The sequence below is a fragment of the Nothoprocta perdicaria genome, unplaced genomic scaffold (genome assembly GCF_003342845.1).
Source record: "Nothoprocta perdicaria isolate Ctin4 unplaced genomic scaffold, notPer1 scaffold_217, whole genome shotgun sequence".
Lineage (NCBI taxonomy): Eukaryota > Metazoa > Chordata > Aves > Tinamiformes > Tinamidae > Nothoprocta > Nothoprocta perdicaria.
In genome coordinates this window covers 674148-745794 of record NW_020455390.1, presented here as the reverse complement: position 1 = coordinate 745794, position 71647 = coordinate 674148, and the positions used below count along the sequence as shown (strand labels likewise).

The window sequence follows — 71647 nt, the reverse complement described above, 5'->3', positions numbered from 1 at the left end:
CCCTATAAATAAAGAGCGAGAGCTGCAGCAGGGGCATAGGAGGTGTCGGCGAGGGAGTCGGGAGCAGAGTYATTAACTCCAGGTGTCCTCTCCATGCGCGGCAAGCACTGCATCCACGTGGCGCGGCGAGGATGGGGACAAGGGGGCCTTGCTGCAGGGCCGCCTCCATCCCCCTGGGTCTCGCACTGACCAATGGCCACGGCCAGGAGGGGAGAGGGCRGCAGCGCTCCTGGCGAAGCTGCGGCCTGGACGGATAGCTCTGCATGGATCACAGAATCCCAGGATGGCTGAGGTTGGAAGGGACCTCTAGAGATCAYCTAGTCCAACCCCTGGCTCCAGCAGGGACACCCAGAGCACGGGGCATTTGGTCACATCCAGGTGGGTTGTGAAGCCCTCCAGAGMAGGAGACTCCGCAGCCTCCCTGGGCAGCCTGTGCCAGGGCTCTGGCACCCTCACAGTGAAGAAGTTCCTYCTCATATGGAGATGAAACCTCCTGTGTTTCAACTTACACCCATTACCCCTTGTCCTATCACTGGCCACCACTGAGAAGAGCTTGTCCCCTTCCTTCCTACATCCCCTTTTCATGAACCTATATGTATTAGCGGCTTCCCAGACTGACAGCAATTCCCATGGCTCCATCCCGGAGCATCCAACASAGCAGGAAGGTCCCTCATGCTCCTCCATGCTCCACTTTGGCCATCACTCTCAGAACACGAGGCAGAGATCTTGCTCTCCTCCTCCTCTTCCTCCTCCTCCTCCTTCTTCTTCCCCCTCCCCGCCACGCCCGACGTGGACAGGCTGGTCAGTCTTCCAGTACCAGTTTGGCACCCAGTAGCAAGGAAAGGCTCCCAATCCAGCGCTTCCTTCACCTGCTTCCACCTGGAAGCGCCCCCAGCCTCACGGCACAGCCCCTTGGAGAGGCACCGGTGCCGGGCCAGCCTGGGCTGTCACCACCACCGCGATGGGATCTCAGCACCCACCAGGAGTCAGTGCAGCAATGGCTGCTTCTGCAGCGGGCTCATCAGCAGATGCGAATTCCTCCAGCGCCGGCAGTGATGATGCATTGGTGCCAGCTGCACCCCTCTAATCACTGCTGGTGTATTTGCTGCATCTTCATTCAGCGCCCCCGCTACTCCTTGATGATGATTTATTTGTTTCATGGCACTGGTTGGAGCACCAAAACAAGCCCCAGGGCCCGCCGGGAGGTCTGTCTGGTGCAAACKCTCCATGCACAAGGAGTTTCCTTTGGAGAGAGGTGAGATGTTAGGGATGGCTTAGGGATTGAGGACCRGAATATCTGTGTGGCCAACGTGTCCCTTGGGCAGGACTGTGAGCTCAGCACAGGGCTCCTGTGCTGCAAACAGCASCGGGGAAGGAGCGAGTCCCAGCGCCAGCAGCCTCTGTCCCAGTGACGAGTCACTGCAATTTTTCCTTATTCTCCTGTTTGTTTGGTTATTGATTCCCAGGGAAAACTTCGTGCCTTGCCAGTACCTGGAGTAAGACGGAGTGAATAATTTACAAGAAACCATTTACTTGATAAATTTAGTCTCTCCTTCTGCTCCTGCAATGTGCGTGAACTAATTGCGGCTTCTTTTTTTCCTGTGGAAAATTATTCAGCATGCTGGCTGGCTGGTGATTCGGGCTATTTCTTTTGCTCTGTGTGCGCTGATTTTGAGCAGGCATCTCGTGTCAAGCCTGTGTATTTACAGCGGGGTGATGGGGACTTGTTCCTGTTGTCTCCTTTTTCTCTCTGCGCAAAGAAAACCACATCCAGCTACAAGCTGCAGGCCAGACGAGCATCCCAATATCTTCGCCCCAGAGTGCCTGTCTCAAGCGCAACCCATGTCCTCAGGCCACCCTACTGAAGGCTCCCATATCACACAGAAAGGCCATGGTGCCAAAGGCTAATAAAGACTGCTAAGTGGCAATTACATTACAATTACCTATCATCTCATTTTCAAAAGCACAAGGCGTTCAAAGCCAGCAGATGAAAGGACGCCAGGCTCCCGGTTCCCCTATAATGAACAAACACATCGCCCCTGGCAAGCTCCAAGGAAGGCGACTTTCATTACGATAGAAGTGTCTTAACCTTGACCAACAGATTGCTGCTCCTTTGCTTTGCTCCTGTTTTGTTGGTTTTTCTTTTTTCTTTTTTTTTTTTTAAACTCCAGTGTTTTGGTTTTATTTCTTTTCGAAAAATAATGCAAGATATTATTGCATTATCTATTTCCTACTCAATAGATGCACCAGATCTTTATGTATTTTTTTTTCCAGGTCACGGTTGCTTATGCAATTTAGAATGGAAAATGGCTGGCAGAAATGCATGGCTGCATTATTCATGCAAAAGGCCAACATCAAGTTAATATATTCCACTAATGTGGGCTATATAATATATTAAGTCAGGTAAAGASTGCTGTATAATAAAAACCTGCGGTGTGCGGTATTTTGAGATTACCGATTCAAACATAATGGCTATTTTGGTCAATGTTTATGGAGTTTTAATAGAATACCCATCCTAGAGCTGTCAGAGAGGCAGCAAATGTTGATACTCTGCTGCTGGGTTCCCTACCAAAATGAAATAAGCTGTTGTAATATTAATATCTGTTGCAAAAGAGAGACCCCAGCAAAATTTAAGCTYGCAGCATGCTGGCACTCGGGTCAAAGCAATGGGAGTTTCTTGGTCTTCACGGGACAGGAGTTGAGGGGCAGTTCTGAGCTCTGAAGGTGAGCGCGGTCGCCGGGCTGCTCTTCAGTGCACACCGAAGAGTGTGGGCTCTTTGTGCATTAAGACCTTCCTCTCCCCCTTTCTCCAGAGCAACAATAAGACGGAGCATATTTTACAAAGGAGGAAAAACTGCCTCCTCGTTTCAAAAGGGACGAGCAGGCGGATGCATTTCAAGGACCCTATAGGCGGTACTGGTGCCCTGAATACTTTGTGTTGCTGCTTCCATTTTGCTGGTCACAAAAGGAGCGGATATTCGCTCGGCATGAACTAAAAGGAAAAAAAATAATGGGATATTTAGAGAAACCTGTTCTTCAATGCTACGCTCCTCACTGATTTATTAGAAAAAAAAGAAAAATCACCCCCCAAAAATCATTCTAAGGTAGGGTTGAAAACCCTCTGGGCTTTCTGAGCTATTGAAGCGTTCACCTGAACATTGGGCTTGATTCCATGCTAAATTTCCCAGGGTGAGGGTTGGAGTGCAGAGCCCAATAACCCAGAGCAGCTCTCCAAAGCCTGGCAATTAGTGGAAGGAGGATGGATGTGCCCAGAGAAGGATCTGCAGGTTCGGGTTTAGTGGTTATGAGTGCAGGGCTCCCCTTCCCCTCCCATACAGCAATGCTGTTAGTAGGAGAGGAGAGGAGCTCAGGCCCAACTACTGACCTCTAGATTCTCTGCTGGCACAAATGGACACAACCCCATTGAGGTCAATGGAGTGACATGCCTGAAAGTTGCTGCCAAAGGGATCTCTGGAAAAAAAAAAAACAGCATCAAAGTAGAGTCCTGCATTTAGAAATCCTTCCTGCACCGGTGGCTAGTCCCTCTGCCATGGATTGTCCTCTGAACGCTCACATAGTTGATGAGCGACGCGCTGCAGAGCACGGTGAAAGGGAAGGAGTGACCCAGATGCATGCTCAAACCTCCAGGTCACCGAGACCCGTGCTGTGCAAATGGCAGAGATCCAGCCTGCAGTAAAGCCGGGCTTGAACTAAGCGTGATTTGCTTTTTTGCGTGCTGTGGTCTTGCAGAAATGCAGAGGAGAAGGCAGTGCGGTGCATGAAAAGCTGGAGAGCTCTCAGGAGCTTGAGTAGAGATGGAGCCACCACGAGTCACTAAGGACCCATCTCCATGAGTAAAGACACATAACCTGCACACATGGCTCTGAAATCCTCTGAAACGGAGGATTTATCTGTGGGACCACTTTGCCCACAGCTGCCTTGGGCCGGGATCAGAGGCTCCCAAGTGTGGGTCTCCCAAAGCTGACTGTGCCAAGAGCTCCCAATTGCCTCGACATAGACGGCCAACCCAGTGCGAGATGAGCTGGGTTTAGCAAAAGGAGTTCTGATCTTCCCGCCTAACAAATTTCTGGCGATTTGAATACGTTGTGTGACTTGTTTCACAAGCTTTACACGTGGCTGCAGAGGAACTGGCAATTTCTGCATGGGAGACTTGGGTGTTTGTGTATTTCTGATTAAATTAACCTCTGAAAAGTGGATTCGTGTGGAAAGGTCTTGCCAGGCCTCTCCCAGACATGCTGGGATGCCCTGCCCTGTGGCCGTGATGTCCTGTCCTGTGGCGGTGATGGCCAGGAGCTCTTGGTCCAGGAGTGCTGGTGCCTCCTCTGAGGGACAGAAGGCAACAGAGGGTGCTTTGCCTTCAAGCTCTGCAAATCCCCAGGCTCCTAAGCCTGATCTGTCGCTTCTGGAAGCCCAGCTCTGCTGCTGGATCAGGAGGAGCTGTCTGAGCTATATCTCTGCTTTCTGCCAAAGCCTCAGGACAAGACTCCTCTTCAGGCCCCATTAAAAGCAAGGAAAAGATGCTGAGCTTCTCTCTCAAGAGAGCGACATGTGATTTCTTTAGCCRCCTGTTCCCCTTCAGCTTAGAAGCCTGAAGAGAAATGGAAGAACCTGAATAGCACAGTGTGGGAACTGGCAGGTGAGGTGTCCTCTGTGGTCCTGCCACTAACTCCTGCATCTTCATCTTCCTGCTGAAAAGTCTTGACCTTGCTGACACATCAGCTACGTTTCTCTGGGTGCACAAAGGGACCCATGGAGAGTGGGAAGCCCTTTGTCTAAGAACATGAATCCCCAACACATTGGCAGAGACCCATAGTAGCTCCATGTCTGCTCACACCAGCACTTTCAGCACCATGCTGTCCCCAGCAGAGAAGTCCTTCTGATACTCACTGGCAGCATTTGCAAGCCTGTGGCCTGGCAGAGGAGAGCAGGGTGATCAGGCAGCTGCTATGGGCTCAAGTAACACCACTTGCTAGGGAAGGATCGAGCTGGATCAGTTTTGGTTTTCATTTTGGATTTACAGGCTGTAAACTGGGCTTCACCTTCCCTAGGTGCAAGGAGGGACCCTCAAAACAAGAAACTGCATGAGCACAAGTTGAAAACATTGAAAGTTGATGACATGAACTCAAAGAGGWGAGAGAAGCAGCAATCTAGGTCAGCTTTGGACCCTGATGGTCGAGAGCTTGGTAGGGGCTCCAGCCAACCCCAGTGACCGCAGACCCTCCAGGAGCGACCCAAGGGAATGTGGCAATGGGTCCCGTCCCACCAGGGCCCCCTTTCTCCAAGATGCCCTCTGAGGGGTGTTGCTGTCTAGGAGCGAGTCCTGACAGCCCCTGATTGCAGACGGAGTGCTCGTTCACAGATGAACTAATCCGTCACAGCGTGGACATGTTTACGAGCAGCTGACAGCCTGCTCTGGGAGGTGATTGATGCTGATTTGAATTGTTATGCAAATACACCTCTGCCAGGCTCCTTGCTACAAATTCTCTCCGCTGGCGACCGTGGTCATTTGCCATGCTTGGAAAGCCGCACCGTTCTTGTTCTTCCTCTTGTTTGTTGAGTAAGGAGTAGGTGAGCTGGACTCCGTGGCCTCAGACACGATGTCCTCAAGTACAGCACGTAATGTGACAGCCCCCGAATGTGTCACGTAATGTGACAGCCCCCGAGGATGAATATTTGTCCGTGCCACGCAAGAGCGATGTCTCTGTTAACACGGGCGCTTTTTCCTTGGCTTTGCATGGTCCTTCGTCACTGTGTTGGTGGATGCAAGTTTCAATGGTCCTTGCAAGGAACTAAGTCCCACTTGCAAAGTGAAGACCTGGTTCCTTATGAATTAGGGATTTATTGCAAAATGACATAATGGGAAAAAAAAGTAGTGATCAAAACCAGACCTCACTCCCTAAAATCCCATCCTGGGGAAGAGCTTGGAGAAAGGTGATTTGAAGGAAGAGAGAAACTGTGAACAACTCTAGTTGTTCAGTCTAGATATTAGACATCTAGCTGTTCACAGTTTTCCTTCAAATCACCTTTCAGTTTAGATATTAGCTGTCTTGGCTCTGATTGTCCTCTTAACTCATGGGAGAAACCTTGAATGGTACCAAAATGTGATGCTCTGGTCTCCTTGCCAGCCACCTGACCACACAAGGAAACAAAAAAATGTATTAAAAGAATGAGGAGACACACTCTCATTTTCTCCTGACCAGGTCTGCTTTGAAGTGGACAATACCACTTTGATCTGCAATGAACAGCTTTGTGTTCAGGAGGAAATTTTAAATTTAAACCCAACTTTCAAATTAGAAGGGAAACCAAAGCTTTTAGAGTTTAGTTGGAAGCTGAGGTTAAGATTGGACTTACTTTCTAAATATCTGTCTCTGCATTTTTTTCTTCATGTTTTCTCACTGTGGCCCCTTCATCCAAACACTCATGGTCAAGCTACCAAGATTCCTGTTGTCCTGCAAGAGAGGTGTGTGATAAGTGGGTACAGAAGAACCTCAGAGAACTTTAGAGGAAACCAGAGAAGACCCAAACCTACTGCGAGCTTGACTTGCCAACGTTACTAAACCAGAATTAATCCTGAGCTGTGATTCTGAAGTTTTGCTGAACATGGGCAAAAACTGAGTTTTTTTTTTTTTAATTTTTATTTTTACTTTAGCTACTTTTCTTTACTGTAGGTAGTGCCAAGAAGAAACTCAACCGAAAGGAGCAGCTTGCCTCTTGGTAGCTACAGTCTCTCGAGAGCAAAGTCCCCTTCCTGAGAGCAACTACATCCAGAGACACATGAAGGACTCTCCAAAGGACACAGAGTGCTTCACGATGACTGTGGAACACCCTGCTTGGGGAAGAAGTCACTTCTTAAATCTCATTATTTTGCGGTGACCCAATACCCTGCATATCAGTCTTCCAAACCATGATCTGATTGTAGCTCTCCATTTCCCTCATTCGCAAACTCTCTCTGCTGTTTTGGGTAACGTTCTCTGTTTTTGACTAAGCAAAACATTTGTGTCAACAGCAAATCTCATGGCTTGTGTTTCTGTGCTCAGAGAGGGCTTGCTCAGCCCCCTCTTGAAATCAGCTACCAGGTCCCCTTGCAGTCTTTGGCTTGGGCTGAGGGCTAGCAGATTAATGGACACATGGGTTGGATTTCAGAAGTGTAGCCTAGGAAGAACTCAGCAAGAGAAGGACTGCTCAAAATGCCAAGGTGGACCATGGACCGTGATGTGTTGAAGCCACTAACTCCCCTTAAGGCTCTCTGCTTGGGTTGAGATCCCAATGTGYCAATCTGCTGCTCCCCAGGGCTTGCACGTTCATTGACCCATCAGCCAGGCCTCCCCCTCCCCAGGCCTGCCAGTTTTTAATTGCCCTTCAGCCTCCCCGTGGTCCCCGTCACGCTGGGCAAACTCACACGTGTCTTGAGCTGTCTACAAACCCTCTGGCAGCCCGTTGTCGTTGAGGTGCATGAGCAGAACGTGGGGCATTAATGAGAACCACCAGGCCCCCTGTATCAGTCCTTCGCCTCCCGCTCCCATCGATCTGCCGCTACCTCTGCTCTTTAATCAGACACCTTGTAAGGGTGGAAAGGTACATTTACTGCCACACTCCTTCTCCTCCCAGACAATCAATGGCTATTAAGTGCATCTTTCAGGTGGGTAGACAAGGGAAGAGACAGAGATTCACATTGCTCATCACCCTGAAGAAACATCATTTTCTATTAGGTCTGATAAACAAGTTTTAAGAAAAAAAAAAAAAAAAACCCAACTACCTGCCTACACCTGACAGGCATAACCAAGGAGCTCCATCTGCATAGGATCCGTGGTGGTGGGTTCAGCAGCGCTTACACAAACACGGCGCATACTAAGGAGAGGCAGAGCTATGGAGATGCTGGAGCGCTGAGAGCCTTCCCAAAGGGCATCTCTGATGGGGAGAAAAGCGCGCGGGAGGCTCCTCTGTGGCTGAAGGGGTTGGAAAAGGCTTTGCAGGGTCTGCCCTGCTGAAAAATAACGAGCCTTTAAGTGGGGAGCCAAAACCCCAGCGCCCTGCGGGGATGAGAGTCTCGCTGCACTCCTCAGCTGCCAAGGCTGGGTGTTCGGAAGGCCGCCTGCCCCTAGGGCCGCCCCTAGCAAGGAGAGCGGATGCGGGGCTGGAAATGAGGGGACTCTGTTCAGAGCCCAAGGAGCTCCTGTGAGGGGGTGCTTAAAGGCAAGGAGTCCCAATATTTTAGGAAACATCTGGGGCCGTGACACGACCATCACTTAAAACGCTCTGCCAGCCATACAGCGCAATCCGTGCAGCTCCATCCTTACCCCCGAGGCAGTGGGAGGCGATTTAGGGTCCAGGCAGCTTGCCCCGATGCCAGAGCGAGCCCAAGCAGGAGGAAATGAGGTGGCAAGCACAGTGACACGAGCACAGGCTACTGATTTAAGGCTCTCAGGAGATAAATCAGGGCGCTGAGCACAGGAGAAAACCTTTCCCTTTCCCATGTGCACCACGGCTTCCCACAGAACAAGCACCGTTCAACAACGTGGCTCCTGATTCACTACACCTGTCCGTGGCAGCACGGGACAAATACGGGTGCTGCTTAATAGGAAACCTCAAACGCTCCATTACATGCCCAGCTATTCACATATTTTCTACTGCCTCTTGCCTTGGAGGCAAGCCTTCGCCTCTGAATGCTCAGAAATAYCAACAGTGCCCCTTAATCACCGCAGTAATAATTCACGCCTTAAAGAACAGTTTGATATGATCAAAAACTGGAGTTTTGCAGAAGCCAGTGGATCATTCCAGCTTTCTGCGCTGCAGGAGCGGGTTTYGTGAGGATAATGCAAATTCCAGTTTTGGTGGTGTAAGAGGCGATATTCCGAATCACTCCTGTCAGAATTAAAAATGGGACGTTAATAAAGTCGCCTTGATCACAGCAGTGCCTGAATGCAGATCCCCTGGCAGGAAACTAAAGGCAGGACAAACGAACAGCTAATTCTGAGAGACAAAATAAAAGGAAAAGCTGCAAAGACAAGAACGAAATCCAGTCGACGGCTTGTCCAAATCCACAGGGCTACCTGTGACCAGCAAATTCTGTCCTTCGCTTCCCCTGACACTGTATATATGGGTTAACTCCCAAGTGCTAGATTTGCAACCCAGTTATAAGTACAGAAAAAGACACTAAACACTGTTAGCAAATTCATCATTTATACTAGTTTCAGTTAGCTGTAATGAAGATGCAGGACCTTTCAGTTCAATTCAATCAGACCCATTCACCAGCCATCTTATGATCCATTAGTTCAATCCCTCCAAATTTGATTGCGGTGTGTTTTGATTCAAATCAATTGTTTTCAACTCTTCGCCATTGATTCCCATGGACTCGCATTATTCCGGGGAGCCTTCAGTTAAACCTGGGGCTTGGAGCCGCCGGGAGCGCTGAGCAGGGCCTTCCTGTGAGCCCAAATCGCGGTCCCTGGTCTAAAAGATGAGGAGCATCTCTAAGGGGAGACTGTGGAGAGCTGCTGCTGCTGGGGAGGAAAACTGAAGGAAAGTTTAAGAGAGAGGGAAGAGTCTCTTGGCACATCCAGCCGTGCTCCAGCTGCGAGCAGACCCGAGCGGACAAGCCGCACGTGGGCTGTGTGTAAAGGAGCCGAATTCCTGCCGAAAAGGAGCTCCRAGAAGAGCGTTTCACTCCCTCGCCCTCCTCCTGACACCTCCACCGTCTAATCGACAGGGCGCGTTTCCTCCCGAAATCCTCCTGAGCTGGCCTAAGTCATGCAGAACTGACATGCAGCCTAGCAGGGAGGGAGCGGGCGATTCTCCTTGAGCCCTGTCACAAAACCAGGACAGCGAAACGAGCCCCGGGAGCAGCTTTGGAAGGCAGGCGAAGAGCAACATCAGCTGGCCACCTTTTTCCAGCACAGAGGAAGACAGTGACAACGCAGATGTTTACGCTGAATGTTGGCATTCCCAGTTATTCCACTGGAATGGGGTAATCCAGAAGCCTCAAACTTGATAAGCATTGCAGAAAGAGGCCTGYGAACGCTGCAGAATATGAGCTGCTCTACTCACAGGCTTCTGGTAGGTAATTCAGTGTATACGATAGGGGGGAAAAGAGCTGGGAGAGAGGAGGAGAAGCGGACCAGTGTGTTGCTTAATGGAGTGAGAATGAATCGGACAGCACTCCCGCTAACGTGTCGGGATTATGCTTAGCAGTGTGAATGACCTTGTTGAAGCTAAAAAATGAATAAATTCACGGCTACGCGTGCGAGGGAAACCAGAGCGCCCCAGACACTCGCTGCACATCCGCAGGTCCTGCCRGTGCCTCCGTCGGGGGCCAATTCTCGCCCGCTGCCGTTCGATGCACGGCCCCAAAGCAGAGCTGTTGGAGGAGGGCTCGTGGAGGGCTTGGGCGGCTGCTCCTCCTTCACTAGTGCAGAACAGGCCCTGCTCTAACACCCCATGCAAGAAAACAGTCCTGGTACCATAACAGCGTGGAGTCCTGGCACTGCATGTGCACTAAACTCAGCCACGGAGCACGTGGGAATGGGCTTGAGTCTGAACAGCTCCTTTTGCTTCAGCCTCGACAGCAAATTCACTGTTGTTTCATTACCAAAAATTGCAGTAAAGCAGCGACAAAGTTACCCGAACAAATCAATGTGGTGCCTTGGGAGCTCCGYGCATGCAGAGACGCCCGGGCTTATGCCATCCCACAACTGCACAAAGACAAATCCGATGGTTTGTATTTGCTTAGCATGTTATTGCCACAGGCAATTATCCCTGGGTATTCCGGTTTTACACTGTGGCTTTTTAATAAGAGAGGAGCAGGTAAAGCTGTTGGAAAGGGAGGTTTTCTCTTGGCTTTGAGTGCAAAGTTTTGCTCTGCGGACCTTTGAATTCCTTCATGCAACGAGGCAAAGTTAGCCCTGCTCCCATGCGCGAGCAGCAAGGGCAAAAGCTCGCAGGGAGCCGGAGCAGGAGAGGAGCAGCATATAAATCAATACCGTGGCACTCAGCAAGGAGCACCACAACTCAGGCTGAATTAGCACGTGCCAGTTTGCTCCAACGCAGGTGCTCGCRTCCCGGCTCTGCCTCCACTTCCAGCACCCCAAGGAGAACAAAGCACCTTTCAATCTAAACCAGCAGGTCAAGAAAATTAGGAAGGGGTGGGGGAAAGGACGGAGTTTTTCGCTTTCCTTCCCCTCTCCTGCTCTCACATTAAGGATGGAGATTCCCGGAGGGAGGGCAGGGCACCCTGCTGCCTCCCGCATCAAACCCGCTTATCGGCACCGGGAGCTGCTGCCTCCCTGTCCCTTGYCCAGAGGAGCTGGCGCTTTCTCTGCTCTAAGGCAGCCAAATGCCGGCGCTTTTCGGGGAGCCGTTCAGCTTAAGCAGCACTGATTTATGCCCCCGCGCCGGTGTTCGCCGGAGCGCCCGTATGCACTGAATGCATTTATATACATAGGCCCTAACAAGTGCTGCAATGCACTACTTAGACGGGTGTTATTTAAGAATGACTTTTCCGCGACCTATAACATGCCTCCCTCTGCTTTTGTACAACATGCAGCCGATAACAGATTTGTCAGCGAAATTGCCTTGCTATCAAAATAATAAAGCCCAACTTGCAAGGTGACATTTAGGTGGAATTCAATTCACTTCTTTGTGTTTTCCTCTCTTTTTGTTTTATGTATGATATCTTTTTCCCCTTTGATTCTCACTCGAAGGTCAGCAGAGCGGCGGAAGGAAAGCTGTTATTAAAAGGAAAAGCTTTATTTGATTTCGAGCGGACGCTGGGCTGTTAGGGAAGATTTCTGGCAGCGGGATGGGAGATCATTCCCTGTGGAAGGTGCAGCCGAAAGGTGCAGCTCATCCAGGAACACGGCCAGGCAGCTTCACTCCGGTTCCTGCTCCGGTTTGTGCTCTCTGCAACCCTAGCAGCTCCGTGTTGTGACTTACCGCCTCTCTGCTCGAAACAGTGAGAAAAGCAACAGTTACTGATTAATTATAGATGTGCCCGAGTCCAGACATGAGCTCATACTGTTGGCTCGGCAAAGCCAGCTAATTAATAAATAACCATGATGGTGATGAATAAAGATGGCAATAAACAAAGGGGATCTATAGCTGGCAAGAGCATCGCTGCTCAACACACTCCGTGCGTGGATCCCCCTCGCTTTGCAAGGCTTCCTCGCCTTGCCGTCACCCTGGAAGCTGCTGGCAGAATCGGGACTAATAGTTCCAAGCTAAGGCTTGGAAAAAGGCTGTGATTGAGGATCTTTGGGTCAACAGTCTGGACAAGCTTGGCCCCGGGTCTATACCTGCCGTGATGATGACCCAGAAATGCACTGAGACAGAGCAAAGGGAGCAGATGGAGCCACGAGCCACAGCATTCAAGCGGACGCTTTGATCCGGCGCAGGCAGCTGCTGCCCCCAAGGAGGTTTCTTTGGAGAAATGCCAACGGATTCAGTTATATCTTGATTCAAAGCTTCTGGGCACTGAATCTACCTGGTGCTCTCCGTCTCTCCACCTCACTGACAAATCCATCCACGGCTCCCGGGACAGGATATCTCAGGTGCTGGTTTTGGAGCAAGCCCTTTCTGAGATGCTCGTGACTCCCTCTGAGGATGTTTCAACCTATTCTGCCCCCTGGCACCCTCCTCACCCTCATTTTGCGTCACCCCAAGGAGCTTTCAGTGTCACCCAGCTGGGCTGTAGGTGCTTCTTCATCTCCTCACTGCCACGTTTGCATGAGAGACCAGAGCAGAGTGGGCATCTCTTCCACTAAGGGCTAAAACCACAGAGCAGGCAATAGGCAGAAGGTGCCCTACCCAGGTCAGCGAACAGACGTCCTGAGATCCCCAGGCGATTCATTTTAGACTGTATCATGTCACCCACCAGTAAAGCAGAATCAGAGACTGATGCTGCCTATTCCTTTCCACCTCGCCTCTGGTCCTCTGCCTCTGAATCCTTGTTATATTTGTCCTAACAGAGCTATTGATCGAAACAGAAATGATTGATGACCTAAAATTCCAAGCTTAACCAACTCTTTCTTTCCTTCAAAGCTGGACTTTCAGCAAGAACACCAATTAAGGGGAATTTCTGAGAAGCAGAAAACCTCCATTAACGCTCATTTCATTTTTCCCATTCATAAAGAGAATCTGATTATAGAGGGAAAAGATGTTTCCCCTTTAAAGGCCRGGCAACATCCAGCGCATCCCTGGCGCAGAGTTAGGGCTTTGCATTCAGCTGCAACACTGATATTCCCTTTGATATGTAGGGCTACTACCTTGTGCTCGCAAAACCAATGCCATATGAAGAACTAGGCTTCGTGCTGAAAGCCACAGGCTTCCTGCAGTGGAAAACCCACCAGGAGAGAAGCCGGCAGCAGCCTGAAATGACTGCGGTTTCCTTATTTTTTAATGTTTTTCCCCAACACTGCTGTTGTCAGTCATTGTTAAGCGTTAAATTGCATAAAATACAAACTCTTGAAAACAAACAGCGGTGCTTATCAGCCTATGTCAAAAGTCAATTTTTGCTTTACAGCAATTTTGCCTGGAAATTACTTTGGGCACGATGCATTCTGCAAAGCAGCGCTGGCCTCCAGGCAGGACACAGCTCCAGAGCTTGGGAACCCTGGCAGAAACTCACCAATTTGGGCTTTTCGGACTCCTTCCATGGCTACCTTGATGGGGGGACCTTGCCTGGCTGCCTAGAGTCAAGATACTTCATGGCTGGAGAAAAGTCCTCAGTGAATCATGTCCTCTTGCCTTAGGCAAGGGCAATATAYAGGAATATCCCTAAAGCACCCGAGGGCACGTGGAGCTCTGGCCTGAACTTCAGAAGTCTGAAGATAGGTCGCATGTGAAATCTCAGTGATTACATTAGCATCTAGACTAATAGGCAGAGAAAAATAGGGAATCTTGGGGAATTTGTACTGCCGGCGAAGTCCTCAGAGCRTGTTCCTGAGAATTAATGCAATAAACAACGGCTGCTCATTGACAGACTGCGACGACGTCCAAAGGGAAAGCAAGATCATATAGTCGTGCTATATGGTCGTGCTGGTGTCTATATAATGAAAATATGTATTACCTTATGACAAGAAGTATCTAATGGCTCAGAAATATGAACTGTGGATGGCTCCTGCAAAACACTGGGATCCAGTTGTCATTCCTGTCAATGTGATGCAGAACTGTTTCCTTTATAATTCCTCGTGCTAGGAAAAGTACCATTTTCCAACTCATCTTTCCCACATTTCCTTCTGCTCCAAGGTGAATTTTCTTGGAAAGTCTCGACAAAACTTTTTTTTTCTGTCAGTTTTGACAAAGATGGAAGTGAAGTTTTGCCAAAGTGAAAAAACAAAAGCATTAACTTTGAAATATGGCATCATTGTGTGGCGCTGACCTTTATTTAAGCCCCAGAAAATGCAGTCTTAAACGCAGCGAGGTTTGAAACCCCCAATCACTCTAGGCATGCTGCGCACATTTGGACTGACAGCACCTTACCTGACTATTGAAAATGCTCTCAAATAGCTGAAACCCACGGACACCGTCGGTGTGGAGAAACTCTGAGGAAACCTGTCCTCTCCCTACCTTAGAGTGAATGGTCTATCAAAGACYTAAGAGAAACTCAAGATCTCTTTGTCCTCTCCCCATCCCTGTGACTTATCTCCTCTTCTTCCATTTCGACACCCCTGCAGAAGCCTCTGCCCACAGGGTTTGGGATGGCGAATGGGCGCAGTGCTCCCCAAGACCCGGCTTTACCTCCTTGATCTGATGTACACCTTCCACGTGACCTTGGCCAAGGCACTTACTGCGCCATACGCAGAGACACTTAAGYTGCTAAAGATGTGCCTAGGAGCCCCAGGGGATGGGTGGGAAGCAGCTTTTCAGAGTTGCTGAAGACACATTGATTGAATTCTCGGAGTGACATCTTGAGAGACATAAACACCTTTGATGATCCAACACCCCCATCTCCATGGTCTCTGCTACCCCTTCTGCTGAAGAACAGGATCCTTATTTCCCTGAGCAGAAGGCAGTGCCCCACTGGCACTGGATCAGGTATGAAGACGACCCTCTCAGGCTTCTCTAACATTAATAAAGTTGCTCCCCGGCTTGCGAGGGAAGCGCCTTGCACGGGAACACGCCGCACGGCGACCAAGTAATATTTGCAGAAACATGTTTGCACTTTCTCACCCACTGCAGGGAAAGGCAGAATCGCACGCGTGCCTTGCTGTGCCGTCTGCTATRCCAAAGTCATAACTCACTGCCAATAACCTTAATTAAAAATATTAATGCGGGAAAAGTGTGTCTGAAGAGTCTGCTGTTCCATTCTCCTTTCCGTACAATTGCTCTGTAATTGCAATAATTTCTGTATCTTGGGGAGGATCACTCCCCAGGGTCTGCCTTCCCGTGCCTCCAAGTGCAAAACCCTTTATTATTTTACYGGCTCGCTCTGCCACCAAGGTGTTACTACTTAATTAGAGAGAAGGAGAATATATGTTAGGCAGAATCCATTACGGCCTGGGRAGGAGGCCCTGCACACGAGCTGCTGCTGAACCGCTCAGTGAGCGGCTTTCCGGGCTCCTTGGCCGAGCCGGAGGGAGGAGAAGATGCACAGGAACCTCCCGGCAAACCTGGCTTGGAGAGAGCAGCTGGAGCAGGACGTTCCCGGCAGCAGCATCTCTCCAAGACACGCTGCAGTGGTGAGGAGGGTGGGCTGAGGCAAAGCAGGAGAAGAGGATGGGTCGTGGTCTTCAATTAAGTCCCTGGAAGTCACCTCTGGAAGCAGTACCTATGGCCCTGAGACTACTTCAAATTCAGGTTTGTCTCTTCCCCTCTGCACCGTGGTGATCTATCCCCACTGGTGCACTGCTGGGTCGAGGGATGTTTCTGTGCAGAAAGGTTAGGCARGGTTAAACTATGGGAAAGCAGAAGGAGGAAGAGCGAAATACCACAAACTCATTTAATGTAAGAGTTTGGGATCCAGCAAGAGAAGGGGTTGGACTGAGCTTCAGAGAAGTTGTGTCAACACTGCCCAGGGAATGGGGACAGTGACAAGGGAGGGACAAGTGTTTACCCAGCCAGATACAAGGAGATCCAACGCTCCCATCCAGCTGGAGTCCTCACAGTGATGTCCTTCCTAGCACAGGTATCCGCTTCTGTCCAGCCAACTGAGACCTGACACACATGGGAACCAACGGAGCAGGCAGCAGGAGAGGACAAGCCGACACAGCTCCATTTCTCCCTGACAGCCGCACAGCACTTCCAGAGGGGTGCTCGGATTCCCAGTAAATAAATGATATCCCAAATTAATCCCTGCTCTCCCATCCCATGTGCAGGCCCGATTGTTAGTGTGCGCTGCTGATGCAAGTTAATTACCACACTGTCACCAGATGTTCCCCGTATCCTGTCAAGACGCGACAGGTCCCCGTATCGCAGCTCCTCGTTCCTGCTGGAAAGGACGGCGGAGCATTTCCGTGTGGCATTACTGTCACGTCACCCTGTGATGAGCCGGTGATGAGCACCCGAGGAGCAGCGCTGATAAAAGTTGCGCTATTCAAAGTAACTTTGGTTGGGGTTATTACATTATATATTCCGGCGAGAGATGCTGGTAAACCTGGCATGATTAGTCTCCCATTTGCAAACATATATTCCTGTGTGCAAAGCGCTTGCGGTGTATGCAGAGCATATGCCTCTCTAGCTTTAGGTAAACCCTGTTTCAACTCTAAAAAGCGACACGTAGCAGTAGCGGTAGGTATTAAAAATCTCCTTCCTTACCTATTCCGACAGAGCGAGGCAGAAATCGTGGTGAAATCATGTTTTCCCGGCACATTTTTTAATGAAATATTTTCATCGGGGGCTAATTTTTCTTCCAAAGCTTCTGTGTTTTTCACAGCAACATGGAAACGTTTGGGGGCTTTGGTGGCAGCAATCACACCGCAAAGCGCGGTCCTGCTTTCAACACCCCCATCCAAATCCTTAACAGAAACTAATTCCTGCRCAGCAGCGACACGTCCCTCGGGTAAATCCCTTGCCTTAAGGTGAAGCCGTAATGCAGCATGGCTCGGTGACAAAAGCAACTCACTCTTTGACTGATCCTGCGGCACAATATCTAATCTGCGTCATTTGTATTAACTGTATTAACATGAAAGCCTTTCGCCCCGCGTTCCTTCGGGGAAGCGTCCCTGCTGTGCAGAATCAGGTTTGCAACAGATTTCTATGAACTTTTCTCTGCTGCACAGTGCAGTTGGAAAATGGAGACTACGTTTGGGGGCTGTTCTTGGCTTTGTGTGCAAGCCCATGGCTCTAAACGGGGGCTGACCTGCTCACCACAACAGTAATGTCATGGCCATGTCACCACTATGGAGATAAGCAGCTATTTCTTTGCTCTTTAGGACTTGTTCTGGCCAGGCTTGCGAAAACTAGGTCTAGAATTAGTGTTCAGAGGTACAACAGCTACTTGCTCCTCAAACAAGCCCTACAGAAAGGCAGACTGTGTGTCACCTTCCTCAAACAGCCTCTAAGTCCCCAAGGTGATGYCCCTGCTGTGGGACCTTCTCTTTCCTTGATGATGGATGACAAGGTGTGTTGATAGCACACATTTCTGCTTCTGTTCAATGATTATACAAAAATCGTCATGCCTGGGACACAAGAAAATATTCTTAAAATACCTCATTCAAGCATGTTGTCTAAAGCACTAGAAAAGAAGAGGATCACAGTTGCCCTTGGATTATTCTTCCAAGGGAGCAGAAAACCAACATTATTTCTGCTTGTTTCACTGTAATTAAAACATTGCAGATACCATAGTCTTCAGACCCTTGCTTCCCTGGAATGATCTGCCCTTGTATTTCACTTTCCTGCACCAAGACCTCACTGAGCGGCTCAGAGGAACCCCAAACTCCTCCTACCCTCGATCAGGGCCGCCTGGAAGGCTCAGCTCGCTCCAGACCACACTGATTTTCCTTGTTGCCAAGCCTAAACACATATCCAAAAACTGCCTAGCACATGCAAGATCACAGAGACAGTTCCAGACCACCAGGCTTCAGGAGGAGAAAAAGCACAGCATGGGGACAGCTCAACAGCTCCCTGCATGGAAGAAGCTGCTAAAACAGCGCTGCTGATCACGGTTTGTGCCCCATCCTTCCCCTGGAGCAGCTCCAACCACCCCTGCAGCAGCCATGGGCCCCCACAAGCCGGCTGAGCAGCTCACCCATCCCCAGCAGTTTGCAGGATCTAATTAGATCCAATTATTCCCCATCTCTGAAAACGTCACGGATGCCTCTGCAAAGCTGCAGCGTGTGGGTACTGACCAGCCCGCGAGGCAGCACCATCCCCTGCCAATGTGCAGCCAGGCTAAGGCTGTTACTGCGAGCCCTCCTCCTTGCCCMCTAAACCCACCTGGAAACTCTCCTGCTTCCCAGACTCCATGCAAGGCAGCGTCATTTGTTAATACCCGTCTCTGAGAACGGACTATCGGCAGCGACACATGTGTCACGCTAGCGATGCTGGCACAGCTCCCATGGACCTTTCCTGGGGCCGGGGTCCCGCTGCTCCATTTTTCCCCATTTTTCTTCTCCATTTTTTAATCAGTGCCCCTTGTTTGCTAGATCAAAGGACTTAAAAGCAAAGTGACGGTGCTGCAGCCCCAGGCATGAACAGTGAATGAGAAAGTCAAGTACGGCTTATGCAGGTAGCCCAGAGGGGATGGAGATTTTAATTTGAATTAATCTTGAATTATAAGATTTGAATACTGTCATTTGTTTCAGTCTTTAATTCTCAGGTCTTCCATTTTCTTGTTCAATCACAGGGAAAGAGCCTCATGGCCAAGAACTCCCACGCTGGTCCAGATCTGAAGGTTACGAACGTTGAGCTATTTCGTCCATCGCTGCCTGGAGARGATCCCTAGTGCTTAGAAATAGCCACTGTGCAATTAATTCTGTTGCAATAATAGGGCAGCACCAATTACTGAGCAGACTCTTGGAGCAATAAAAAAAATATACTAAGTCTTACAAACGAAGTCACGGTGTAATAAATGTCTCCTTTTTGGAGGACTTCCATCTTCATGCTCCTACCTCTCAGCTCCTCATTAGATTTTGAAAGCTAATACAAGCCTTACTCTTGCAGTGTTCATTGTGGAGCTATATATTCAGTGTGGAGCACGCCAGACCCAACGGTCCCTTGGAGTGACTTCTTGTCTAACAGAGAACATTGAGTTTCATCCATCAGCTCTGCTCGTGTCCAGGTTTCCCAGCAGCGCTATCCTGCTCTCCCGAAAGACCTTGAGAGGACACAAAAAGGAATAGCATGAATGGCAACCAGGAAGCCAGGCTTCCAGGAGAGTTTTCATGAAGAAAACAATGGGAAAGGCATAACTTGGAAGGGGACCCTGCTTGGAAACTTCCGACATCAGGGATTCAATGGCACGTAGTGACGGTAGGGGATTTGAGAGGACAGGGTACAAGAAGAAGCCTTCAGCTGTGCTGGAGGCTTTCCATGAATAACTGCAAGCCCTCTGATCCACAGGCCGTGCCCATTGGGACTATTCCCCTCTGACATCCCTGCTCTCCGTGTGTAACTCCCATGGTGGGGAGGAGGGCTCATTTGCCAGTTCCCGTCAAACGTGCAGCCCCGTGGCTCGGCTCTGGCCCTTGCTCTGCAGACTCTCCCCTTGCTCTTCTAAAACCACCTGATTCCTCCTGTCCCGCCCCAAGCCCTTAGCACGTAATGAAATTAGGTCCTATTTCTGTGTCGAGGAGAAGAACATGTCAGAGAAAAATGAAAGAGTGGGAAATAAAAGAACTGAATGGGAGAAAGGGAGCTGTGCCCCTCGGGCCAAGCAGAGGCAGTGCTGGAGCCAGCAGGCCTGCACGCAGAGCCCTGGCCGCCACCCTTTGCTTTGGGCAAAAAAAATTGAACTTGCAAAACCTAAAACGAAAACACTCTTCAAGTAAACTCTGGTGAAGTGAAATTCTGATTAGGGCTTCATCACCCTGCWGCCTGCAGACACCCTCTCAGTTCAATTCAATAGTCTGTCATGCTTGTTACTGGGAAATGAATTCCCTTCACACTGACATTTCATATACTTACTGATACAGCATATAATGAACACTCCGCCAACCCTGTCAGCTTCTTGCACAACTAACTTTTTATTACATGTTTTTTCATTATTATATTTAAATTTTCTCTCTTTTTTTTTTTTTTTAAAGCTGCCTAGGATAACAGCTCTTGCCACTAGGCTCTTCCTTCAGGCCTGGGTTTGGCACTGGGCAACGAACTGATTCCTACCCCACTATCCGTAACCGTGCCCGGCCCTGGCAGGCTCCAGGGCTTCAGCAGAAGACCCAGCCCCACCAGGAACCCACGGAGATGTTTGGAGGGATAAATCCTCAGGCGCTGCCTTTGCAGYGCACTGAGGAACCTTCTCAGCTCTGGCTGGGATGTGATCGTGCATTTTGCCAACCTGGGGCTAGCTGCACCTGCCCCATGGGCAYGAACCTTACTATTCATTCCTCTGTCACTTGGATGACTCACTCCAGTTAAGGCTTTTTTGCTGTCATTCTCCTCCAGCCTCTAACACAAGAGCACTGCGGGGTGCAACACCAGTTCCGTGGTATTAATGTAGAAATATCGCTATGGAAAAATGACTGCGGACCTGCAGACCCCCCCTACAACACAGCCACTACCCTTTGGCTCCTGTTAGCTTTATTTTGGGCTAAATGCACCTTTGATGGCTAGATTTGCTGCTGGAACCTGGTCTTAGGAGAGACATCCATCAGCAGGAAGCCTGTTTTTAATCCTGATGGAACATGGTCATCCGATGTAGATATTCACCCTCTCATTTGACCTTCTTTTGCTTTGGTATAGAACTTCAAATAAACAGAATAAACTGCTCCTGAAAGTCTGCGTCAGGAGCTTGAAACACCTGAAATAACTTTACATTGATGTGCAAAACAGATAGAAGTGACAAGTACTCCCAAGAGTCGCTTTCCTTCTTTCCCTGTTTAACACTGCGCAGTTCTCATCTTTGCAGAAAGGTCTGATGCCTTCACACAGTCTAATCTCACTTAACAAAACTGCGAGACTCCAGGGGAGGAAAACCTCTTTTATTAAGTCTTTAAAGGGTTGCGAACTCTTAGATAATAAATGATGAAGAACACAAAGTGGTATCTGCAGCTTGTGCAATTTTTAGGTTAAAAGTCAGAATCTACGGCGTGAACTGGAAACCCAACAACTGGAAAATAACATTTTTGTCTCGTTTTTCTCCTGCATTTACAGAAGAACAGCCGTATTGTAGCAGATAAGAGTTGTATCAATGTGAAAAACTGGCCTGAAGGTACCTTGGAAAGGGTAATTGTGCCAATACTACTTAAACACTCTCCTCCAGGCTCCAGCGATTAGGACACTAAAGGTATCTTAGTACCCCTTAAAGGGCTTCTCCTCCATGAATTTTTATCCTAATGCTGTTCAAATGTCTGTAAACTTTCAGAACTCCAAGTAGACACAAGAAGCCAAAAGTAGCCTACCTTTGTGTTGTATGAGGGAGTATCTCCTTCCAGTTGAACCTTCATCTGCTAGTCTTGTCTAATAGCCCCCAGTTCTCCTGCTAGAAGAGACAGCCACATTTCTCTTCTCCAATTCTCCTGCTTCCTGCACATTTTCAGGCTAATACTRTATGATTGCTGACCTGCACTCACCCTTTTCACAGATTCTTTACSAGGCTCTGTAATCATTTAATCACTTCTCACAAGAATTTCACATGCCTGCTGCTCATCTCTGGACTTTTCCCAGTAGTAATAAGTCAGTTTTGAGATGGGGAGGCCAGAATTGCACTCGATAGTCGAGGTACAGCGCCCTAACAATGTTTCTTGGTCTTTTCCTGCCAATCTTACCGCATTTTGACAGTTGGTCTCCGCGATGCCATTTCCATAAAATAATTCACAGTAGCTCCCAAGTTGTGGAGGAATGAGATCCCAGCTCAGAACTCATCATCTTGTAGACAAAGATGTACATGTGCAGCGCTCCACATTTATCTGCAGTGAGTTTCACCCGCTGCTTATTCCCTAGTCACTCAGCTGCACAAGTTGGCTTTCTTTTTTACCACGCTCCGTATCATCATCAGTCTTTACACTCACTGCTGTCTCCTCTTCCAGTTCATTTCTGCATATACTGAACAGGGCAGCTGCCAGCATGGACCCTGCAGAGCTGTGCTGGTGATTCTCTCCATGGCCAGCAGTTCTTCCTCCCCTTCAAGCCAGGTTTCAGGCGTCCTTTCCTCTCAGCCCACGGCAGTTGAGTTTTAAGATGCTTCTCTGAGAAAGGAGTCAAAAACCGTCGGTTTCTACCTAAGTGGATTTTATCAGCTGGAATTACCTTGTCTACATGCTTGCTGATGCCTTCAAAGAGCTTCAGGAGATCTGTGAAGCCTGACATCCTTTTCAGAATGATGTGCTCACTTACCCATGTGCTGCTAATTTGGTTCTTTCCTTTCTCCCAGTACACCAGTCCAGGTCTGGATCTCCCTGCAGCCCTTTTCACATCACACAATCTACCCTCCGCAAAACCACCTCTGATGTGAAGGCAGCTTTAACCAAAAGGCTACCCAGGGCAGGCAGCAGTTCAGCTCTTCCATTCTTGAGTCAGGACTCACAGCAKGTGGATACAGACTCGGAAGAGATCCCTAGTCATTTCTGTACTCGGGAGACTGCTTCCACATCCCTTCTCATTAAGATGGCAGCAGACACTTAGCATAAGGTCTGTTCTCCTAGCTGAAACATCATGAATCGATATGGAGTCTTCAAGAGCCAAACTGCACAGATGACTAGATGATGGATGCAAGCAGACCTGCGCAGCAAAGCGGGTAACACGAATCAGGTGTCTCCAACCCAGCGTGGCTACAGAACAAGGCAATTGCTTACCTGGAGTAACCTGGAGTACTGTGTGCAATTCTGGGCTCCCCAGTATGAGAGGGATATGGAGCTTCTAGAAAGGGTCCAGCAGAGGGCAATCAAGATGATTAAGGGACTGGAGCATCTCTTGTAGAAGGGAAGACTGAGTTGGGCTGGTTTTCTCTGGAGAAGAGAAGGCTGAGAGCGGATCTGATTAATATGTATAAGTACATGAAGGGGGGATGTAGGAAGGAAGGGGACAAGCTCTTCTCAGTGGTGGCCAGTGATAGGCAATGGGCGTAAGTTGAAACACAGGCAGTTCCATCTCCAGGTGAGGAAGAACTTCTTTGCTGTGGGGGTGCTGGAGCCCTGGCACAGTCTGTCCAGGGAGGCTGTGGAGTCTCCTTCTCTGGGGGCCTTCAAAACCCGCCTGGATGCCRCCCTGTGCCCTGGGTGTCCCTGCTGGAGCAGGGGGTTGGACCAGATGATCTCTAGAGGTCCCATCCAACCTTAAGCAGTCTGTGATTCTGTGATTACCTGAGGCAAAATGAGTCTTGAAACTAGCTCAAGTTCACTAACCAAAGTAGCTGAAGGCTCCAGAAACAATTCATTCCTCAGCACAACCTATCTGTGAATTAGTAATTTTGTATTAAAGCCAAGAAACTGAGCGGCGGGTTAATTAAAGCAAAAACCATCCAACGTAATAAGTAGTTTTGGGAGGCTTTAGCCATCGCGGTTCTGATGAAYTCCAGAGAATTTAGGATCTCACCGACTTCAATACACACATCTACATCTATCACCTTTTGACTGAAGCTATCTGCATTTCTACACATTCAGAAAAGGAGGCGCTCAGTCACCGTCACGTTCAGCTACTAGCTCTTCATGACCACAGAAAGATGCAGGGTTGCGCATTCCCACCTCAGCTTATGACTTTATTTTGTGACACGGTTTTTCTGCCTCCCTGAGATGTCTCCGCAGCAGCAAGACCAGAAGAGCATCCCTGGGGGACACCCATGTCATGCAGAGCTTTCCAGCCTAGAGCTGCGCAGAGCTCTTTGGAGGAGGACGGAGTGCCTGAAAGATGAAGGGAAAGAGAGGCACAATTTCATATTTCCAACCCAAATTGAATGAGAAAGGCGCAACGCTGAAGTCGGTTGCAAAACACACCAGGGTGAAAGAAACACTGTGGGTCAAAAAGAAAGGTCTCCTTTTTACACGAGCCCTCTTTATTTCCAACTTTTTAATGAAAAATTCATTCCAACTCAAAGGCAAATGAGCTGCACGCTCAGGGAGCAGATGCAAGACGTTCGTGTTAAGGGGCAGGCGCTTCCAGTACTAAAGACATTTTGTTGACATCAGTACAATCCCATGAAGAAAAAGAAGAAATACGTTTAATCAGAGCCATGTTTTACAGTGGTGATGGGCAAGATGAAGAGTTTCTCACCCACTCAGGCTGAAAAGCTGGGAACTCCCTAGCTGGGATCACGCTGTCTAGATCAGAGGATCATCCTGCATGGATCACCATGGTCCCAGCCAGAGCACAGCTGCAGTAACTGGTCCCTCACTTTCCTCTCCTGGAGGGAACCAGTTTCAGATATATTTTCTTTTTGTAGCAAAGGGTCACAAGGATGACTCATTGCGTTGCTGCTGTCATGATGACAAAGCAAGATAAAATGAAGCAAATGTAAACAAAACATTTAGAAGAAAGGCCTAAAATTGGGGAAGCAACAAAGAGAGCCCCAGAAAAAAAAAAAACAAACAAAAAAAACAAGCCTGAAAGATGAATTGCACTCTGGGTGAGAAGATGAAAGAAGAAATGAGGAAACACCTAGAGACAGCGTATGGCAATGGCTCTCGCCTTGTGAGCCCGGCTTTTCACTAGAGCCCAAAAGGTTTCATTAATGAGGGATTTGTGGCACTCTATGGAACATGCTGAAACCATTCCCCAGCTTTTCCAAGGCCTGACAGCTTGTGTCCCTCAGCACCCGGGTGCTCCAGAAAGCTCTTTCCCGGGCACTGTTGCTGGGTATGGGATGACATGCAGCCTTCTTCCAACAGCTGGGAATTTTTCCTTGGGATGGGCTGAGCTCCACGCAAAAAGCAACCTGAATTATCTGGAGGCAAACAGACCTGCTTTACTGACTTCAGGATGAGCTGTCCCATCCCTAACRCTCTTCCTGACTTCCATAGCGAGACCCTAAGTGGATAACAAGCCGTGGGTCCCTCCCCTGGGATTAGAGGCAGAGCCACTGAACCCTTTCTAGAGGAGGCTTCAAACCAGTCACGGTTCACGAGATGAATTCCTCTCTGCTTATTATTCAGCTCAGCTATAGTTAAAGCAATTTAAGCTACACAACATAAGAGTTATTAAAAAAGATCTCTGCCTGTCAACTTTTCATTACATTACTGCTTGACATTCACCTTGTAAAAAGAAGAAAAAAAGACAACAAAAAAAAAAAAAAAAGGAGACTTTAAAATTAAACTATGTTAAAGTGTAAACCAGGCACGGAAGAAGAAGAAATTAAAACACTATCACTGGAATGCAGCTTGCAGGAGCTCTCCTCCCTCCCCTCCCAAGCCCGGCTATAGCCTGTTGGAGGCCAAGGGCATCCGACGGCAATTCAAARCCATGGCACCACTGTGCTCAGGTTTGTTATTTATGTTTCCCCCCAAATGGAGCTGCTGAAGCCATTTCCATCCTCCTGGAGGGGGGACATTCACTCGAGGAAGGGCCTCGGCTCGGCCCGGAGCCCCTTTGCTGCAGAGCAGAGCTGCCAGGGCCTCAGCAAGCGGCTCTGCACTCGCAGCAGCCGCTTTTCACCTTCCCCGGGAGCCCTTTTTCCTCCTCTTCTCATCGCAGGCAGCAGAGGAGGAAACTGCTGCCCCTGTGTGCCCCAAAAAAGGCCTTTTTCCCTCCAAATGGAGTGAGCCCAACAGCCAAACTAGTGTTCCTTATGGCTCACGCAATGTCCACTGCCCTGCAGGACGCCGTGCCCCCCCTCTCTGGACACTGCAGGCTCTTCTCTACTGGTGGAACTGGCCAACTACCTGCACAGAGCAGAAAATCAATGGGGCGAGACCAGTGGGAGACCCAGACCTACYGGCTAAGGATTTTGAGGCTGCCCATGGTATTCTTCCAAGCTTGCTCAGCCTCCTCTCCAACCTGTGAGGAGCAAAACGCTCACGAGTCCATCTTCATGCCCAAGAATGGAAGACACTAAGTGACTCGCAAAGAGAAAAGGCCCAAGCCAGCCTAGCACGCAGCTCTAACTACCCTTTCCTGCGCTCTGGACATCTAAGAGTAGCATTACGGACTGTCACAAAGGCCACTGCAAACCTTCAGAGTCTGCAGAGCTCAAACAGCCCTCGTGACAGTTACCACTGAATATGTCACYTTCCTCAGTGCAGCACCGAAACCACCCAACCTGGCCCAGCAGTAATAGGGCTCTGTCCCTGTGGCGGGGCAGGGGACATGGTGCCAGCAAAGAGCAATGCAGGATGAGAACTGCACGGAGTTGGGCTGGTCCCTTGCCCTGCACCAGCCGGGAACATCCCTGCCTTCCCTTTCCCAGGGCCAGCTTTGCGTTTGCACCAGCCACTTCCCATCAGCATCGCTCCCTCAGCTCCCCCCCAGCACTTCCCTTCCCTGCGGCGCCAGGCAGCGAGGGCGAGTTCAAAGGGCTGCAGGGGATGATTTATTTGGACTCGCTGCTGTACGAAAGCCTCGTTAACCACTTCGCAGGAGAGGGGCCCACAGCCTGCACCCTGCCACCGAGGCAGCCAAACGAAGGCAGCGAGCGCTGCATATTTCTGTTATTACTTGTTCCACTCGAGTGCAGCTCCACAATCGGGCAATAGCAGGAGGCACTTGCTCTGAGCAAACACAGTTATGAACATGCCAGGAGTATAATCCCCTCGCAGGGAATTACCCGAGCTGCAGGAAGAAGGAAAAAAAAATGCAGCAAAGCTCCTGGTGATGAGAAAGGAGACAGAGCAGGGAAATAAAGATCGAGGACTCTGTGCTTTACATGGAGTCCGATCACTCAGCCAGGCAGCACAAGCCCCGCTGACGGACTGCTTCGCGGTAATTGTTTCACCAAAAGGCAAGAGCAGCCGTTTCTTCAAACAACTATAAAACGTTTTCAGATGTTTGATAACGAACAGGCTCTCCTGCTGGAGCCTTTGCCTACCGTCCTGCACAGTGAGCGGCGGTCCGGGCACCGTGTGAGCGCCAGCTGGCTCAGGAGTGGAGTGCTGTCTTATGGGTGCTCCTATTTTTAAGGAAATAGAAAAAGAAAAATAAAGCAGTTGATTAGAACAAAATTGCCCAGCAGGGACCTGCTCCTACAATCCCCCATCTACAAACAGCCTTTATTCATTGGGGATGTCAGGTCTTTGAACCACTTTGTATGCCCAGCATGAGGCTGGGCAGAGCTGCCCGCCAGAAGCCCAGCACAACCCCAAGGTTTCATCTAGAAGATGCTGTAAGTTGAATGTAAATCCAGGACTGCAACCCTACCACCCCAGTAGGCTTTGATAGGATAAGGCACCCCCTTCTGAATACTTAGTACATGTCCTGGAAGCCAGTTTGCAGCGGCAAAGCCACATCATGCCACCCAAAAGCCCAGAAAGGCTACGGGTGCGCTGGGAGGAGCTGATGCGTGCTCAGGCCCCTGTGCCTGGCAAAGACAAGGACGGGAGCAGGCCCATATCRTCCTATGTGTGAAATTCCCTGCCTGTGAGACCAAAATGGGAGAGGAAAGCAGTGAAACACCCTGCTAGCAGGCACTGCAGGCCCTACGCAAGCCGCTTGTCCCAGGAGAAACTAGGATAGATTGAAAAAAAGGGGGATTGGGAAGCCGCAGCAGCACCATTCCCACTCACTCACCGAGCTCTTCCATCCCAGAGCCATCCTGACTCGAGCTCCTGCTGCCACTGACGCTGGGGAAAGACAAAGAAAAGTCAGGATTCCTCCCCACTGGCTGCTGCGAGCAGGGAAGCGACAGCTAAAACCTTGCACTGTAGCACTGCTTCCCCCCATGGTGTTTTACTCCTAAGGGGCGTAATGAATGGGCCTCTCYGTAAACCACAGGGACAATTTCTGTGGAGAATTAGCAGAGTGTTATGGCAGGAACGGCAATTCTTCAAGCGCAGGAAGCATCTAAAGACCTAAATGTTGCAAGCAATTGCTAAGCAGCACATTTAAATGGAATAATACTCCCACTAAGTAGATAAGAGGATAAACTTCAGAAAATAGGATAATACATGATGAAGATTTACGGTCAATATTTTGGTCTGGTATTTCACTGCATTTCCACGTACTCTCTGTGCTTAAAGATGGGAAATGGATCCCAAGTTCTTTAAAACAGCCTGTGAAGGTGTAAGGGTAACCTAGAGGTGGTGGCAATGATTACACTCTGGTGAGCTGGATAGTCCTACAGCACAGAAAGAGCTGGGGAGGAGGATCCTATTCAACACAAGAGACCCACCAGGGAAAGGAGAAACAAGGGTAGCTGTGGCCTGGGGAGCTCCAGCTTGATGAATGAGCCAAATCTCTCGGGATAGGATTAATCCAGACCCCTCGCTGTCCCTCCCCACTGACTTTAGCTTAGATGAGGTTAGCTCAGGGTAAATGCTGTACTTTTAGACAAACAGTTGRAGTTATAGGAGGTGAATCCCCACCACGATGTGTGAAGTGCAGAGCGCTGAAGGCATCAACACATTCTGGGCCTGAGCTTTGCTGAAATTCCTGGTGGTTACAGCACTGCTGCCYGTCCAAAATTCCGAGTGGGGAAAGACAAGCATCTCACTCACATATATGGGTACAGGCCTCCAAGTCTCTTACTACGCTGCTTCAGTAGAGTTGAGAGAGCAGGGAACGGCTCACGGCCCCCATTCACAGAAAGGGAAATAAAGGATTAAAAAACTGCTGCCTTGTGAAGATTTTGGAGCTCACCATGGACACGACTCCTGCTTCAGTTCATAATTTATCTTAACTCCCCATGAAACTGCTGCTCTTATAGCACTATAAAGCCAGTGCAGCTGACTGCACATATCAAGTTAAGCACTAGGAAAATTCAAGCTATGCCCTGCTCCGGGGCTGGCACGGCAGGGATCATTTTTCAGCCCCACATAAACCCAAAAGAGTTAAGAGTTAACATGATTTTAACTGGCAAATGCCTGCGTGAGGGTGAATTCAAACTGAAAGGCCAACATGGGTCTTCCCAATGCAAGGTACCTTCTGGAAGCCATAAAGCCCTTCCCTTTTTTAATGCTTCCCTACTCGGAACCCAGCTGGATTCCTCTTCCCCCTTCATATTTCCTGGTTCTTGTAATTCAGAGTAAATGGAGAACACTCCAGAGGCACTAGCTATATTTTATCTCAAATGACTAATAATAGCCAAGGTCAAAATTAAACAGCTGACCCAGAGCCAACCTCTCTTGTAGCTCTCTGCCTCATTGACTCTCCATTTCTTTCTACATCTCATCTGAAAATATATCTTTTCTCCCCGGGCCACAGCTGTTAATTTCTATGTGTGTGTGTGTGTTATTATTTATTATTTAGCACTGCAAATCACCTTGTGATGCGGCTCTCACGAGAAGTGCTACAGAAAAGGAAGCCACTTCCAAATACGTCAGAAACTCGGCACTCTGTTACCAACACAGAATTGGAGGACAAGAGTTTGAAAATCAAGGCAGGCTCCAACAGGTTCCTTGACAAATTAATAGATGCTGCTGCTTTTCTCTTCTGGAGGGCGTTTGGCTCCTGGGATTCGCACTCTTGCGTTTTGCTCGGGGAAAGCCTCTTTTGTGTGCCTGTTTAAGAGCAGAGACCCGATATGCTCACTGACTCCAACAGTGAAGGCTTTAAAAGCAAATAAATATTTCAAGATGGAAAAATAAAAGGCACAGAGATCTGGCACATTTTAGCTCCATCCACTGAAATAACCTCGTAGGTGACACCCTGCCACCTCAACCATTAGATTTGACAGCCTTGGGACACACCACGCGATGTTCTCCTCCTTACTAAGCTCTGTGGGATTCTGGCAGACTTGGAGCCTTCCAGGAATTTCAAAGTCCTTGATGCAACAGGAGACTTTTCCAGAGGTAGAAACACCAGCACCCAGAGTACCCAGGAGGGACCAGCATGGACAAGGCCTCTGGGACAACCAGCACCACCAGCATAACACATCCTTAACACATAACACATCCATATAACRCGTAACACATCCATAACATATCAGCTCAGTGCAATTTTAGGGAAATCTGCTGTTAGCCTTCTCTTGAACAGAAATGAGCTGCTGGAAACAAAGGAGAAGCAGCTACTACTCAACTGAGTTGCTCTGAAGACCATCGAGCTCCGCTCCGCTGAATGCTACAATCCTCCAGCGCGGAACACAGGTATTTCTCTACAAAGGACAGGAAAAATACTGTTTTCAATTAACGTGAGCTCACTGGCCTCTTTCTAACCTAAAATATCCCCTAAATGAAAGTACAAGAACCTATTTGTCTAACCTACGCATTCAAACCTTCTCAAAAGGGACAAAACCGCAGTTTCTTTTCAACTCGCGCTTTCATCTTGTAAACAAAGAAGAAAGAAGGGGGTGAAGGAGGGAAATATTCCCTAGAGTATTCACAAAAGGAGAGCACACGCAAGGTGGAAGGCATCTCTAACCACCTCGGCATGCCAGCTCTGCAAAACTCTACTTCTCTCCCTTGTTTTTTGCCTAGGAAACAGCTCATGGGCCCACAGCCCATAACCAGCCCTCAGCCTCCTTGCCAACTAGAGCGCTGCGCCCGCCTGGAAAAGCAAAGGAACTAGATGCAGTGAATGCACGTTTCTCAACAAAGAAAGGGTCATTTTGGGCACAAACTGGCAGAAAAGCCTTGCGAACAGTGGCAGCACCTACCTGCCTGCCACCTTTAGAGTCCACCCAGCTCGAGCACATGGTGCTAGCACAGGAGGTAGGGGCAGGAATAACTGCAGCCTCAGCTGCGTGTGATGAAACTGCAGCTCCACAGAGAGACTCGGGGGCCACCATAAACCACAAGTGTTGAAGCAGAGGGAGCCTTCAGCTCCTAGAGTTATTGTTTTTAATGCACATAAATTAATGCACATAAATTAAGTCCAGCAGGCAACATACACTACTCTTAGGGTGTTTTAAAAAAAAATCTATCCCAGTTTGCCTCTTGTCCTCTCGTCTCYTCTTTCAGTGAGTCTCCCTGTCTCTAGTGGTTGTTGTTTTCATGCAACCCAGAAAGTCTAATTTAATTCACCATCTTAATAGCTCTGACTCTCTATTGGTCTGGGCATTTAGAAATTAGCAAGGAATGAGAAAATGAAATTTGAAAAGTTTAACCTTGAGGCTTTTTCTCTCTCCACCTATCACAGGGGTAATGGAGCAGAAGGCAGAATAACTTTAACATTTTAACATCTATGTATTTATGTTCATGCATGTGTATATACACATGTATTTGTAGCAGAGCTTTTCAAAGGTTCACAGCATGAACCTATAGCGTGAGCCACAAACTAAAGCTGCTTCATAGATCTCTTGCCTCTGACAGGAAATTTAGCCTGAATGACAATGACCAGCTTTGATTTTATCCATTCTTTTAGTATCAATAGCCCAAAAGGCCATTCTGAACAGAGGAAAACTGATACAGACTTCCTTAAATCTTGATGAGGTTCACTTTATATTTCAAAGGCCAGAGGATCCACACCAATGTGGGTCAGTGGGTTTCATACTTCAAACTTTTATGTAAGTGTATTTTTGAAATAAGCTCAGCACAGGACATGGCTTGGGGGAAAATTTAGAATGTGGTCATCAAATGAAGGGCCTGTTTCATAATAAAACAACAGGTGGAAGGGGAACACACCTCTGAACATGCTCGCTAGCAAGGATGAAGAATGAACCCTGTTTGCATAAGCAGGGCTGCATAAGGCACCTAATGAATGTGCCACCTGGGCCTGTGCTGCGGGTCATTTCTAASAGAGCAGCAATATCAACCAGCAAAATCCTTCACTGCACTGACCAGGGAAAGCCATAGAATCTCATAGACCTTTGCAGTTTGCAGGGCAAATGAAATAGTCAAGGACACGGTGGATAGAGAAAGGAGTGAATGAAGATGAGTGTCCGTCTCTTCTGGGAGAAAGAGCTGCTGTGCACGGAAAAAAAAGGCAAGTCTTTCTTGCTTCTGTTGAAGGAAACTGGAGACTCTGGTTGAGCCTCATGCAAGCCCTGCAACAGCAAAGGGTCTCTGAACTGGCCGGAGCTTGGGACCTTCAGCCAASAGTCACACCTTGGCCCAGCCACCCACATGTTTTGGGGGGCTGCACACAGCACAAGGTACGTCCCCTTCACCCCATGAGCCACATACCCCAGCTCTCTCCTCCTTTCCTGGGAAGCCTCTGCTCAGGGCTGCATTGTTAAGGAAAATGCCACGATGTTTGTGGGTTTGTGGGCTGTCTTCAGGGGGAATTTCTCTTCCGAAGCTCTCGGCTGCCTTCTAGCTCTCTGCTCGTACAAGAGCCGGGCAGTTGCGGTGCCCTGCTGCATTACCACAGTGCAACCGATACTCTCAAACCTCCCTCGTACAGCCCGATGTTTTGTTTGCTTTTCTGTCTGCTTCTGTTCATTTAACAGATGTTTTCATTGAGTGCTTCACAATAACCCCTAGGTCTTTTCCCTGAGTGGTTACAGTTAATTTAAAATGCAGCAATGTGTACGAGTAGGTCATAGTATGCCTTCCAATGCACATTAACTTGCATTTGTCAACATTTAATTTCATCTGCCATTGGCTTGCCTGTTCACCTGCTTGCATAGAGCTAGTGGCAGCTCTTCAGAGCCTGCACTACTTGCACTAAATAACTGTGGGCAACTGCCATTTCCCCCCCTTCTCCTCCCACCCAATTCTAGACTATATTTTAGAAAAGCCCAGTCTGAGACAAGTCTTTCAGATACCCTCCTCTGGAGCTCTTGCCACCCTGAAAATTGATCTTTCCTTTTTTGCCCTCTGCTGTTTAACTCATGGCTGCTTCCCAAGCAGCCAGCAATTAATTTATTTGTTTAAGGATGTCCTCTTGGTTTGCTGCCTTCCTCCCTGCCAGTATCTTTATTATCCACGGGGAAAAATTGGAGAGGGTACCTCCTGCTCCCTTTCAACAAAAGGATAAAGTAAATAAACAATTAGCTGTGGACTCTGCCTTTTATATATTCCCATGTAAGCTGTGCTACCAGTTTCTGTATCTAGTCCCTTATGCAAACACATGGTAGCTCTTTCCTCATTCTGAAGGGCTTCAGAGCCCTCTGCAGTAACTGCAGGCTGGTTCTCTGCCCTCCAGTTATTGGGGGTTTGAGTAAAGGCAAAATCAACACCCTGCCCAAGCACTTCCTTTGCCTCCTGTGCCCTGAGGTCTGCAAATAATCAATGGGGGAAATCAGTGTTACTAGCCCCACAGTCAGGTGAGGAAAGTGAGGCAAAGGGAGGGAAAAAGCTTTCTCCAAAGACCCTGCTCACCAAGAGCTCTTCAGTACTTTGTCCACAGGAGAGAGCATTTAAATATATGCTTAGATTTAGGAAAATGGTTTTACACTGGGCTTACTGCAAAGGAAAAACAGCCCCTATGCATTTGTTTCCTCTTACATTTGTCTTTGTAACATCCTGCTACACTGTTGGATTTGCTAGGGAACTGCAGGTAACTCCATGACTCCAGTTACAAGAAGCAACCAGCTAGCATAGTCACCATTTTCCTTTCCAAGTATCAGCAATTCCAGTACTGCTGCATCTTAATACCAGCACAGCAGTCTGAGATGAAGATAAAAATGGAAAATTCACCTGCAATCGACCTCCCAGGGAAAGAAAGGGGTACGACGTCCACTGAGGAGCAAGCGCCAGGCAGCTCGGAGTGCTGAGGACGGCGAGGCCGGGAGTGACAGCCCCGCTCTGGATGGAGGAAGCCCCAGGGGCTGCTGCCTCGCACGCTCCTCCAGCCACCACCCGTGCGCTATTTTATTCAAAAGCACAAACCCCGGAGGATTTAGTGTACCTTTCTACTTGAATTACATTTCCATATTTAAATTCAAGGAGAGAAAAAAAGAGAAGAAAAACTTAAATCCAGTCCTTCGTATAATCCACTAGGGAAACTTGACAAAATGACTTTGACCCCTTGGCACCTCCTAAGTGCATCTATGAAATACGAGCAGCCGCCTTCTCCTTCTGTTGCTCCTAAACAAACACATGCAGTTGTCTATGGCAAGAAGCAAGACTACCTGCTACAAACTGCAGGCCACCTCAAAAGGCATTTATAGAGGAGCAGGGACCTGCACTGCCTCTATCCAGAAGAGGATGCTACTCCATCTCCACTCCTGCCAACAGCCAAAGCAGTCAGCAAGATGATTTACATGCAAATAGTTCAGAAACTTATTATTTGGCTGCAGTAAAACTGCCTTTCTGAATCTGCAGGCAGACATTTCCCCWCAGACTTCTGCAGTGTTGTCAAAAAGCAGCCAGCACTCCCTGTCTTGACAAGTTTGTTCCATCTCTATAGAACCTTACAAATCTGAATATTGCTGTTGCTCCATTTCAGTACATATATTCCCATTAGTCTGGACAGTCAAGACCATTCCATTCCTTGAAACCATCCCTTCCTCTATCTTTTCCTTCCCCAGGAGCCAGGAGAACTGGGAAAGAGCACAGAGAAGATTTATTGTTGCTAATAACCATTACTGCAACAAAAGGGACCTCAAGATTAGGACCTACATATATTTAACAAGGTAAGGCTGTCACACGACCAAACAGCTTCATGCTGGCATGCAGCAGACAGGAGTGAAGGTGCACACCTAGGAGGACAGCGAGGATGAAGAGAAGAGAGAATTGCTTGCTCATACATCCAGGTCAAAATAACACTCCATGCATGCAAGAGGCTGCCTGCTCCCAAAAGGTAGGMGAGCCAGCCCTGTGGTTACCTACAGCTGCACAAAAGCAAACCTGAATTCCAGTTGGGCTGTAAATAGGAAAAAATATCTTGTCAAACTGGAACGGTTCAGCAGGGCAGCTCAGGCAAAAGCAGGTGCTCCTGGGGCTGCAATCCCAAGGGCAGGGCACTACTTCTGGGGCTTGAAAAGCTTCAGGGATGAACTGCACAGAGAGTAAAGATAGTCCTATCGCCTCCCTGCAGGAAAAAGCACACTATTTCTTCGTAATTCCACAATCTCAGGCTCCCCTTTTCCTGGGGAAATAGAAACCCCTCATGGATCAGCTCTCTCCTAAAACACAGCAACAAAGAACAGACTCCCGATCTCCGCTGAAATGGCTGCAAACCAGCMCGTGCCAAGCACAAGTAACTGCTGCCCTCATTAGGAAGGACAAAGCGTTATCAGTGTTCAGGGGAGGGGAAAAAAAGAAGCAGCTTTGTGAAATCATGATTATGCTTCCAGGGTTGGATGCAGCCTCATTTCAATGCTAACCCGATTATTTAGCTAGCTAATGGCTATCTCTGAAGGGATAGTTGAAATTAGTTGATAGTGATTTAATTTGTGTTGCAGATTGCTAATTAAGCTTGTGAAGAGGACAAAAAAATTAATCCATTTAGTTAAGGAGATACAATGATAGATGTGGCACATTTGAGTCATTCACAGCCAGGAACAAATTAAAAGATTCTGCTTTATCTTGACTTTCAGCATGGGGGTTTGAGAGGCTCACGTGTGGCTCTGACCACCACAAATACTGCTAGTTTCTGCTAGATCCTAGAATATGGGGTCTTCTAACAAGTCTTTCGCCTCCCTGCTCCCCACTGCCACTACACTGTTTCACAGCGGCGGGCTGCAAAGCATGGAGGGCAACATSACCACAGGCAGTTTTCTCCTCCAATGAGGTCCACATGAGACCATCTCCAATGAGATGGCCATGTAGAACAGATCAACATGGGGCTTTGCGAGCATCAGCATTGAGGCTCCTTCCAGAGGGAGTCTTGGACCTTCTACAGGGAAGGAGGGGTAGATAGAAGCACCTAAGCATCTCCCCTGCAATTGCTTCCCAGGAGCATAAGGCAAGAGGTGTCCACTGCAGCAGTCCTATCTAATCCTCCTCTCCATCTCCTCCACGCTACACGGGCCAGGAAAGGCTATCCAGGGACTCTTGCTTGATTTCCGATCTTGATTTTCAAAGACCAGGCGATGGAAAAGCCAAGCTCACACCTCAGTGAGTTGCTCCAACATTTAATTAACCTGTTAACCCCTAAATCACTTCAGGCAGTGGAAATCGTTTTAGAAAATGCCCAGAAATCTTCAAAGAGGAAGATTTAAAAGGCCTAAAATTACTTTGGAAAGTGCAATTCCAAATACCCATAAAAATATCAGTTCCAGTGCTTTCCAAAACTATTTAGAAAATAGGGAAACAATGAGAAAATCATTTTTGTTGTTTTAATCTAAGCTTTTCCTTGAGAAAGCTACAATTCTTTCAGCATATCCCAGCTTCCAAGGGAAGCTGCTTAGCTCCTGACTGGATTTCTGTCACAGCTTGTTTGGAGAAGCCACCATGAAATTGGAAGATGCTCTGGGCTGGGAGAGTTGCAGAGCAGGGAGGGACCTGTTTAATGGCAAACCACTTACTGAGGACATGCAGCTTGTCTGGTCAGAGGTAGCATCTGCCCCTCCTTTCCTTCATCCCGCCGTCTTCTTCCTTTATCCATTTAATTTGAGGAGACATGCTTCCGAAGGCCAGCACRATCCAGCCAGCCTCCCGCCTCGGCAAGATGAAAGGTGCCTCCCCCACAGTGCACCAGATCATATTGGTTCCATGTGAAATGGGATTTGGGTTTCATCCCCTGGCAACCTTCCTCTCCCCTTTGCAAACAAGGTGGGAAGAGGCAAATAAGTGCACTGGGAAGCCAGGGTGGGAAGCTCCATTCCCAGCCAATGCTAGGGCAAAAGGCTGGCAGATCCCTGGATGTTGAGGGTTTCAAGGGGGCCAGCTCAGTTGCTCCTCTGTCCACACATCCTAACAAAGCTCTTTTTCTAGGAGCTAAAGATTTCACAGGGCAGCAGAAACCACCACTCCCCACCACTACCCAGCTCGGATGGATAGTCTTTCTATTTTTGAAAGGTTTGGTGTTTCAGGGACAATGGACGGCTCAAGAATGTGCATAGCCAAGACGACTACAGTGGAGGAAGCATAATTTATTTGTTAAGTAGCCTCCAATTGCAGAACAGCCACAGCAAATTTTATTTAGGCATGCCCATAACTCACATAATTTGAGGTTTGACCAGTATAGTTTTGAGAAAGATGGAAAGGATTTGCAAGGTAAATATCTAAGCTCCTATGTCAGTAAAGAGTAATTAAGAGACACATTACTCCCCAAGATGAAAATGAGGCAGAAGGCTTCACTATAAMCACCACCAACAGGGCTAAGAGTTGGCTCTACCTCTGCAGCTACTCTGAGCACAACACATCTGGCCCTGCAGCTGCCATTCTCCATGGATTCTCCCTCCCAAATGAGACCAGCTCCTGTTTTCAGCTCTGCAGCTGCAGAATTCTAACACACAAATGATCCCAAGATACTAATACAGCACTGAAAACACCAAAGAACTGCTTGCAGAGCCCAATCAATACCTAGTACTGCAGGATCTAAGATGTCTTAAAAAGAAAAAAAAAAACCCCAAAAACAGAAACAGGTAGGTCTGAGACCAACAAAACCTGAACGTTGATTAATGTGAAGTGCAATCAATACCTTGGGATACTTGTATGAAGATGACTGCTTCAAATATCGTATCACAGAATGACTGAGGTTGAAAGGGACCTCTGCAAGGAGAAGGAGTCCAATCGCCCTGCGCAAGCAGGGTCACCTTGACATCCTGCCTAGACCCATGTACTTGTATTCCCAGTTGTTAATGCCGCTGAAGGTGAAGCAGCTCCACAGAAGTCCTTCACATTGTGACGGCTCAGCCTCATTCTCTTTGGGGACATTGTGTTTCCACATCTATTTAAAAAAAAATAACTAGGCAAGTGTGAGCACAGCTGAAGCTGTTGAATCCAACAACATATCMGACCATTTCAGAGTGGGGATGAAACAGTCTCACTCCACACAGAATAACTACAGGTAAGAACGCAGCTCTCAAGGAGTTAAAGCGCAGCACTTGCCTGTGGGAATCCTTAACCAGTTAGGCCTGAGAGATACAATGGGATTGTCTGGATAAAAGTTGATTAGTCCACATTACAGGGATTAGCATTTCTTTTGAACTTTTAACAACTTTGTTATGGCTTTTACTTGCCTTTTTAAGTAAGGTGCCAAGTTTTCTTTTCTTTTCTTTTTTTTTTTTTTTTAAAAAAAGGAAATTTTTAATTCTCCCTATTACCAATAGATAAAGCCCTGACCACACTTCAAAGGCAGGGGAGTCAATAACATGTGGGTGTTGGAAATGCCACAAATCCTACTGGACTCGCTCCGAGTGCCTTGAGCCACTTTCCTTGGTAACGGGAGCACGGTTGGAACCCATGGCAGCTCTGGGGTGCTCTGTACAGAAACCCTGGARCACGCTGCAGCACAGAAGGGTCCCTCTGGGCAAGGAAAGAGGGGGCAAAGCTGTTTGGATGGTTCAAAAGGAGCCCAAGGAAGAGCAGCTGGAAGCGATCGCGCAGGGCAGGGCAGAGCTGTCCCCCGTGGAGACTGTCTAGACTCRAGCTAAGAGGAGGGTCGATTCAGCTCGGGGCTGGCCAGCACAAGGAGGAATGAGATCCATATCCAGCGACTCCATATGTYCTTTGGGGGAGAACTGTGGGGGTGTCTAGGTAAATTTGAGCTTGACAAGATGGCAGTAGAGATGGGGGTGGTGTGAGCATTAACATTGCCCCACAATGGCCAAGAAAGCTAGTGCAGATGTAGCTCGGGTGCTCCGTAGATGTAAGATGAGCTCTGGTGCTCTTGGTGGACTCCAAGACCAGCGGTTACGCCAAGAATTTGCACATACAAATGCCTTAAGAAGAATTACAAAATGAAAATAAGTGGAGGGGGAAAAAGGATGAGAAAACAGGAAAGAAGCTTGTGCATCTCCCACTGCTCCTTTGTGAGTCTTCATCAGGTTAGTTACTTTCTCTGGAAAACRTGTTGTTTTGCCTGCAAGGATGTGGCTCAGATGGAGCAGGACTCCTGCTCTGAGMCCAGAACTGCCATCAAAAGACCTTCACCCTCCTTTAAGCTTGGGTGCTTCATTTATCTAAGCAGCTTTAAAAACACAAAGCTTGAATCATGTTCGTCTCATTTGGGAATGTGCTTTTATCCTGCTATGAGCCAGCATCCATCAGGACCAGGGCTGAAATCACAAAGCACCTTCCATCTGGGACCTGAAATTCAGAGGGAACACGAGCTGACAGCCTTAGGAATCAATATGCTAAACCACACAGCCCCAGCATGAAATACTGTTCAGCATCCAGGACTACACTCACCTTATACTGGGATCAATGGAGAAGCTGGGAATGATCCAGCCCTGTTTGTCCATGCGCAGRAGCATTTTCCCACTTCGGCAGTTTGGGCTCAATGATGTGTGGAGGACAGGTTCTGTCACAGGATCTTCTGGGCAGTGTTTTAACCAGCCCAAGAAATACCAGCAGCTTCATTAATCCACAAGTCTACGGCATGAAATTCAGCTGAATGATGACTATAGCACTGTGCTGCTTTAGCCTCAGACAACAGGCTGGACATTGTTTGCTATCTTTAAAATACTGCAATCAAAGAAATCCATGTTGTTTCAGCACAAGCTTGTTTCAAATTCACACCCAACAAGAGTTATGAAAAAACAGGAACATCAAGCACAAGAACTACACTGTTTTGAATTGAAGACAGTAATATGTGTAGCAAACCCCCTTTTTCTCCCCCTCCATATAGATCCAGAAAATAACTGACTCTGAAATTCTGTCCAGAAAAGATACAACCCCCAAAACTAAAAGGCAAAGGCACAGTAAGAAAACAAGCTGTGTCAGGCTCACTTCTAARATCAGCAGTACAAGATGCCAATGATTTCTTTCAAGGAGAAAAGCAAGCCACGTGTCCTTTGGGCTCCCRGACACCATACCGGGCATTCAGGCGAAGCAGGAAACACCCCTGAGCCCAATGAAACATCAGCTGAAAGACTCAAGGAGAGAACACAAGGCTACCGGCGAGCAAGGTGAGGGATTCGAGCTTTTGTGAAAGAGAAGTGCAAACACTCTCCGACTGCACACATGAAAAAGCTCTCCTCTCCTGCCGCCTTCCCTCTGTTCTTGCCAGTCAGACACTGCAGCGTGAGCGGGGAGGCGGCTCCTACAGCACATTTCTGTGGCTTCAGCCACTTGATCCAGCGAGACACAGACTCTATCAAACAAGGACAAGAGGCTCATTTGCACTCCCCAAGCAAACATGCTGTCTCAGGAACCAGACAAGGGACTGGATGCATCTCAGAAAAAGCACATACGTAGGGAAGTTTAAAACTAATAAATGGATCCTTGCTATTATTATTAAATACTCCTACTGCTGTAATGCAGGATGTAGCTGCTGAGATCAAAGACTCCTCGTTCTGCATGAGCATACATAATAACGAGATAATTCCTACCCCAGAGCACGTACAAGAGCATGGCCAAGGTAAGGGGAAGGGGTGGATGAAGGCAGCTATCTTGGGTCAGCAAGGGGCAGAGCTTTGCCAGGTGCTCCGAGCTCAAAGTGCAGCATTTCAGCGAGCCACTTTGTCTCTTGGGAGGATATGGGAATGCTATAGCCCTGACTTTGCTCCTGATCAGCACTCTGCAGTCTCAGGAGTGGGAGACCAGCATTCGCCACTAGCAGACTCCAATGTACATGTGCCAATCTGCTCAGGATCCCAGTTTCCTTAGCGCTGTGTTTCTGTCCCACAAAGTGAACACAAAATGCCCTAAAATGCAAGAGCTTGCTGTGCAATAGCACAAAGTGCTGCAGAACACTACCCTGCTTACTTGGAACTCYGGCATCCACTGCATAGCAATGACATGGCTTGGGGCTGTAAAGTAAAAGGTGGCCCTGTCACCTAGCCTTTATTTCAGGGTCCCGCCTGGCACAAACTGCTGCAAATCTGAGGGCTCTGTTTACGAACATAAGCTCCCGGAGGGGGACAGCAGACACAAGCTGATAGAGTATCTGGCACCACAGCCTCACGCTTTGTGACTTTGGGATGATGTGTGACATTTTAGATTTGCAAATATTGTACATGCCTATGGAATAATTCTCTCAGTTCTCCATAACAACCTGTTTCTTTTCAGCAGAAACATAATCACAGTCAGGTTATCAGACTTCGGAAAGTCAAAGCAGCATTTTTTCAGGTAAAGACAGAAAACAGTACTGCTTTTTTCCCCACGTTTATGAGCAGAAACTAGTTTACTGAAATGTAGTTAGTAGAAGGAATTATATACTCAGAAATATATACCTCTTCCCTCCAAGTGACTGCTCCTACAGGAAACAAGATCAAGAGTGGCTGCTGCTTGGGGTCCCTTGGCAATCAGAAGTCCTGCAGCCTCGTCACAATCCATCCTGCAAAGAAGACAGAGGGATAAGCACAAGATACTCATACTGAAATACACTTTTCTCATATAACTCCAGTCTTCCTCTGGGCTGCAGCCTCCAATTCACTGCAGCTGTGATTCAAGAACATCTATATGATAGGTTTACTTACTGATTTTTTTTTTCCCCACTTAACCAGAAAAAAAAGTGCTCTGCTTTGGGGCCTCTACTGTTCAAACTCTTACTTAAGATAGACCTCAAAGGCACAGGGCAGGTTTCTGAGATGAGTGGGAAAAACCTCTAGAAGGTTCAATGCTTTCGTTAGTATTCAACACAACTCTCACAAAAACACTCTGGGGCTGATTTGCCCACAGAGTGCAAATCAGGTCTAAAGCCACTAAGTTCCCCCGAAATGGCTGCAGCAGTGCTGATTTTCATTATCTGATGCTGTGCTTTGCCCTTTTGACTAAGAAATCAAGCATTCTGCTAAGTATAGACTGAAATATGCTTCTTCTCATTGCTTTGTAACAGTGACATCCAGTGAATTTAGAAGTACTTCCAACGTGAAGGCTGGAGGGGGCATCCTGTGCTTTTAGACATGGCCTTCAGTGAAGGCATTTGCTGTTGGCTTTAAACAGAGCTGGCCTTGGGACTACACCTCATGGAGCAGTAAGTCTGGGGCTGAGGGACAACCCAGACCACCTATGAGACTGCCATGTCCCCAGTTTGCTTGTCCCACAAATGCAACGTTCATCCTCAAACAGGTCGTGCCTTAAGGAGCAAAAAACATGCTCTTCACAAACGCTGCCTGCCAGCATCCACTTCAGCAGAGTGAAAAATACAGCAGAGCAACTAATTCTAGATCCTTGCTGTTATTTTTCACTCTGGTAGCCTAATGTGCATACAAGACAATTAAAATAACCTAATTTCCATGTGGGGGAGTCCTCTGCAGCTACAAGCTACAGATGTGGATGTTGTGTCCGGTTCCCTAGATTYCTAATCAAACCCAGACCCACTTGACCTCAGTGCTAGACACACATTTGGTCGGACACTGCCTGGGTGCTCCCAGGAAACGCTACAGTCAAGTGAGGATAGGACTGGGGAAGGCAGAAAGAGAGCCCTGGAGGGGGACCGGAGCTTTGTTAGGAGAAGGCAAATACTAAGGGGAAAGCCCATCAGAGGCAGTGCGTAAGATGCGATGAGGTAGAACGTGCTGTGAGCCTTTTGCTGTTCAGCATTCCCTTGGCCTCCGATGTGTTCTTTCATGTAATAAACATGATTTCAAGGAGGCTGTTCCCAGCCTGCATCAGAGCTCCCACAGGGCAACAAGGTAGGCGTGCAGGTCCCAGGTAGATGACCAATGCTGTGGCACCCTGTTTCTGCTCCACAGGACAGGCAGCAGCCAGAGGTACCTGTCTGAAAGGGAAGCAGAACGAGAATTCAAAAAAAAGGGGGAGAGAAGCCACTAGATCCATGCAAGGTAACCACTAGACAACAGGAGGGCTTAATGAAAAGACCATCTTCACATTACCAGTGCAGAAAAAGCCCTCAGTGTCCCTTGGGGCATACTCAGGCCGCACGGTCGACACACAAGCCCCATTGCAGCAGGCCCATRTTTTTATAGCAGCCCAGCCACTGTTTACAAGAGCAAAACCACATCCACCTGCCAGCTCTGGAAGAGCCAGCTGTATCTTATTTCTCACTGAACTCCTCTCCATTGCAAATACAACTGCTAAATCCTCTGCCTTCAGTGCAGATCTGTATCCTGGTCATTTCACCTTCCTTGAGGTGTCCCTGGCACCAACCCTCAATATACCACCATATCCCGCTCCTCTTCCAGCATCCTGACTTAAATCCACTCAAACACTGGAGCCTGCTGGACCTCTAGGCCTGTATCTGAACACAGCTTTGTGACTACATCCTTCTAGGACAAACCACAAAGCTCTAGAGAGCACAAAGCTGGAGCGCAAAGGAAGCTCCCAGCTTGGATTCATTTTCTCCCATGCTTAGCTTGGGAGACACTTGCTCTCCCAAAACAGKGTGGGAGGGATCACACATGGCCTCTTCAGATGTGAGATGCACTGCACTTCCCTCTTTCAGTCTGTGATCTACCCTCTCATTTCCACTCTAGTAGCTGGGCTTGTATTGCTGCCACCACCTGACATGCTGCCCAGGTACATGCTAAGARCTGGACATGTACGTGTGGTACCTCCAAACACCAAAAGCAGTCAAACTGCTGCTACCCCTTAAGCTCTTGCTGGGGGCTGTAATAATCAAACCTCCAGGGGACTGTGCGACAAATCCTTGTTTGGTACCAAACACACAGGCACCATCCCATGCCTCTGCCGAGCAGCCACAATTCTTCTAAAGAAGAGAGCACAGTCCAGCCCTGTGAAATCAAATAGATTATATCGGCTCCCTAGGAGAATGCGCTGCTTATCCACCAGTGGCCACACACTCATGCATAATGCACTTACAGTCACTCATGAAAATAATGTATCGGTGACATCTGAACCGTTTGAGCAGAACGTGGGTCACAGGAGATCAGAGATGGAATTTCTTTATTGCTCCACTGTTGCTGTTTGGTTATGTTTCTCTCATTCAAGGTTAAATCATTTCTGCTTGGAACAATCATTGCATTCTGCATTACATGCTGGCAAGACTACTGCCCCGCCTCGGGCTGGGAAATGCTGTGCACCTCTCCGGAGGATTTCTCTACAAACCTCTTCCTTCTCCAGATGAACTCCTCTACATCCTGCATTTCCCACTAATTTGTGAACTGAGAATTAAATGAGAGTGAAGGTCCCATTAACTGCAGGGTAGAAGAGCCTGATAACAGCGCAAATTGTTTTCCCTCTTGTAGTAGTTCATATTACAGAAGGAACAGATTCCTTCACTGGAAAGGGCGACAAGACTTTCTTACCACGTCGAGTTCTAGCAACCCATCAGAAGGGAGGCAAATTGCTGTCGCTTGCCAGGATACTATTTCCAAGCACGTGAGTAGCTACTGATGGAGGGGCATGATATGCCCTCAGCTCAGTGAGGGAGATAAATCCAGGCCTGATGCTTGCAGGCTGGTGGTTCAGTTTGTTATTTGCTTTCAGGAAGTCTGTACCTCTCCAGCATTGCCTCTGATCTAAGGAAAGGTCTCATGTCTCAGCACTGAAGGGCTTCAACAGCTGCCTCCCTCTATGCAAAGCTGGATTTATGCCAAGCCTGGCCATCACTGTGACACATTATAGCAGCTGGATGCTCTTCTTCCTCAAGGTTTGCCTCACCAGGCTCAAATCCTGCAAGTCCGGCCATGCAGAGCTCAAGGTCACCATGCAGCCAGGACTGAGACGGAACAGAGGACCAGCATCACACATTTCAGTTGAAAAGCTCTTGGTGGAACATCCATTTGTCCCTGGTGCTCCAGAGTTGAAGAGCAGGTGTCCATCTAAAGCTAGCTGCAGCATTCAGCTCAAATCTAAGGTAAGGCTTAAGGTCAGCCTCCTGCCCAGCTGTGGAAATGCCTCCCTTGTCATCTAGGCACTCTGCTCAGGGAGAAGGCTACAGATCCTTCCCGGCCTATGAAAGGAGGACCACCAGAACATTCAAGCACAGCCCAGTATGGCTTGGGAGACCCTAGAGTAACAGGGAAACTGCTTCTCTCAAACACACTGAAATTTTCAGGCCTAGAAGGGGGAGACTAGGCCAGAATCACCATAACTATCATATCCACCTCAATTCCCCCAGCTGTTTCGCTTCACTGGTGGTTGAAATGATCTTTGTATGCTCAGAGTGAAGCTCTGCTCTCCTGCAGTCATCTCCCTGCATGGTTTGTCTGCAGGGACTGAGCCAGGATCTCTTGACCTGCAAACATAAGTCTCTCCTACTCGAGCTCAAAGGTCAACATTATTAGCCTCACAGGAGTAGCAGGCTTCAATGGTCTCTGTGTGCTCAGCCACTGGAGAGGTGGGCAAGAGCTACAGCAGCTTGACACTGGGAGAAATCATTCTCAACACAGCAAATTGATGATACTGACTTCTATTGATATATATCATCAGAAAGAAACTTGGAGTGCAGATGAAATTTAATTTGAAAATAAAAACCATTTGATTTGAAATATTAAAAAACTCTTCTTGAAGGTCAGTTCTAAAACTTGCGTATAGAGCAAGCCCGTGCCCACRATGACTCCAAACCACCTTTTTTGCCTGCCTTTCAAAACACCTCTGTCTACAATATTACTTGGGTTGGTTTGAAATGATTCCTTGAATTCTGCAATGGAGACAATGAGCCAAAACTTCCAGTACTTGTAAAGCTCGTACGAATGGGCTACACCATAAAGCCTGTGTCCAAACTTAAGCATATCCTAACATTTCTTTAAAATCTCATCAGCAAAGCTGCCGCATCCAGAACATCCCCAAGCTGGGCTCCAGCTTTTCTGCAGGAAGGCCCCCATCAAAGTGCTTCATTTTCTACCCCAGGCAGCCTTGGGGTAGAAGCTGCTTCCTCCAGGGAAGCAGAGCAGGCAGATGTCAGATACACAGATACATCCAGGGAGGTCTGCAGTGTAGCTGGGCCGGCAGCTGCACTTTAGGCCAGGATTGTCGTTTCCAAAGCTCCCACAGTCGCTAAACAGCATTCACGGATGTGCGGGGGTTCCCCAGCCACCCCTGTCTATCCTTTGGGATGCAGCAGGAAAACAGTAGAGAAAGGAAGCTCTGCCTCCTCTCTGAGCATGAAGGAAACCAAAACCAAGTGCACAAGACATGGGAAATGCATAACCACGACTTTTTCCTAAAGTTCGTCATCAATCACCCTTCTTCCGCTGATTCATACCCATAAGTTCCAACTCCTACAAAATTGAGACCTTTATTAGATCAGAAATGTCAAGGCGCTGCCAAACTTTAGTCAAATTTTCTCTCTTCCAGAAGATGAGGACAAACTTGAGTACCTAGGGCAATTTCTTTTTATTCCCTATAAATTTCCACACGACCAGGCTGGGATGGGAAAAGGAAAGACAACACCCCATTTGTAATCATAGCAAAAAGAGGAGCAAGCCTTTCCCAGCATAAAAATCAAGACAAAAATAAATACTGTGTCAAAAATAAAATGAAGCAGCAGCACAATAAAAAACAGCAATAATTTTCACCAGCAGTGCTCACTGACACCAGATAGCCAAGCCTCCGCTGGGATAAATGACAGAGAACTTCCTATGATAAACTAATAAAAGAGATTTCTATGAGTAATCATTGATTTGACAGGAAGTCAAACAAATCTATCCATCACCGCTGACATGTGTCTACAACCTTCCAAACAAAGCAGCGTCTACAGAGAAAAATTGAACAAACTGCCCACGCGGTCTCAAATGCCACATAAAGACAACCAGCGTCAGGCGCCTCGATCGAAYGCTCCCCGTCATTCACTCCCGGCTCCATCTTTGATCCCTTCTGGATCCGCTTCCGATGCCTACAGAAAGGAGACACCGCAGGCCTCTCCTCCCACATCTTGCTGCTTGGAAGTGATAGTCTCAAGCTACAAACTGCTGAGTGGATCCAGCCACCCTTTTCTGTCCATGGATGGACAATGACGCTCCAAGCTCTTTGGATGTCTACCAGCTCAGACTGAACCCAMATGATTCTTGGCCATTGCAAGTGCTCGAGACACCGAGTGCAAATCAAACTCTGCTTCACAGACCTKAGCACTGGCCTTTGTGGAACAGCTAGAGCCCACTCTTTGGCACAGGAGGACAGGGACATGGCCATCTCCCCTCCTTTAATTCTAGAAATCTAGGAGCAACTAGAAAATGAAGTGAGATGTTTACATTCCCACTCTCAGCTGCTTTCGGAGCTACTTGATGCAACCTGTCTGCCCTTGTTTCCTTCTGAGACACCACAAAGCATCATCACTGCCAGAGAGCAGAGTCTCAAATCAATGCCAGGTTTTTCCAATACGGCCTGGAAGTCAGGGCTCAGCTCCCAGGATGGCACGTCTGTGAGCTCAAAGCACAGCAGTAATGACAGGAATACAGCAATGACAACAAGCAGGCCTGAGTCTTCGCACCAAACCAGGCAGGTCATCTCCCCTATTTTGGGTGATGACTTCTACCCCCTGAATTAACAGTAAATCCTAGAACTTTGAGGCCTACCTATGCCCAGAAAGAGAGGAAAATTGCCCCATTCCTTGGGAGACAGGAAACATGGGGGCTCGAACCTGGGCCACATTTACATTCATGGCTCAACTGGACCCACAGCATCTCACAGGCTCCAACTGCTTTGTGCTGATGCTGCCTGCAGCCACAGTAATAGCATCGCCAGRAGCTGCAAGGCAAAGCAGAAGAGCTGACAGAGCTGGGAAGTCACTCAGCACGGCCAGGCTTCAGGCAAGCTCCCCAAAGTGCCTGCACAGCTCCCTGAGCTCCCAGTTTTCACAGAGAAAGCCAAAAAATTGCACTAGCCCAGCCCMCAAGCAAGCTGACTCTCAGGGCAGCTTGTGCAAACAGGGCACCTTGCAGCAAGCAAATCACTAGCAGGGTCTGAAGGCAATCAAAGGCACTTCAATTAGAAATGCAGATAATCCCTCACTGCTGATTCAGGACAGCATGAGCTTAGTACTAACCTGTGCAAACATAAACACAACCAAATTCTTTAATCATCCCACAATCAAAACCTCCATGCCGCGCTGGTGGGGCTGTCTGTGCATCTGCGCTGGCAAAACAGACAACTCCCAGCTGACACCACCATGCTCATCAGCAGGACACTTGCACTGGCTTTAATGATCATATAAAAATACAAGGTATAAAACCCTGTTTCTACCTCTCTCCAAGAAGCTCTGTTGATGCATACAGAATCAGTAGGCAGAAATTAACTGCCTTTTTTTAGGTTTTATTTCTGATTTCAAAAGCAGTGTTTGATCTTCAGGTCCTTGGGGCCTAGATGTTTATAATATTCCACTGCAACCCAAACCGAGGGCATACCTTTCTTCAAAAAGGCCCTGCTGTTAGACTCACCCCTTTTCAAGCAAAGTAGACAGAATTAATTCTGAAAAATTACACTGTTTCTCAATAACATAAGATTTAAAACCTCAGAGTCTGCACAAAATTTGCAAGTCATCCACATAAAGTCAAGCAAATAAAGCCCCCTCAAGAGCAGCACTGTTTTTCTTTTTTTTWAAACAGTGTTTTGCTGTCAAAGCCCTATTCGCTTCACTTTTTCTTAAAAAGCAAACAAAACACCTAATGATCTCAGTCTTTTTTTTGGGAGTAAGGAGAAAAAAACACCAAGATTTCCTGGAAAATTCTGCTATTAAAGAAAAAAACATTACTGTGAGTTTATGCTGATGTCACCTGCACAGTTAATATGCAAAATGGAGGGAGATGTGTCATCTCCATGCTCTGACCCATCCTGTTCTCTCCAAGGTAGTCAYTTCTTACTGAAAAGAGCTTCAGCTTGCCTGGGGTTTCAGGAAGAGCCTTCACCTATGAACCTCACAGGCAGGTTGCCACTTCTTGTAGAGAGGAGAGGCAGGAACTGAAACAGGARAGAAAAAAGAGAACGATTTAAACAGGGAGGAACTGAAACAGGAGAGAAAAAAAGAAAGATTTAAGCAGGGAGGAATAAAGACAGCTGTGAAACCATCAGTGAAAAATACCTTCTTAATGGAAGCAGAAGTGGGAAGAAGCTGTTGCATGAATCTTGCATTCTCAGACGCTCTTTCCTCTTCCATTTCCCTCTCACATTAATTAAAAGCTTCTTTCATTTTATTAATCTGCAGGAGCACAGACTTGGAAAGCCTCTCCTATGCCCTTCTCTATCCTTCAGTGTAGAGGGCAACAAACMAAGTTTGCTGGGTGCCCTCCCCAGCTCCTCTGGCCATAAAGCCCTTGTGATCTCAGCTCTATGCTATGAGCCCTCTTTAAGCTACTCCAGTGCCGGGCTGGGACCACAAATTGTTTCAGGCAAATGAGGCCCCCCTAAAAAATCAAAAACATAAATTACCCCAACCCTTACATACATCCTGGGCACATCAGTAAAAGACATTCAGGAGAAATACAAGGAAAAGGGCTGTTCTTTTCCCCCCATAAGAGGACAAGATTCGGTAGAAAACAGATTCATGCTTTTCAGACTCCTTTCCTCAGCATGGCCAGCAGGCAATAAGATAAGAGAGTTTCCCAGGGATATTACATCCTGGCCAAGGAGCAGCGACTGAAACCATCAGCAACAAACACAGCACAGAGCTGAAAACTCCAGATGCTGCTAAAATAACAGCTTCTCATTTCACCGCAGTTGAGATTTTCTAGCACCTTGCAAGGTTTTTGGCTCAGTCCCTCTGACAACAGCAGGCTGCCAAGATGCAGCGAGGCAGCAGCATGCAATGGCAGGATATGGGAGAAAGAGGAAATGCAAATATTTAGGAGACTGGCAAATATTCAGGAGACTGGCCCAAAACAGAGAGAACAGGGTTGTTTGAGACCTGGAACTTAAAAGCTCCAGTAGGCAGCTCAAGGAATTGCAGATGAGTAGGGAACTCTCAGSACCTATGTGGGAGGTGGGTGGGGAGGCACAATTGTGATGCTTTATCTGACCATTAGTGAGTTGTTTGGGAAATGTCCCCATGTTTGACTTCCTAGAGAGCTAATGATCTACCAATCATCCCACCCAATTTCTAAGGAAAAGTTAGAGTCAAGTATGCAAGTGCCTGTCAGATCTCTTCAAAGGAAAGGGGCCGGAGATGGACACACAATGCCAAAGAAGGAACCGCATGAGACTAGCTGTTAATTCACTGACACAGCCAGTATGCACATACCCAACATACAGGAAAAGTCACAGGGAATGGGCTTTGATGCTCTTCACCACTAGATGGAAGGAAGAGAACCACTCATGAAGGTGCTGCTTGGCACAAGTTAGTAGATGGGTTTTCCATGCAATCAAGAGTAGCAGACTGTGGTCCTAATTGGCATGRAGGGAAGGAGGAGGCGAGATGGAGCTCTTAGTTCCTCCTCCACTGTTCTGAAATCAGGAAATGCCAAATGTTGATACCCTCCGTAAATATCTATTTAAAAACATTGCTTCCCCCATCCTTCCTACTGCCTAGCCTCCCACACCAGCCGATTTATGAGCAAACACGGCCGTACCTCCTGGCTCAGCGCTGGCTCATGGCAGCAAAAACCATCACTGCTCAGAAACTGACCTTCAGCTTTGCTGTTTTTATCATGCCTGCTTTTGCACACTTCCTCCCTAGSGGAGCGAGTACCTAAGAAAGTCTCCTGATGAGCCATCTGGAAGAAAGAGCAGCCAACCTCCCTCTCCCAAAAAAGTCACACAGAGTGTGGCTGCAGAACAAAGAGCTGGTGCTGGAAGAGGTCTCTGCACACACTAAAAGGAGCAAGAGAAACCTCATCTCCTAAGAGTCAGAGATTACTAACAATATCAGCGCTACTTTTGTCAATGTGTCAAATTTATCTGCCAGCCTCAAATTTCCTTTTCATGAAGTTCTTACCCTCCAAAAGTCCTATGTGCTTGTTTTCATACAGATGCCCCCAGTACATAGCACAGTCACCCACAGGGGGCCCTAACTTCTTCACTAGAATCCGCATGAGACAGTCTAATACCTTATTCTTCAGGCCAAGTCTGCTGCTGCTTGTGTCAGAGCCACAGACTTCCTTCTGCTGCAAGATTCCCGTGTGCAGCAAGAGCAGGGACTGCAGACTGGTCTCCCACAAGAGCATCTCAACATCAGGCAGGAGCCTGAGGCATCTCTCCATCTGCACCGAAGAACAAAGCAGTTGCATCAAATTGTGAAGCTGAAAATATCCAAAGGCTGCCAACAAGCAGTAGAGAAAATCTGAGTTCAGAACTGAAGAGCTACCACATCCCAGGGGAGCTCTAATCACTGGAATATCGCACCTACAGAGAGTAGGAGAGAACTATTTCCGATTCTATTGCTGCTGGCTTTCTACAAGCCTTGCTGCCTAGGCACATTTGCTAGATCTAGCTCAAGTATTGAAAGAGGAGTAAGAAAACTTGATTACAGGATTCTGCTGGSGATGTGACCCTGAATATCTCTGGACAAGGGTGGGCCAGTGCCTGACCTACCCCAAAAACGGCAATATCAGCTAAGGTGGGATTCTGGGCATCTCCATGCTGGGCTCACTTCCTCAGAACCATTTGCAGTCAGCAGAGACCTACTGATTTAGGCCCTTGTCTCTCCACACGTGAAAGGGGGTACTAGCACCTCCCATCATACCAAGGGTTCATTAAGGCCTAATGAAGACTCAGTAGCTCTCTGCTAATGAGCTAATAGAGCCACAGACCTCTACAGACCTCTAGATGGCAGACTAGAATCAAGGCACAGAGGATGGAGATAATTGGACCATACTTTCCAGAGGGATAACAAAGGTGCAAGTGGAACACGGCTTGAAGATACACAATGTTATGCCAGAAAAGCCATCCCAGCAGGGAAATGGACTGTATCCTGCCAAGTGCCAGAAGAAAGTTTCTGGAGGAGAATGGGATCAAAGCTGGGAAACAGCAGAGGTAAAAACTTGCAGTGGGAACAGCATGTCCCAGGCGAGCTAGGACACAGAAGCTCTCAGGCTGACAGTGGTTGGTTGCAGACTGTGCTGAGGGTCCCGACTGAGGTCCTAACTGCTCCTGCAGAAGCATCTGTTCATACCAGACAAGACAGCATGGGACAAGGACAACTGAGGCAGTACTCAGTTCTTACCAAGCCAAGCCCGCAGCAGAGGATGTCAGAYGAGAAACCATCTGACCGGATGATGTCATATATGACCAGATGATGTCATATAAAATAGTGACCCGAAAGTGTTTTACTTCATAAGCAAAAATGCTACTACATTGCCTCTACTGCCAGCTGATATTTCACATAAGCCACAAGAAAATATTCCCCCCGAAAAACACCTAAGCTCTCCCCTAGCAAGGGCTGATGATCAGATACAATCAGATACCTACGAAATGAAATACCAGAAGTTCCCCATTCCTTCAACTCCATTCTATTTCTGTTCTTAGCAAAAATGGGACGTCTGTTAATGAAACAAAATGATTCCAAACCCTTCTCCAAACCTATTTTGTGCCAAGGTATCAGCTGGAATAAACACAGTGAGAATGAACATGGTATTTTCCCTTCTGCAGGGAAGGCCAGCCAAAAAAGAATGGCTTTTGCTCTCTGAATAAGCAGCCAGGGAATTCTTTAGCACACTGCTTGAGAGAAAATTTGACTTCTCACAAATKATATTTTGTGAGCAAAGAGTTGCTTTTCAGTTTTGGTTTCAGTATTTTTGTGATATGTGGAAGAAGGGGAGAATTAGCTTCCACTGAATAACCTGAGCTGTGAAATCTTCTGCTTCTTGTCTCTTACAAAGGCACCTCCCACCAGCAGCATTTCAGCTGCTTTATTCCCTTACTCTCTCCCAAAGATTAGGCTTCCACAATGAACCTCGTGTCTCACAGGATGCCACAGGAACTGATGCACTAAGGAGGAAGAGGATGGGATTATTTAAACTGTTACATTTAAGTATCTCTGCTCCCAATAGGATATTCTTTGAGAGCAGGAAGTTATTTGGGACATTTGGTTACATGTCACCACTGTCATAAGTGTTCCCATCACCAGAATAGCTTCTGGTAAGTTTCGTTACCATTTCATTTATCTTTAYTGAATAAAGTGACACATACAGTGGAAATGATTTGCATTTTGATTTTCCTAATGTTTCATTCGACTATTTTGCAGATGGATTATTTTGGCTTTTTATCTCTCTCTCAAAGAGATGATTTCTATATGGGGAAAAAAATCCTGCATAAAAAATTCTAAACAATCAAAGTGAAGCATCTCCAAACCTGTCAAAAGGCCCTACCTCAGTTTAAACCCCACCAAAACATCTTCAGATTTGTGCATGTTTGCAATAAGCAGTTTTGTCTGTCTCCCATCAATTTTATGTCAAAAAAAAAAAAAATCACACTCAAGCTTTCTGTTAAACAGTAAGGCTTTCAGTGAAACAGCTTTCTCCTTCCTGCCATCACAACTATGAGCAGAACTGCAGACCTCTTCATTCAGGGAACTCAGGTATGACCTCAGCTCAAGAGCATCTCGCCTCCCATCATTTCAGCTCCACTTGTAGGTGGTGCTTCACCAACTGGCAGGCTGAATGCTGCCACAGGTTGTACTGATTAGGTTCAGTGGGAACATATGTCTTTTCTCTTTCCAGAAGGCTTTTTTTTTAACATCCCTGCAACCTCATCTCCTCGAGACCACAGAGTCTCCCCCTCTAAGTGCTGTACAACAAACTCCTATGTTCGCACACCTTTCACCCTCCAAGTCTGCCTCCCCCAATAAGCTGTTAGGCAGGAGCACCTTTTCTGAAGCTTTGTGTTGTTTCATATGAAAGCAAGGAGGAAGCTATTTTCTGATATAAAGATAGTTTATCTCCCTTGACAGATTTCAAGGCAGTTTTAAAATTCCTAACAATATGCTGGGTTTTCCCCATTACAGCTCCAATGGCGAAGGACCGATAAGACGTGTCGGTGTTATTAACCTGAAAGTGTTGCAGAATGCTYGAGATGCAACCCAAGCCCATTAAAATTCTCCTTGTAACCCAGGACACTAAAAGAGGGTGCAACACCTTAGCGATGCAGCTGGCGTTCACCACGGATGCTCAGCACACAGACACTCTCACTTCTGGTCCCACCGACTGTGCCAGAAATCTTCACCTAAGAACGCACACAGGGAGCTCTGCCACAGGAGAGCACAACGTGTTTAGTTTAAGATATATTGAACCAGCTCTTCCCACAACTGGCTACTCCCCTTGGTAGCCAGCCAGCTGTCCAGCAGAGGCTTTCACAGAAAGCATATCTAAAAGGTTCTCTTCGTGTTCTGGAAGTGAGGGCCATCCTTTGTCTAAGGAAACACAGTTTACATATYAGAGACATTTTTTCTAGTCTTCCTGGGAATACAAGGGCCACCTCCTGGAGTCATTTTGTATTTACATGGCACACACTTTACATTGTCTTCAACAGTGTTTCCTGGAGTAGATACTCATCCAAAGTCAGAGAGAGCTGTGTTAGCAGGACAGTGCTCAGGAAGGTGGCCTTTAGCATGAAGCACTAGTTCAAAACACATCACCTCCCATGTTCTGTCTCATKAGGCTGCTCTGCCAAGGTCCTGGGCTAACTACCTTATTGACAGCTTGGGAGCTGGGCTTGTGCTGTTCCGGAGTCCTTTTCCTGTTCATAAAAATCAGGTCAAGAAGCTTCTGATTATTGTACATTTTCATGCAGACAGTTTTTCATAAGATGTTACTTTAGTGCAATAATGATAGCTTAAGTTTCATGCCCAGGCYGTACAAAACTTCATTAGCAGGTCTTACTGAAATTAATGGATAAATTCACCAGGAAAGGAAGTAATTCCTCTTAGCCATCAGAGGGGCAAGTCGGCAGTAAGAACTGCAAGTCTACCAGGCCACAGTACATCAAGACATCAGTATCTGCGAAGGCAACCTGGCTGTTTCGCATTTGCAACAGTTCAGCAAGGGCTCRTTCAGGAGCTTTGCAGTACGAGCATTTGGAGAACATGGCCAACTTTAGGAGCAGGACAGCATACAGGGCCAGTCCAGAACAGAAGTGACAACCTCTCAGCCCTATGATTCAAAGGAAAAACACACCAATTGCATTGCTTGTCTTGGGAAGGAAGGATGAGCTTAGAGATTCTGCCCCGACTCCCAAGAAAAACAGGGTTCCAGCCCTGGTTTCTCAATAAGATCTGTGACATTTATCATTTTACATATCCTGTGTCTTAGCCACACATGTGGAATGAAAGACTGTGGATGGAAGCAGGAAAAGGGAGGCCAAATAAAATCCTTTTCTGACTAAGGCACTCAGGCTTTCTGATTATAAAGGTCAGGCAAGTACTTTCTAACTAGAGCAAAAGGAAAGCAAATGAGCAGGTAAAAGCATAACACGCTTGCAAGGTCTGATACTGCATGAACAGGAGCAGGGCTAGGGGAAAGATAGAAAAAAAAAAGGAACTTGATTTGGAGATAGAACAATCAATGATCTAAAAATCAGTTCCTGCTGGTTTGATCAGCAGAAGTAGGGCAGAAGCGCTGAAGGTTAATAATACCATTTAGCTGCAACAAATATGGGTTTCAAAAGAATTGGAAAATAGTTTTGAAAAGATGGAGCAGCTACATCAGGGGTTTATGGCCATGTGTATGGACGTAGAGCCTTGATGAAGGTTTATTTTAATACTCTGGAGTATTATTTTGATTCTGATATGAGCTTAAGCAACAGTACAGGTTACCCTCGATTTCTGACCTGGAGGTTAATTGACAATTGTCACACAGAACAGCTCTACTAATTTATAAGCTTGATGAGACTTCACTGGCACTAAACCTCCATATTTGGATAAAAAGGTGTCTTCTCAGAATCATAACATACAATCAAGTTAAGTTAAATGACCTTTTTGCACCATTTTGATTGCTATGCATATGCTGAATTCGATGATTAATTTCTAATATCCTCTGATATGCCCAAGGTAAAAGAACACCATATATTTAGCTCCTTGTTACCCAGCCAACCACCTTTAAATTATATATAGTTATTAGCACCAAGTGCAAAGGAAATCTCAAATCTGATCCCAATTCTTAGGCAATTTGTGCCGATTTCAGACAAGTCTGGCCAGGGAAAGACAGCCCTGGCCAGAGATTTCATAGACCTGCTTTCTAGACACAGTTCTGCCACTGCCATGGGATGAGGTGATAAATACATCACTATTTGCTTTCACTTGCTCCTGTGTTTGCTCTTCCTRGCAGGTTTCTGATCCTTCTATATGTTTGCACATCTCCAAGCATAAGCTGGCACCAATGTTAACTGAAGCTTCTGAGTTCGGGTATCATCAAAATGCTAACAAACCCGGAGTATGTTAGAAATCAGCCAGCTATCTCGTTTTGCATTAATACAGATTCAGTTAATGAAAAAAATGGAAAGTAAGCACAGATCTTGGGATGTTTCCTCTATACATTATTCAGACTGGCAAAGCTGTACTGTCTTGGCTGGGCTAAACAATTAATTACAAATTCATTTTCTTTTTGGTTTCCCTGATGACATTTAATCCTTTCAGCTGTTATAAATGACTCTGGAGCTTGGTGCTCTTTAACCAAAGCACAAGTTTCTTCATCACCTTTTTTTTTTTTTATTGGAACATTTGGGGATCCTGATATTTTTAATCAAAGCTCTGGGTCAAATTGACTGGTTGGCAGGAACAGACCTGACTGCACTGACAACTGTGGAGTTATGCTCATTGAATATGCTGCCTCCATTTTTTTTCTGCCTCTGAGAAATCAAAAGAATGGGTCTTTTCTTGCCAATCCCCTTTATGTCCTTTTCTACCCAAAAGCGTATTAGACTTTCTCCACTTTCTTCCCCCCAAAACCCTTGCCTACACCAAAGTTAGCTTCCATTTTCCCACGCTCTGACGTTTTCTACTTGTGAGAAGTATCAAGAGTAAATATTTCACTCCTTTTTCACAGGACTGAAAAAAACCCAGTCAGGCTATAGAAGTGGATTATCCTCATGCAAGGATACAGACATCTATCATTCACTGACTCCTAAAGTCAAACAAGTTATGCAGAGCTCTGTGCAGCACTCCTTTATTCAGTCAGGTCGGTGAATGGGAAATGACAACAGCAGCACAATAAATTTTGGACCCTTTCATGACTGACTTTGAATGTATATTCCCAGGCACAATGCAGGCCCCTGTCTTTTGCCACTTCTTCCTCAGACATTCGGGTTGGGTCACGTTCAGATGCACAACAACAGACATGTTATTGAGTATCCCAAACTGAACTGTGCMAAAATGAGTTTGGTCATGCTTAGCAGACCTGATCTAATGGCTATGGAGCTAACAGAAAAACTCCTACTGATTTCTGTTAGCTTTAGATCAAAATTTGTGTTAAGAAACTGTATCAGAACCTGCTCTAAGTATTTACTTGAGTTGGACCAAACATCTCACCTTCTCTCAAGAGTGTCTGCTGCCCTCATTCCATGTTCACACCACTCAATACTGCACTGCTCTGTTTCTTTATATTCTACCTTAGCCATGTCAGTGAGGAACACCCACCTATCTGCCTTCTCACACAGGTTGCAGAAGCACAGCAGCCACTACAGCAGTGATCGAGGGTGGGAATGTCTTCCATGAAAACTTTAACATTGACTGTACAGCTTGTCCACCTGACAATCAGAYCCCCGCCTGTATTAACTTCAGTTCCCCACACACTGACAGAAGGCTCAGAGACAATTAAGTGCTTAAGAATTCTGGAAAAAAAAAGGTGGGCCTGGGAAAAAACTGAACCAAATTAGTGCCTTGGTTGTAGGAAAGGCCATCGTGTGCACTGAGGAAGCCTGCTCTGCATGGCAAGCAGACTTGTCAGCAACAGCAGTGCTGAACCATTGACCACGCAGCCACAGCAAGTACTGACTCTTGACAGCAAGAAGTTAAAGGGCATGGAGGAAGGGGAGGGGGACACAKGGGCTTTGCAGGAAGAGCTAATATTATGAAGGGAGAGGCAGAGGTCAGAGATGCACAATATAAATCCAGGGGCTCATTAGTTCTGCTGCTTATGGAGCAATTGTCTGATACCACCTTTGCTGCGAGCTGCTGAAACAGCAAAGTTGAGCTTAGAATGTCACAAAAATCTTTCTAACATCCTGCTAAAGAAAGCCACCTTTAAAAAAAATAAAAGCAAGCAACTTGGCAGCATTGTGGCTAAAGGCAGGATCATCTCCTTTCTCCGCTCCTCCTACAAATGGCTGCAAAAACATGCAAAGCTGGAGGCTGAGAGCACTGCTGATGTGGGTGAGAAATCTTTGCATGCCCTTCAGTTGCGGCCTGCAGCCAGTGCTCCTCGCAGCCCTTCAGCCTTCCAAGAGCAGGGCTGCCAGTAGAGTGCGGCCGCTTCTGCTCCAGCTGCAGGTGGAGCGTGGGCTGCGTGCCCGGAGCCTGTGACACACAAGCTGGATGGTATCTACCAGAGCCACCTTGCAGCTGGAGCAGAAGCAGCTTCACGGGCTGGCTCGGGCACAGCCACTTGTCACATACTGTTGGTTTGTAGTGCAGCGACCCCGGATGGACCAGGAGCTGTCATTACMAAGAGCGTATGAGTGATGTGCACGCCACTTCCCCGTGTGTGAATCCACCCATGATAAAAAGTTCTAGTAAGTGGATTTGCCAGATCAATTAAGCAGCCAATATAACTGTTACAACATGAACATAACTCAGGGAGGTGCCTACCTAGGGCAAGGGAGAGCGTTTCTGGTTCAGTCTTATTCCTCCTACTGGAACTTTCCCCATGGTCCAGGCAGCCATGAGCCATGGAACCAATGTGGGGACTCCTGGGACCCATTTGGCACTCCCACCCCCTATCCAAAGCTAGCAACACTTGGAAAGCAGATACTAAAGTCTTTATGWTCCCCTAAGTATCCAGAAGGGCTAAACATGTCCCAGAACACAGAGCAGCTCCCCAGCATCCACATTGGGCATTGCCACCCATTGACCAGCTCCTAAAGGGCAATCACTAAATCATTTCCACGATGTTCCCAAAAGATATCCAAGTATTACAAGAGGCTGAACACCAAACCTGACGTTGAACTCTAAACTGCACCAGGGACTTTCTGAAAGCTCGGAGACAGAAAGGCGGAGCTTTGAGAAGTATGTACAGCTGGGACTGGGCAACAGGGACAAAGAATACAGGTAAGCAAATAAAGGAGCCTCCCCCGCCTTCTGCTGCAAGCCCAGTGTTTCAGAAGAACAGGGCTGCAGCAGTGACCCTGGGAGATCCCTCCTTGCACACCAAAGTCCCTATCATCCTGCCTGCTGCCTGGAGAAATGCTGCACTATTCACCAGGCTGRAAAATAGTTAAATGCCTACAGGACTTCCATGCCCTGCTGATCTGCAGGGGCAGCTCAGAGGGACAGCCACACACAGCAATTACTCACACTGCGAACTCAGAGATGCCTAACAAGGAGCAGGAGCTCTGGAGGACTAGTATTAAGTAACAGAGTAATATGATCAGGCAGCACAGCCTTCACCAAGTGACATGATTAGAAAGGAAACAGCACAGCAACACTCCTGGTCCCATCTCTCCATTTTCTGCAAGTGTCTGGCACGCTCCCAATATGCCCTTCAAGGGCAGCTTTTCTCCTTATTCCTCTGCCAATCTTCTGTCATCTAATTTTCGTCCCCTGGTACCAACCACCTCTTTTGACCCTTACACACCAGTTGTCTTTCCCTCTAAGCGATGCCAGCTTCCCTGGGAGCCTTTTTGGAACAAACACTTCCTCCATCTTTTCTGGTACCCCAAATGCTGAAGAGATATTGCTTTCAGCAATCAAGAATCAAGGGCTTCACCCTCTTCTAGTCTTTTAGTCAAACTTGACATATTCCATTCAGATTCACAGAGAAGCAGTTGTCACCTATCTGTGGCACACTTGGCCTCGGAAACAGAGAGGACTGAAAGCATCTCATTATCTCCACTCACAGAAACAAGTCTGCACTGGAGGTGAGAATCAGCTCAAATGCTTGGGGACACAGAAAAAGGAAGCTGGACACAGGAAAGGAATGTTTAAGGGTGATATAAATGTACCGGTGCTTCACACACTGATCCCTATGCTCTGTTAGTGGCTTGGTCCAGATGCGGTCTGGTGGAACATCATCATCTTTCACACGGCCACTTCTCTCCCAACTCTCAGTTCTAACACTGTGTTAGGATCAGGTTCTCCTGTTAAGGTGGTAGGATAAGTGAAGTCATCGGCTCTGCTTTGGAAAGAGCCTTTAGCCCCATGCATGCCCACTTGTTAGACTCAGGAACCTGGAAATCCAGGCCACTGGCAGGAGAGTTTATCTTCTCCACACGGAAAGCAGAGGGGTACAGAGTCAACACCTGCAAGGAMCAGAAAGGAAGGGGCTAGAAGAGCAACATCCTCCAAACCATTGGCAGAGATTCATCAGCCACTGACAAAATTGTTTAAAGCCAGCTTTCCCTTAGGTTTCTCCTGCTCCAATATCCAACATTCTCTTGCCTTGCTTGGCAAGAGAGGTCAATTCCTCATGGGATTTGGCACAGCACAGGCAGGTCCTCAGGGAGCTCCTCACACCTGGCTCCTGCAATGTGCATTAAGCAGACCCTGTGGCTCCCCTCTCCTTGGGTACTCCTCCCGGCTCTGCTGGTGCAGTACCTTCTGCTCAAGGAAGGGCTGCCAAGCACAACAGCCTGCACWCTGCGCAGCCCCGTCTGGCATACGGATGTACTGGTCAGGGAGACCAGCAGATCCAGTTGACTCGTAACCCACCCACCACCCTGGAGGAAAAGAGAAAGCAGTGAATCAACCAACCCCCGTGTGTTTGTCAGCTCTTCCCTGTCATTTCCCTCTTGACATTTCCATAATCCTGCTGTGCCTGCAATTAAGAATTTAAACAAAACGCCTGGCGCTCTTCCTCCTTCGTAACATGGAGTAACAAAACTCCGCAGGCACCAACTCCTGCTGAAATGAAATGATAAAAATGAGCATCCGAGGTCAGAGGCTTTTTTCACAGCTGCTGAGGGATGCGAGAGATAAAAGGACAGCAGTGTCAAAATTTCTTCCTCAAGATGTGAAAGTGTAGCACGCAGCYCGATTACATATTTATTTATGGGGAGATACACTGATAGCATCTGTCAAACCTCATTGCAGAGCTAGGAATTCTGCTAGTCAAGCCATGCTTGGTCCTGTGAATTGCTTTACTGGCTCCAGCAGTAATCACTGAGGCAGCAGTGGGTGGGTTTAAAGGTCAGATGAACCATTCCTGGCAGGTACCAAGGAACAGAAGCAGCCTTTCCTGCCTCCAGGGCCATCACACCCACAGTTCAGAGGTGGCCTGCAGCCAAATACAGTCCAGTTTTCAACAACCCTTATTCACATACCAATTATTTTCTACCAGGGTCAGGCATTGAAATAGGAGGGGATGGAGAGTGGCCTCCAACTTTCTAGCCCGGAATAAATTCCTTCTGTGTCTTTTCAAGAAAAGATGTCCTCCAACTGAGTGTTTCCCCACTGTCGGCAGCTTTTGCAGTTGGTGTTATTTTGGCAGGGTGGCCCTTCCAGCTACAACAGCTTGCCRAGGGCTTATGGAGTAAGCAGGATGCTGAATATCAGCCACAAACTGGCAAGTACAGCTCTTACTTCAGTACAATTGATACATATCCAGCCACAATGCTTATGTTCTACTTTGCCTTTCAATATTTGGACACAACTTGTCATGCACCTAAAACACATAATTGTGCCTCTCCCCACAACACATCTCTCATCCTTCCAAGTCACCCTGCTGAAACAGCTGAAGTCCTGACTGCTCCTTCTGAGGCACATTTCTTGCAACCATGAATTTCACCGGTGCTGCCCACTTACCATCCTATAATGGGCCCCTCTCAAATTCCTCAGTTCCTCCTCCGGTCTGACCTATATAGCTATGTGCCACATGCACACTTTACCACCTTAATTCCATATTGATAAATGTCTTAACTTGCAATAATGAATAGGGAGAACCACAGACAATAATTGCTCATTATTTTCCCATTATTTTTGCTTTGGTGATAGGTAAATTACAAAGGATCTTTGCAGTTCTGTTTGACAATTCAATGGCATTAGCCATTTCAGCAGTTGCTTTAACAAGTCTAATTTGCTAGGTTTCTTTCCAAGAAATTATGCCACTAGCAATTTGTCTATTTGCACACGATCCCTTTAGCTCTCAGTCTGCAAGTGTCTGCTTGTATGTCCCAGTCCACAGGGGCTTTTCCAGCTCCTGTCCACGATTCCCACATTTAAAAAAAAAAAAAAAACCACACATACACACACACACAAAACTCCACACTAAATTAAAAGACCCAGCACAGCAAAAATCACTGGCTGTTTTTCCTGTGTTTAGGATTAAAGAGAGGGAATCACATCTCTTCACTCAATTATTTCTTATCAGTTTCATTGCTTGCATTATCCATTTGATAATCTCTATGCAACTATTGCATAGAATAGGGTGAATGCATCTATTATTTACGTATATATACCTGTTCTCTGGTGCAGGCTACTCTCTGCACAGCATTACTGCAGCGTTATATTCTACTGTTCTGCTGAGCTCAATAGCTAAAAGCCTCAGTAAAGGAGCAGGCTCATTCTGGGCAGTAATGGAAATCCATGGTTGACAACAGATACAGTTCAGTCCTGGAGGTCCAAACCATTAAGAAATGAGCCACCCCGAGAAAGCGGTGAAAGACTCACACCACCAAAGCCTTCTGCTCTGTAAACATCAAGAGGGACACTCCAATTTAATTGCCCATCTCCAACACTGAAACCTTATAAAATAGAATTAAAATCCTAATCTAAAGGGGTCCCACACCTTGAAGAGCCAGGAACTTGTGGACAGATGTATTGATATTGCTCTTAATTTGCACATGGAGCATTCTGAGCTGTTGCAAAGCATGACAGAAGAAACGGAAACTCAAGTACCTTAGGATATACAAACAGTAATTAACATACTGTACTACTGCACTGCTCAAATGCAGGACAGCGCATCTTACCATGTCGCCAATCACTATTTCYGGAGCTAATGTGTATTGATCACTCTGCTCCTGCAATTTCACCTGCACTCTGACCACTAGCCCATTTCTGCTGGCATTAGAGGTACCAAATATCTCTCACTGTAAAGACAGAAATAAAAATCTTTCTGGATTGATTCACACCTGAACCAGGGACAGATCCAGGATTCTGTCATTCCACTCAGCAGGGAGAAAAAAAAAATGAATGTTGTAAACCAGACATTTTGAACCCAGGGGTCATAAACCCAATCACTTTGCCCTACCCGATTGTTACTGGATGAGAAGTTCCAGGCAAACAATACATTTTTCTTCTTTGATTGATTTGCACATTGTGCAAGTTGGTGAAGAGAGAAAAGGAAACCTATTTTGGGTCGACTACAATATCCGTTTCAACAAAATTAGAAGTCTTTTTAGAACATTTTTGAATTTCCTGAAGTTAAATAAAGTTCTGAAATGAAAAGCAAGCTCAAAGAAAGAGAAGCAGAACAACAAAAAATAACATTTGCAAAATGTCAATAGAAAGTATTTGGATTTCTCTCCAGGGGTCTTTGTTCTGAAATAATCTGGTCAAATCAGGAAAGAGTCATGATTCGCATCAGAGTTAGCAAGTCTTAACTATGTGCAAAAATATATGAAATGTATTAAAGGGTCTCCCAGGCAGTACATATGCAAAACAACAGCCCATCTCAGAACCAGCAGGAGAACAGTTTCCTTCAAACAGTCCAGATAAAGCAGCTGTAGCTTTATAGAAGAGCTACATCTTCAGAAGAGGGAAGACTGGTGGGGGGAAAAGGGGCAGGAGTACTAGGGTTCCACAGGTTTCTCCCATGCATGTTGTTTAGGAGAACACAGGCCACTGGGCATAGTAACAGTTAACTGGCAACACTGCCCTTTATTCCCAAGGAGTCTGCATCAGCCCCTGCAGATCCTAAAATGCTGGACCTTGAACAAAGTGCCAGATACTGAAATTATAAGCTGCTGAAACATAACAGAGCTTCCTTACCTTGCCTTTCCAGACATTTCTCTTGGAAAYAGGCAAAGTCCCATACCTCTTTGCAATCCTTTGTCCTTTTTTTTTCTTTTTTTGCAAGGCTTCATCCTTTTTTTTTTTTTGCGCAAGGCTTTGTCTCTCAGGAAGTCCTAAATTATTTGCCACACTAACCATCACACACCTTCTGGGCCACAGACAGCTTGCAAAACACTTACTGGAATTTGAGTCTAAACTCATTGCAACTTTAGACCTACAGAGGTTTGTTGGCCTCATCCCCCCCAACACCATGAGATCTCTACATTCACGCTACATATATATGCATATGTATTCATAGCGGAAAGCTGTTAAATTAGCCCAGGTATTTTCTGCAGCCTTGTTTGCATATACCACTGCTCTTTCACATGTGCTGTGTACTGTTGCCACAACATGCAGTGCTGCATTGCAAACAGTATTTCCATAGCACATGCTGCAGAATTCCAAAACTGGCTGCAACTGAGTTTGCAACAGAATCTTCTTAGATGTGCCCCACCTGAGACAATCCATACTAAATAGCCTATGAGCTCCACTTTGAGCAATTCAGATTTGCATGATTTCTAAGGAGGTCTCATACCAAGGTTAGGACAGATGCATGCAAGGCAGTACCCCAGAGTCCTTGCACCTTGGCTCATTACCAAAAATCTGTCCAGTTGTTTTAGTGTGGAGACCCCACTGAACAGGAAGCATTTACCCTGCTTTGACCGCAGCAGAAAATGACAAGTCCCCTAACTCACTGTCCCCTCTAGCTTGGTGATGACAAGTCCTTCAGCCAAAGAGAGGGACAGTCACCAGCTAGGGCTCACATGGTGGTTAYGTGTTCAGCACACGAGAACATTCTGCAGCCAACCCCGAAGTCACACAACACTAATGAAGTCCCACAGGTCTTCAGCAGAGACACTAACACCAGGCCTGGCAGCATGAGCCCAGCTACAGGGCAACACCCATAGCATTTAGCTAAAACCACCTTGCAAATATCTGCCATTCTTCTACAGATTGGATTTCCCTGCTTGTGCTGCAACCCCTGAGGAAATACACTTCAGTCTGGAGCAGGTTGTCCAAGTGACAGAGCACAGAAGAATTCAAGAACTGCAGCAAGCGGCACAAAGGCTGAGCAGGAATGATCAAAGCAGCACCTGCAGGGAGGCTATCGGGCACACACCATGTAATGTGTGGGCAGGTAAAACAGCCAACACCAGGAGCTTTGGAAACGGATACCCGCTGTCAGCCAGAAAGTTCAGGTACCAAGCACTCAAATCCCCAGAGCCTGGAGGTCTGTCTCTCTGCCCGGAATAACAATGTACAAAATGACTTGCTGCCTTTGGTTACTGGTATCGTCAAGTAACAACTCCCTGTTATCATAGTAAAGCACAGAAAGAACAGGAGGGAATAAAGGAAACAATAGAGACACACACAAAAAGCATAGCGCAAAAAAAAAAAAAAAAAAAAAGAAAAACCCAAAGCTGCTCAGTAAAGGACTCCAACAAAATCCAGCCAGACTAAGCAATCACTGCACATAAATGTGATTTTTCATGTACGTCTGGTACTGTGCAATGCAGAGATCCTTTTTTGTTCTGTCTTCCAATCGTCTGCATTCCTCTTAAGCATAGGAGAAGGGAGGGGAAAACCAAGAGTGCCCCCACATCTCAGTTGTTAGACGATAATCTTTGCACTCTCTGCTTACAGTCTTCTGTTTTACCACGGAGCTGATTTTGTAAGGAGCTAAATTATGCACAGGAATCAATGAAGGCTGCTGCAGCATTTCCAGCTGCTGCAGGGAAAGATTGCTGCTGCCACCTGCAGTCTAACCTCCAGAGACAGCTCTCTTCCCAAACACCTGGGTCAAGTGGGTGGGATGTACCGGGCTAACAAGGTGACATCTCTGCAAAAGACAGGCTTGTAAAGGTTGCCAGGTAGCCAGGATCCTGCCAGTTCAACAGTACATACCATCTTTTGATGCTATTCACCGAGAAACGCTTTGCTAGCTACAGGAACCACCAACCCAAGAGAAATTAAAGCAGATATGTTCTTTGTAAGTGGATAACAGAGGTCTTTGAAGAGAACAAGGTAGCAGAGATCACAATGTCTGGAAGGGATATTGGCTTTATTTTGATCCCACACAAAAATAAAAGCCAGAGCCTCAGAACGTGAATATAGCTGTTCTAAGAGTCTCTGTGCAATGGCATTTCCTCAGTAAGGATAACATCTCAGTTTTGTGCAAAACAGGCAATTTGAATCAGAGAAAAGATGTGTAATTAATACGCAAGCACAGATGGGATATATGGCAATCCTCCCAAAGTCAGAGGTAATGTTAGGCATATACTTCACTATAAGAGGAGAACTTCATCTGAGGAGACAGATATCCACACCCTATGAGTGCAACTATTTTTCCATGTTCCAGCTTTTTGCTTTCTTTGTGCAATCTTGCCCAGTGCTATTTTACTACTAAAAGCATCAGTTCTCTCACTAGGATATCGAACTCAGACATAAATAGCTCTGTCTTAAAAACAACCAAACAAGCAAAACCCCAAACCCCACGCTACAACAAGTCTGCAGTTAGACACACAGCTGTAAACCTCAGACCTCTGAAATACAGGAAAAAAATGCCAGGAAAAGTGGGAATTGAAAAGCTGTCAACATGCAAACCTTGCCTGGATGCCTGTCCTGCTCTAAGGAAATACAGCAACAGGGCTCTCTCCCCAAAATCCCTGTATAAAAAAGAAATTAACATAGTAGCAAGGGCCATTTGTTAATTAGGGCGACTAACAGTAAGTTTAAACAGCTGCAGAACATCCACTCGGATTCTCTACTTAAATCAAACTTTAATTTAAAAGCAAATGAAACCTATATCCAGTTATTATGCCAAGATATTTATGAATTGGAAAACCTGGGCAGGAGTTAATAATGGGAGTCAGGACCCCAAGCTCTGTGCACAAAATGGAAACACTCTTCCAGTGCTTCGACTTGTATTTCAATGTTACTTTGCTGCTGAACTTCTAGCGACTTCAGCTAGAAATCCATCACCTAAATAAAATTTGAGAGTCTGAACCTGAGAGCTTAAGCATAAAAATATACTGCAGAGGAACATTTAAAAACCATGCATAATATTAGTTGTTTGATAAAAGGTAGGTATAATAGTGCTGTAATCTCTCATTACTGCACTACTCTATTTCAGTCCTATAACTTCACACATGGCTGTAATCATATTTCTCCTGTGAGTTATAGCTTAAAAAGAAAGATTTCTCCCTATTTTGCCACAATAATGACCACTTCCCAAAAATTATCTGCTGGCCAGATTTAATACATGTACAACTTGTGCAGCTCAGCTCTCTAAGAGAATTTTTAAAAAGCATCTACCGATTTTCAAGGAATTTATATCTGCAAATGAAAGCTCAAGAATGTGTCTCTTTAAAAGACGCCTTATTCTCCTTTTAAAGCAGAAAAAGATCTTTGAAACCTTTTGGGCTACTTATGCATGAAAATAAATCCATGTGAAAGAGAAGATCGAGCCCCGAATGTTAACATATTGTAGTATCAATTATAATATTTGCCATGCGGTGAATTAGAAGTTAGCAACCGTTTATAGTACGATTCCAGTAAACATTATTGCCTTTCCCAGCATACATACCCACCCACGCGATTAATCAGTCAGAGAAATACTCTTCCTAAATAAATGCAAGTTTCTTAAATTACCTCGCAGAGGCAGCTTTGCCTTACCGGCTGCATGCACTATGTGTTATAGCAAATGATTCCCCACACACACAGCCCAGAAAGGCTGTCGATCTGATAACCTGATGCTCGCCGTGCAAACACCTTCCCTATTCCCTTAGCTACTGCATGGGAATTCCTTGTTCCAGGGAGTGATAGTTTGCCCTGCGTTTGGAGGCCACGCAGAGGTGTCCAGGGAAGGGGATACCCRCATCCTAACACTCTCCAAGGGCTGCATGACAGCCTCATCACCAAGCAGAGGCTTCCACAGGGACTCGCCATGGGGCACAGTTAGGTTTAGCAGATCTAACACCACGGGGCAGTTAATGGCAGCCMAAACCACATTCTCAAGTTGGCTAAGGACACCCAGCTTGGGCTGCAACCCCTCAGTCTTCACCAGAYGTGACCCCCTCCACAAGCATTAAATGTTCTCGCGCGAGTAACTTAAAAGAACAAACCTGGATATATCATTAGCCACAAACAGAAGCAGAGAGCCGCACTCCATACGGACTGCCCGGGCTGCCTGGTCCTCCCGACCCCGCCACTGGACCCGCCGCCTCCAACGCGCTCGACCGTTACCCGCCGCGCTGAGAGACCGTTACTGATCACGTGGCCTGCCTCGAGCGCACGACCTCCCTCCTCGGGCTGGTCACGTGACAGGCGCGTTAACCGCCGCGCGTGGCCGTTACTGGTCACGTGACAGGCGCGTTAACCGCCGCGCGTGGCCGTTACTGGTCACGTGACACGAGCGTTAGTCGCGCCTCGCTCAGGCGAGAGAGGGAAGGGGAGAGTCCCGAAATTCCCACCTGGAAAAGACTGGTTCATCTCCCCGGTTAGAAAAGTCAGCATGRCTAGAGCATCCCAGAGCTCTCCCATCCATCTTGAGCCCCTTCCAACTTGAGATCCTCTGTTCTTTTATCAAGTTTTCACAAATACAAGTGAAATGTTTTAACCTGTTGAGGAAATGGAGCCTCCAAGCACTAAAGGTGCTTTTGCTACCTGCAGCTGAGAAGCCCAGCTGCTCTTGTGAAGGTTGTCACTGCTCCTTACGAGGTCTCTTGRGGGTCCTGGCTCACATATGGAGGAAACAAAGCAGTGAGACTCATATTCTGATCCATGTCAGCTTATTTTCTGGATAATTCTGGATGTTTTTAGTCTGGGAGACTAAAGTGTAAAGCCAGAATCCAGGGAAAAGAGAATGATTATAACAATCATAGGTCTTCCTACTACAAATATGAACTCTGAGAATTACAGATAACTACACAGTGTCCGGCAGAGGGGAATGTGTTATCTGCGCCTGCCAGGGGCTGCTCATCCCCTGTGACATCCCACAGTGTGGTCACAGGGTTGTGTTTGGGAAGAAAGGCTTTCTCCCACTCCAGAGACGAGCTTCCCCGTTCCTCCCGCTTCCAGGAAGGGGAAACCAATCTGCGAGGCTAGGTGGCCTCAGAAACTGGGCAGGGGAATGAAAAGCAGCCAGTCACAGCAGCCCAGGGTCTCTAAGATTTAAGTCACTGAGTGTTAGTTAAAGATAAGACCCTTCAAAGACTTTGTTTTATTCTGTTTCTTTACAAGCAAGTTGGCTGGAGCCAGTGGTGTGAATTCACAGAGAGAGATGCTCTTTCCTAAGGCCAATATTGCCTGCCCAGCTGATCCCCTAATTCTGTTGAGGTCCAGCATTTCATTATGCCTCTCAGCAGACCTGACCTTGCAGGAATCTTTTCCTGGCGTGAACTGCAGAGAAACTATGATGAGACGGTATTAGAGTCTTTCAAAGGAGACAAGAGGCGCAAGGGTTTTCCAGCATTTGCTTTCTATTCAGTGATAAAGGGATGACAAACTGCCAGGCTTCCATAAAGCTCTGTTTGTTAATGATGTAGAAAGGCAAAGTCTGGTTACAGATACGTGCTGCCGTGCTGAAGGAAGTTCTAGTGGCTTCTGTGAGAGAAAACATAGAAACTTAATCCTAATTATATGCTAACTAATTAAAAGATTTTTTTTCCTCATTCCTGCGTATTGCAGATGAGGGTGGAAGACTACAAGGGGATTAATATAGGAAGGAAGATAAAGTAGGGAAAAGAAAAACCCACACATTTTTCCAAGCGATGAGTTTGCTACAAGCAGGTTAAACCAGATGAAGAGAGAAATGTCAGTAATTGACCCTGACAGAAAGCCCTAATTTTGGCAGCAGAAGACACAAGTTGTACATGCGAGGGGAAGGGAACGGTTTGCACAGCAAGGTCACGGTGTGCAAGCCACAACCCAGCAGCAGAGCGCCGTCTCTTGCCCCCTCCCTCGACTTCTTCAGCCCATTTCTTAGTCCCAGAGGTAGATATGGGGCCCCAGGTTCTTCGAAACAGGAGTGGGGATTCTCAGCAGCTGGTACCTTTTCAGGAGCTTGGCGCCTCTGAAAAGCAAGCGCCAAGGAAATCCTGGAATTAAGGCAGACATCTGCCCTGAGGGATGAGCACAAAATGAAGTTACTTTATCCCAAGGCAAGTGCTTAGTAGAGATTTTCCATCTGTCCTTGATTTAATGCATGCTGTTTCCTTGAAAGTATCAACACAAGTAGAACCTGAGTCCGTCTCCAGGTTTTAAAAGCCTTTTGATATATCAGTCCTTAAAGCTGGAACTTGCTGTCTGAAGGAGTCCCTATAGAACATATCTGATGTGTACAACACACCTGCTTTGAAAGATGCCTCCGGCAGTGTCCCCCAAAGCAACCCTGGACGGATCCACTGCTCCTCTCAGTCCGCATAGCAACCCACAGACTCTAGAATCAGCCTAGCCATGCTTTGCCCTCCTGACAAAGCCCAGGTTTTGCAAATGAACGCACACAAATGACATTTTTGGCTCACTATCTCCATCAGTGTACTCCAGAGACCCAGCGTCAGCTCAAAAAGCATGCACAGCATTGGCCAGACCCACAGCAAACCCATCAAGAGGAGGGAGTTGAAACCCATCAGCTTCAGGGGGATGGAGAAGCCCCGCTTGGGTCTCATGTGCTCGTAYGCGCTGTCTTTTGCTGAGGGATTCGTCACATGGGCGTGTGACCAGCTGAAAATTAGATGTCCAGCCCAAACTAATCCTCCAGGCTGTGAGACACAGTATTTCCAACGGCAGCTTCTTCACTTGGGAGCTGTTGGGTTGCTCTCTGGAGCTAGCTCTATCAGGAGGAGCCAAGGCAGCTCTGACCAGAGAGCAGCTGTTAGGCTAGCATGAGGTGGGATAAATATCACTCTTATTGTCCAGAAAATCTCTCTGCCAAGAACCGAATGTCACAAAGACAGAGGAGCCCTAAAACTTCATTTGAATAAAGGGAGAGTCCACATAGGGTCTCTCCAATTACAGGAAGCTGCAGCCTCCTTTTATTCTAACTTCCCAACCGAGGTATGCCCTCTTCTTTTCCCCGTTGGCCAAGGTACTGAGAAGTTACAGACTTCCCAGCCAACATATGTTGCTCCTTGATATGTTCCCACTCCCTGGTCATACATCGCATGTCTAATTAAAGTGACTTTATGCCTCCGCTGGGTATGAAAGTTAATATGCATTAGCTCATTACACTTGTGCCTACTCTACTAAGGTTCATTCTGTGGTCGTTTGTTGATAAGGATCTGTCTTCCCCTCTCCTGTTTTCCCCGAGGTCAACAATACCCAATCACATACATATAGCACAATCTCCCTGCCTGCACTCCCTGCTTCTGTCCACCAAAGAATGTGGAGATTTCACACATTTCTAAAGACACAGGCTCTTTGTTTCGCTCATCATCTTTACATTAAACATAATGGAGCTCCTAGCTTATTCATCAGATAGTCCCTCTGCTGCCCTTGCAGTCTCAGCTGTGTTTGCCGACCCCAGTCCAAACCATACAGAAGTTCAAGAGGAGACTCATTCCAGTTGACATCGCTTGTCCATAGGTCAGAAGTG

The 71647-nt window shown here is 47.1% G+C and overlaps 1 protein-coding gene across 1 annotated transcript; it reads right to left on the bottom strand.

The window, feature by feature from the left end:
* Nucleotides 1-18815: 18815 nt before the first annotated feature.
* On the bottom strand, nucleotides 18816-68226 carry LOC112946791. Its single transcript, XM_026038734.1, has 7 exons — nucleotides 68178-68226; nucleotides 41300-41403; nucleotides 30209-30283; nucleotides 29453-29690; nucleotides 27763-27815; nucleotides 27065-27145; nucleotides 18816-19267 (listed from the first exon to the last, which is right to left on the bottom strand). The coding sequence occupies exons 1-7, from the start codon at nucleotides 68222-68224 to the stop codon at nucleotides 19212-19214; spliced, it is 654 nt and encodes a 217-aa protein (XP_025894519.1). The 5' UTR covers nucleotides 68225-68226; the 3' UTR covers nucleotides 18816-19211.
* Between the last annotated feature and the right edge of the window lie 3421 nt (nucleotides 68227-71647).

What these genes read in the sequence shown, in the direction of transcription:
- LOC112946791 (XM_026038734.1), bottom strand. Translation starts at nt 68,224, where the DNA reads ATGGAGTGCGGCTCTCTGCTTCTGTTTGTGGCTAATGATATATCCAG. An exon ending in ATGGTCTTCAGAGCAACTCA is followed by an intron (nt 29,691 to 30,208) that starts GTTGAGTAGTAG and finishes GCTCTTAAACAG; the next exon opens with GCACACAAAAGAGGCTTTCC. An exon ending in CTCTGGGATGGAAGAGCTCG is followed by an intron (nt 27,146 to 27,762) that starts GTGAGTGAGTGG and finishes CCTTAAAAATAG; the next exon opens with GAGCACCCATAAGACAGCAC.